A 69,657-nucleotide genomic window follows, 5' to 3' on the forward strand; every position below is an offset into this window, starting at 1 on the left:
GGGAAAGGGGTTCGGATCGATCTGAGTGGTGGTGGCGGGCAGTTCAACGGTTTTTTCATGTTTGTCGATAGGCTTAGCGGTTTCCATGGAATGTGTTAGTTATCGCTGGAGTTGGACGTGTGCAGTCCGAATGACGTTTATTGACCGTGTCTGAGTCACTCCTCATTCCTGGTCAGCTTGACTAGGTCACCATCGTCGGTGGCTGAGAGATCAGTAAAGGACTAGAACAAGACGTGAGCAGATGGTGGTGTGTTAGCGGCACAAAGTGTGGCTGCTGCAACAAGGCACTTAGCCATGGTGGGTTTTACGAGAGCACGATTGGATAAGGGGAGCTCTGGTCGGTGGCCTTGAGTAGAAGATGGGCACACGCAGGTGGAGAGAGGCATCACGGGTGGGCCAAGGGTTACGTGGGCCGATGGGTTTTTCACGGTTTTTTATTTTCACAGTGTTTTGGTTTTTTATTAGATTAGATAGGAAGTGGAAGAGGATGACGCACAATAAAATTGATGCTTTATATTAGTAGAGATAGAGATAGAGAAGAGACACGTACAACACAATTAGCCGCAAACTCTTGGATCTCAAACAAAAAATTAATGAGGACCGGTCAGCAAGTTTGTCGGACAAGATGGACTGGGCACTTGGCCGGAACCCACCCAAGCCAGCCGGGCAGCGTGGCGCCAAAGTAGAAAATAGATAAAAAGAAAGACCAACGGACCCCACCAGTCAGTCTCGGGCAGGCCACGACGACCGACATCCCCGAACCAAACCCACCCGGCCACCCATGTCATTCTCGGAATACGGGTCGCGCTCCACTAACGCTAATCTTTGGTCGCTAATGGCGCACTAATCTACCGTCGCTGTATATAGTGCGCTTCAGCCTTCAAGTGATTCCATTCCCGTGCCGTGCCGTGCCGTCCCTATCGCGGCGGATCGCCACCCACTCGCGGCCGCTCCCCACCCCACTCCGCCCGCCTCGCTCCATCCCGCTCCTCAGATCCGACCCCGATTCCCGCAACCCTAACGCCGGATTCCTCCTCCGCGTCCCCACCCGCCGCCGCCATTGTCAGAGGTACCGTCTCCGCCGTCACGGCCTCCCCTTCCGATCTGCGGGGGTCTGGCTCCCGGGGCCTTCGGTCCCCGGGTGCTTCCGCGTGCGTCGATTTGCCGCGGCATTGTGGGAGTTTTCACGATTTTTGGTTTAATCTGAGTGATGGTTTGTTCATGCCAACAGGTGAACGAGAGGGGATAGATAGAGCTTGGTTGGTTAAGGTTAGTGAGGGAGGCGTATAAGGAGGAGGGCAGGATGTCGAGGAGGTCAGTGAATCCGAGCCGTCGGGTGGCGGACGGGGGCCTGCCGTCCGTCGGCGGCCTGCTCCACCCCAAATCACGCTCGCCGCCCGTGCTCACCATTGTCCTCGTCATCCTGGTAATTCCTCTTTGTTACCCGAGTGCTAGTGCTGCCGTTGGGAATTTGCCTGGTGCTGATGGTGTAGTTGTTGATGTTTGCAGGGTTTCGTTCTTCTGATCGCCTATTTCAACAGCGGCTCAGGTCGGTTAAGGATTCCCAATTAGACTTGCTAACATATTTGATCCTGATTAGTTTAGGATTGCATATTGTCAACCAAACATGATTTCTTACATGTATAAATTCATCTCTTATTTTCTACTGTTACTAATTGTTTTTGAAAAGTAATAATGCATAGGTATTATCGAGCTTTGTTGAAAATTAACTCAACATGCCATACAAAATTCAAATGGTACCTGTGATCATTCAACTCTATGGATATATTTTGTGATTTGAAGAAATTGAATTGTGGTCCGTTCCAAAAGAGCAAAACAAAAGCAAACATTTTGTTCTTGAACTTCTTCGTTTTGACTCTTCCTCCAATGGCCAGGTGTAACTGTTACAAGCAGAGAAGCTGTGAGCAGGTCGGAAGGTATGTTTTTCTTCATATCGTGGTTTTTTCATGTCAAACCACTTGCTGCTGTCATTTTTAGTCTCCTGGTGCAAAGTTCAGCTTTCTCGCTCAAACTTGCTCTTCTGATATGTCATTAGCGTTACAGCTCGAAATTATGTTCATCCTTTCTTATTTCAAGGCTACACTTGATATTGTAATTTGCATGTTAGTTGTTCAATTAGTTTTGCGGCAATCTCATAATTTGCCTTGAAGATACTATGTTACTATTGTTTTATCGTTGTTTAGTGGAGCTTAACCCACAAAGGCTTACTGGCACATTTTGTTCTTGATTATTTCAAAACATTTTCTTGGGCAGATCCTGCGATTAGATTACACTGCCTCCGAATTTGTTGCTGTTGTGCCCTTTTTACTTTCAAATTCTTTGATGTTATTCTTCACTAGGCCATAAATTAGTTAGTTGGGTATTCAGATGCTATGAACTGTTGTCCAACTATGGACAGCAAGAGAAATAGGATGTATTTAAGAAATAGGTCATTATCAGGTTGATATAAGCCAAAATGAATACTATAAATTGGCCAGTTTTCAGTGAACAGTAGTATTCTGATTATTTAATTGTTTTAGTCATCGACTTTTATATTTCTCTTCCCGATGTATTAGTGAGGGGAGTTTTATGACGCTCCTTATCCCAGACTTCTCTTTTGCATCTACATCCAGGTTCCTGCACATCAGAAGTTATACAGGCACTTCCTTATCTTAAAATAGCATATGGCAATTCAATGCGAAAGGTTCTCCATGTAGGCCCTGATAGCTGTACAATAGTTTCTGGCTTGTTGAAAGAAAAAAAGGTTGAAGCTTGGGGACTGGAGCCTTATGATTTGGAGGATACTGATAGTAGCTGCAAAAGCCTTGTGCGCAAGGGCTTTGTTCGTATGTCTGATATTAAGTTCACGCTTCCATACCGCCCAGATTCTTTTAACCTTGTGGTCGTGTCAGATGCTTTAGATTATCTGACCCCAAGGTATCTGAACAAAACACTTCCGGATTTGGCAAGGGTTTCCACAGATGGCCTTGTTATCTTTGCTGGTATGTACTTTTTCTTGCTCGAAACGTTTTAGTTGACATATGCATGCTATAAATGTAGTTTGTCTATGGTAATAAATTCTTTTTGTTTTTTAAAAAGTGAATATACGTTTAATTACTTGCAAATAATAATAAGAGTACTGATTGTTCATTTTCCCTTTGGTGTTTCTTACATTAGAAGCGAAGCCTCTTTTACTTGATTTTTGCTTGTACAATAATCGCCAATCGTGCCATTGTTCTTCTAAGTGTCTTTCTTTAAATATTAAGATCCACATGTATCTTAACTGTAAGTTGTAGACTACTCATGGGATTTTCTTTACTAAATGAACATGCAAAAAAGAAATTCAAAGGATGAACCTTACAGATAAAAGGTATTCCAGCATAAGCTAACATATTTATATCTGGGGCTAGCGCAACATCAGATGATACTAGTCTCTCAGAGATCGCGGTAGTATCATATTCTAATGTGTGATGCTTGGTTTCTGGAGTAGTTAGTTACATGATGGAGCTCTTACGGTGAGTACTGGAGCTGAAACTGTGCTACCTCAAACAGCTTTAGTCTTATTCCTTTTGTGGCACAAGTTGTTTAGGTTAGCAACATCGCTAGTAATGGCACCTAGGCCCCTGAATAGCGTTTGACTCTTGGACTTCTTGTAACATCATTTAGTAAAAAATATATATATTTGATATATATGGCATGTGCGCAATTTGTTACGGTGGATGATAGTTATCTGAGTTATAATTATTTCATTTACTTTGTTTCAGGCAATCCAGGTCAGCAGAAAGTTAAGGTTTCTGAACTACCGAAATCTGGAAGACCGGTATGCACAGATGACTTGTAATTGTTAGCATGCAAATTTTTTTGCATATGACTTAACTACATGTTGTTTGGTTTCATCCCTAGCCTACCCCAACTTGCTTGGGACAAAAGGCTATGTTGCTATTATTGTTGTCGTATGACTAACTACATGATGCCCACTTTACTGAGTCCATGCCTTAAAAAAACTTGGTCAACACATTTCATGTTCACGACCCAAATTTAAGCGTAAAGACATGGTAGGATTAAGTTTACACTATAAGTTACTGATGGTCTGCAGATTCTTGCCAATCCTTTGTTTGCTGCTACAGTTACCTTGCCTATGTAGGATACTTTTCTGTGGATGCATTACATCCCAGAATAATTTGCATTTTATATGTTTACCTAGTTTCTGTTATGAGGTAGGTTGAGACACTTGCCTGTTGCCAACTCTGTTAGTCCATTAGTGTTATTGACTTTTGGTTTGGCTGTGTTGTTAATTTTACACAAGTATTTATTTAGATAGAAGATACTGCAGTCTACTGAAGACCGTAAAATTCTGATGACGACTTGTCATGACTAGCAAAGTAAATATCCTCGCTGACAAAATCCGTTGTGTTTGTTTGTTCCCAGGCAAAGTTGCGGAGTTCTTCATGGTGGACACGATACTTTGTCCAGACTGGCTTGACGGAGAATGAGGGACCATTGAAGAAATTTGAAGAGGCTGCATCCAAGAACAAATACAAACCAGACTGTCAGATCTTCCACCTTAGTTGGTAGGCCTGTACTGATCACGGTGATGCCTATCCACGATACCTTGGATCATTGCCGCACCAGTTTTGTAAGCAATATCTTTGCTTACCCCGTTGACTTGCTCATCTTTCATGCGGAGGAATTGTCACACAGAAGAGCCAGCCTTCAGCTGTAGGTAGCTTATGTAGAGAGGCTTTACCACTTGTTACCAGAAAGTCATTCTGGAAATTAAATTATGTGTTATTAAGGATTGCAAATTGTGAAGCCCTGTCGATCTATATGTAAGAACTTTACACTGTTGTATTCTGTTATTCTTGGCGTCTCAGTTATCTGAACTGATTAAAATGTAAGCTCATCATCCAAGGGAAGCAATTCCGTAGCCCTTTGTCTGCTGCTTCGACCTAGCAGTATGTCATTTTCCGTAAGTTGGATGATGCTTAAAGTTGACCCAATTCTTTCTCTTCAGATACTTGAGAACGACGGTCTACCTGACTTCGGATTAAACCTCTATTTATTGATCCAATGATAGGTTTAGTTGAAGTATCAGTTGCAAGCTTCACCTAACAAACACAGGAAAAGAACCTAAAGGCACAGCAAATATCGCTAGAATTTGTCCCAAGGTCAGGTAAGTTGTCCTGCCCCCTGTCTTCAACCTGCATCTATGTGATACATAGTATTCTTTTTTGTGATCTTCCATTGATCTTTATAAATTATAGGCATGGAGGATTGGTCTCCCTCCCCTTCCCCAAACCAGAATCAGAAATCCAGAAGACATCCTATTCCAGTTCTAGATTTCCACCAGCAGACACCACAAAATCATTGCCCCCACCTACTGACTTGTTCTTTACCAACAATATTTCATGCCGTTGCATAAACTATTATACTACTGCATCATGCTCCTCCCTTGAAGTGTAAACGGCATCTTCCCTCCCCATAAATATCAGTTTCCTCCACATTCATGCAGTCATCCATTCCAGATACATTATCCTCTCCAGTCATCTCATTGACCATTTCCCCTGCCTAGCTTGTATCCCTAGTTTATCCAGTTACTCCACTGGCACTGATTGATTTGATGAATCAAAATTCAGAGCACATCTCTGTCAAAATTCAGAGCCTTTATAAACCCCTTGCATCTCTCCTCTCCTCTCCTCTCCTCTCTTTATCCTCCTCCGTTGCAGCAGACCAAACAGAGAGAACGGTAGTTGTTGCTTCGCTTTTGAGGCTGTGCTTTGTTTGGTGAGCATAGAGGCATCCATGGAGGGCCTGCTGCCTTTCCTGTACAGGGTTATCCTCCACTTCGCCAACGGCGGGCAGACGCCCACCGGCAACCCCTTCCGCAACGACGAGTCGCCGTCGGCGTCCCCCCGCGCGCCCTACTACGTTCGCCTCGCCGGCGGCGCCGACCTGCCGGTCTTCCTCTCGCCGTCGACGCGCGGCTACTACGATCGCGGATGAATCACTGATCGATGGAATCTTCGTCGCTTGATGCAACAAACAGGATGCAAGGCACGCAAAGAAGAAGAGCCTTCTATCGTCTGGTCGATGCTTTTCTTTCCTTTTAGGTATGTTTCCGAGTCTTTGTTCATCCTTTTCTTTGCTTCTCGGAATAAAGGCCTTCGTGAAGTGAAGAAGGCTCTGGCTCTGCCGATGTACATACAGGCTCGCTCTGGTGCTTGCCAAATTTCAGGCTCTCAGACGCAGCAGACAGATACGGGTATATGATTGTCTTCAATTCCACGTGAAAGGGTTTGTGATGTTCTTGCAGAGTTGTGCATGGCTTCCTGCTGCTGCTTGATCCTTTAATTTGAGGCATACTCTTTGTTTCATCTCTCTTTTCTTCCTTTGCAAATTGCCCTGAGATAAGTGAAATTGTATTAGTCTTACACACGTCTTGACCAGAGTTCAGAACATTATTTGAAGCCTGGACGCCATGGCACCTTGTCAATACAATTTCTTTCTTTTCCTGAGCACCAAAACAACATCATTTTCAGATTTTTCTCATGGATCATGCTTAGTTCGAGTCCTCTCCTATGCGAATTTAATATAAAGTCACCTAATTTCTTCTATATTAATTTTTTTATGAATTGCACAAAACACCATGTTTTGGAGACATGTTGTCACATTACACCAGGTTTAAGCATAAGTTGCCCCTTGCACGAGGTTTTAGCTAAAGAAATCTCACTTTGCACAACCTTAAAGATGGAGTGGCCTTAGGCCCACATATCAGCCAACCGGGCAGTTTGATTGTGCCACACGGACCACCACAAGTGCGGCTGACATGGGGCAGGCAAAAAGGGCAACAAGCAAAGATCGCAACAACACAAGCATATTGAGATAAAGAAAAGTTGAGAAAGCATAAAACATCTAATGAGAGGAAAATTGCCTATGTGACTAACATGTGAGCCCAAGACTACTCTATCATAAAAGGTGATGCAAAATGAGAATTTTTTAGTTAAAACCTGGTGCATGATGCAACAAATACTTAAGCTTGGTGCAATGTTATGGTTCCAAAACATGATGTTCTGTGTGAAGGAGAATGGGACTCAACGAGGAGCCTTGTATTGCCAGAGCAATCGTTTTATACATGGATGGAATGCAAAGGAGTGGAGGAGAGCACTATGCGGGGCAACGGTGCACGTCGTAGCTGCATGGCATGCATGTAGTGCGCGGAGTGCGCTGGTGACTCGGTCTAGCCGAACAGAATCCGTTAACACCCCTCCGCAGTCGATGCGTCGGGTGGTCCGACGGAGAGACTGGAGCGGAAAGCAACGAACTGAGCTGTCGGGAGGCCTTTCGTCATCACATCAGCAAGCTGCTGGCTAGTAGGGACGTGGGCAACACGCAGGTCGCCGATAGCAACACGATCCCTGACAAAATGGATGTCTAACTCTATGTGCTTCGTCCGGCGATGATGTACTGGGTTCTTGGACATGTACACGGCAGAGATGTTGTCGCAGTACGCCACCATTGCGGATGGAACACCACAATGCAGCTCGCCCAGAAGTTATCGAATCCAGATGCACTCGGCTGTAGCATTCGCGACGGCCCGATATTCCGCTTCCGCGCTGCTTCGGGATACAGTCGGCTGCCTTTTAGACGACCAGGAGACGAGGGCGTCGCCAAAGAATATGCAGTAGCCGGAAGTCGAGCGTCTGGTATCCGGGCAGCCGGCCCAATCGGTGTCAGAGTAGGCGGGTGATGACCGGTGATGTCGCCGCACGGAGATGAAGGCCGAGCTCGGACGTCCCACGGACGTAGCGAAGAATCCTTTTGACAAGCGCCAGATGACACTCTTTGGGGCTATGCATGTGAAGGCAGGCTTGTTGTACAGCGTGGGCGATGTTGGGTCGAGTGATGGTGAGATATTGAAGCCCACCAGCGATGCTTCGGTATTCACTGGCATCACGCACAGCAGTCCCGGACGCGGAAGACAGCTTGGCCTTGACGTCGATGGGTGTAGCAGTGGGCTTACAATTCGTCATGCAAGCCCGGTCGAGGAGATCCTCGGCGTACTTGGTCTGCGACAAAAGGAAACCGTGAGGAGTCCGGCGAACGTCGATGCCGAGGAAGAAGCGAAGCGTGCCCATGTCTTTGACGGCGAACTCGGCGCGGAGACGCGTGATGATGTCTTGGAGCAGAGCTTCAGACGATGCGCTCAGCACCATATCATCGACATATAGAAGAAGAAATGCCGTCTCACGTCCACGCCGGAGAACGAACAGGGACGTGTCAGATCGGGTAGCGGTAAATCCGATGGCGCGGAGGAACCCGGTGATGCGTGCGAACTAGGCTCGCGGAGCTTGCCGTAAGCCGTAGAGAGACTTGGAGAGGAGGCAGACGGCGTCTGGTTGCTGTGAATCGGTGAAGCCGATTGGTTGTTGGCACAGCACCCGTTCATCCAGATGGCTGTGGAGAAAAGCGTTGGAGACCTCGAGCTGTCGGACCGGCCAGTTGCGTCCTGCAATCAGAGCAAGCACAGTACGGATAGTCTGCAGTTTGACAACAGGAGTGAACGTCTCGCCAAAGTCGACGCCGGGGCACTGAGTGAAGCCGCGAACCACCCAGCGGGCTTTATAGCGATCGAGGCTGCCGTCGGGGTGGAGCTTGTGTTTGAATACCCACTTGCCGGTGACGATATTCGCTCCTGGTGGCCGAGGAACAAGACGCCATGTATGGTTCGCCTGGAGAGGATCGAACTCCTGCTGCATGGCCGCTCTCCAGTGAGGATCACGAAGAGCTGCATGTGCGGAGGCTGGAATCGGAGAAATCGCTGGGACGCTTGAAGAAGCCAGGGCGAACTTGGGGTTGGGTTTGAAGATGCCAGCCTTTGAGCGGGTGATCATCTGGTGGCGCGGGGGATCAATGGATGGCGAGCTCGGTGCAGCCGGTTGAAGACCTGGTGAAGTCGGCGATGCAGAACGCGTGGAAGATGCAGTCGGTGAAGCCACGGTCGGTGGTGATGCAGGAGACGCATTCGGTGAGGCCGTTGAGGGCGAGCACGCAGTCGGCGGTGACTCGGGCGATGGTGGCGAAGCAGGAGACACCAGTGGGGAGGCAGGTCTCCACTGCAAGCTTGACGTCGGGGGCGCCGAGTGGGTCGGTGAAGATGGCGACACGGGCGGTGTAGGCGTAGCAGGAAGTCGTCGTTGTGGCGGGGCCGATCTTGAGTGCTGTGGTAGCGCGGGCGATTGATCGGGTGGAGTTGGCGCCTAGAACACGGCAGGAACCGGGTCTTCATCGGGTGAGACGCACGGACCGGACGCGGCGATACTGCAAGGCTGGCGGAAAGGAAACCTTGACTCATCGAAGATCACGTGACGAGATGTGATGACGCGACGGGACACGAGATCAAAGCACCTGTAGCCCTTGTGGTCAGCAGGGTAACCCAGAAAAGCGCAAGCCATAGAGCGAGGGCATAGTTTGTTCGCCATGGTCGCAGACTGGTTTGGATAACACAAGCAGCCGAACACTCTGAGGTGGTCGTAGGAGGGAGCAGAACCAAGCAGAAGCTCATGGGGAGTGAGAAGGCCTGTAGCTCGGCATGGACGCCGGTTAAGAAGGTAAGTTGCCGTGTTAAGGGCCTCAGCCCAGAACGCTGGAGGGGCATGAGCGTGGAGAAGCATGGTTCGGATGCTGTCATTGAGAGTACGAAGGGTGCGTTCGGCCTTTCCGTTCTGCGCAGAGGTGTATGGACAGGAGAGCCGAAAGGCGATTTCGTGGCGCTGGAAGTGTGATCGGAGAGAAAAATTATCAAATTCCCGTAAGTTGTCAGTTTGGAGCGCAAGAATTGGTAGCCGAAACTGGGTGTGAACGTATGAACAGAAAGAGATCACAATAGGCGCAACCTCAGATTTAGTGTGTAGAGGAAATGTCCATACAAAATGTGAGTAATCATCGATTAACACGAGATAGAAATTGAAACCAGAAACGCTAGGTACAGGAGATGTCCAGACATCTGAATGTAATAGCTGAAATGGAAAGTATGTGACTGATGAAGAGGAAGAAAACGGCAGTCTTACATGCTTCCCAAGTTGGCAAGCGTGACACAAATGAGCAGCAGATTTATGACAGCTGAACTGAAACGAACGAAGTGAAGCGGCGAGTTGATCACAGCCTGGATGTCCTAACCGTTGATGCCAGAGGTCGACGGAGGATGAAGAAGCCTGGAGTGTGTGATGGAGCGCCGGCTGTAGGGGGTACAGATCACCATGGCTGTCACAGCGGAGAATCACCTGGCGGGTGCGTAGGTCCTTAACGGAAAAACCAGCAGGATCAAATTCCACCGACACATTGTTGTCACGAGTGAGAGATCGCACAGAAATGAGATTCTTAATCAGAGAAGGAGTAACAAGAATATTGTTGAGATGTAATGGAGCTGAGCGAGTAGAAATAGCAGAAGAGGCCATGTGAGTGACAGGAAAAAGGGCGTCGTTTCCTACTATAACAGAGGGAGGGGAATGCAGGGGTCGAAGAGAATGAAGGTTACCAGTCGCCGAGCTCATGTGAGAAGAAGCGCCGGTGTCGAGGAACCAGTCGGACGGAGTTGAGCCAGCCGGAGGGACTCCGGCAGTAGACAGCGCGGCGAGGAGGGCGTTGGGCTCCCAGGTTTGTCCGGTGGCTGGTGGAGACGAGCCGGCGTAAAAGGCTTGCTGTGGCGGAGTGGCAGGGCGCGGGCCAAGCACGCCAGTCCCTGGAGCGCGGAATGTCATGGGCCACGCCTGGACCATGCCCGTCCAGGGATTGAACCCGGCCGTCCAGGGCGAAGGAGAAAACGGTGGTCGTGGCGGAGTAGGCCCGGCGCCGCTAGGGCCACCGGTATTGCCTGAGCCACGGCCACGGCCGCGACGAAGGCCGCGGTTGCCGCCAGAGGAGGAGTTGCCGGAGCCGGACTGACTGCCATGTTCAGTGCTGGTGTTGACGACGCTTGTCGGAGTAGGGGGCCTGGCGCCGGCCGTGGCCACCAGAGCCTGATTGGCCGCCATCTTGGTGTATTGGGAGTCGTACAGCTCCTCCAGCAGAAGGTGAGACCGAGCAGACAAGAAGGTGTGTGGCGGTTGCTTGGAAGTGATGGCGGAGATGACGTGACGAAACTTGCCGTTGAGGCCGCGAAGCATGTTTAGCACCTGGGACGACTCGGGCACAGGCTGGCCAATATCACAGAGAGCATCGGCGAGTTGTTTGAGCTTGGCGCAGTAATCGGTGACGCTGAGGTCGCCTTGAGTGAGGCTGCGGTATTCAGCCTCAAGGTAGACAGCGCGGTGAAGATGGTGGTCGCGGAAGAGGTCGAGGATTGCCGTCCAGATCGAGTGCGCCGTCGCGCCGGGCGCACGGACAATTTGGAGAATGTCGCGCGACACCGTATTGTACAGCCAGTTGATGATGCAATGATCGATCATGAGCCATTCTGGATCGGCACGCTGACTGACTGTCGGCGGAGCGGCGAGATGAGAATGTAGCCCGAACTTGCCGACGACTAAATCAAGAAAGCAATGCCATTCTGGATAATTGGGATTGGCGAGGTCTAGGATCGCCGGAATGTGGGATTTGATGTTTACTGTCTGGAGGGAGGAGGCAGTGGGAGGAGGGTGTTGGGACGGCGCTGTGTTGAGACCGGCGGCACCGTCGAACGCGCCAGGGAGGGAGGCAGTAGAGGAAGAAGCATCATGGAGCGATGGCTCGAGGGAGAACAGGGGGTTGACGTCCATGAGAGAGAGCAGCGGAATGGAGTGGGCGCAGGCGTGTGGATCAACGCGCGCTCCCTGATACCATGAAGGAGAATGGGACTCAACAAGGAGCCTTGTATTGCCAGAGCAATCGTTTTATACATGGATGGAATGCAAAGGAGTGGAGGAGAGCACTATGCGGGGCAATGGTGCACGTCGTAGCTGCATGGCATGCATGTAGTGCGCGGAGTGCGCTGGTGACTCGGTCTAGCCGAACAGAATCCGTTAACATTGTGCAATTCACTCTTTCCCCCTCATGGAAGAAGGAACTAAATCGAAGAAAGAATAGAAAACGGGCAATCGATGCCACCTACCAGCACATGGCTCACCTAAATCTTATTTAGGACTCTGCCTCGACTAAAACTTCTAAACGACAAGTTTTCATGAAGATTATGCCGATATTATGCTGTTTACAAAAATTCATATCTAAGTTTCTTGCAAATCCATGGCGTGAGAGAATACCGCTTATTCTTGTCACTGACGTGTGGGCCATACCACACCGCAGCCAACGCGCTGGACATTCTGTCGAGATCTTATTTGATACTACTTTAGCTCCCAGCTTCATCACAAATCTATTATTTATAAGTTAATATAAAATAATTTAAATATCTATTTTAATCTAAAATGTAAATTAGATAACTTATTTAAATAACTGTACATCCAACTTCACTTAATAGATTTCTAAAACTCTGCCAAACAAAAACTATATAAGCTGCCCTGCCCAATCCAAAACCCAAACAAAGCCTCCTCGCCCTCGCCTTATCCCCTCTTCCCCTCACCTCGCTTCACCCACCTCGCCATGGCCTTCGTCTCCGCGACCGCTGCCTCGACCTCCCTCCTCCTCCCCGCTCCATCCGCTGTCAGCGGAGTCGCGGGCGTGTCCGCCTCGATGCACCGCCGGCTGCGCTTGGCTCCTCTCCACGCGGTGAAGGGCTCGAGCTCGGCGCCGGTGGTGATGGAGAGCAAGGTCAAGAACAAGAAGAAGGGGTCCGGCGCCGGGAACCTACCGGGAGCTCTCGACGTCGAGATTAGGGAGGCCCAGGAGTACCTCGACAGCGACGAGCAGGTGACGCACGCGCGTTTCCCAGTTCCCACCTTGGAATTATCCGGCTTGGTCGGATTATGTGCTAATATTTCATTCCCTTGTCGAATTGGAGGGGTTTCGCGCGTAAAGGAAGTATTTTTGGCCGAATTATAAATGATTTTTTCATAGGGGGAGACGATTTTACTGAAGTTTTGTCCAATTTGTTTGTAATATATCAATCCCTAGTCAAATTGGAGGGGTTTACTTGTCATTATTCATTGTAAATGGGCCATCTCTTGCTAATGTACCACTAGGTTGCCGAGACATCTTTAGTTTGGCGAGTCAGCTTTCAACAGAGATAGATGGTTTTTATAGTGTAAAATAACTATTGTTTTGGTAATCTGCCACTTATTGTTAGTTTACAAACGAGTGTGCTCATCTCTCAGTTCGGTTGAATTGGGGACGGATTTTCCTCTTAAAGGACATTTAACTATTTAGGTACTTCATTGTACTTGTTGGTAGTGGATTCAACAAGTTCATTTGCATATCAATTTCTTTGGTGCGGCTTAATATCGTAACTCTGTAGTCAATGTATCTATCTATATTCTGTAAGGGATCATATACTAGCAATTTGCCATATGAGTTGGTATTCAAAGAGCCATTTAGTTCCTTGTATCTACTAATCACTGACCCTTTGCATCAATCAGATCTACGACTTTCTTGCATTTGTTTTTTCTCAGATGTTTCAACTGAATATCTGTTCAAGAGTGTAAATAAACCATCTCTTAGGTATTTTCTTTTCCTGTGTTTGCCATACATATAATAAATAAAGCATGCCGGTGGTACTTCTTTGCATGTAAGTTGTGCAATCACCTTTCATATGTATCACAGTTTAGCTCGGTTTCATGTTGCCTATTTATAATAATATCCCCAAAGAAACAAGGATACTTGGACTGCATTTCCTCTGAGCAGCTGCAATCATTCGGATGATGTCAAATCGCCCAATCATTCTAATGATTTCTGGGGAGTATGACCTTAAATAAGTGGGACCAATGGTTGAGTTTGTTGAGGGTTTGGTTTCAAGTTGTGAACTACTTGAGGCTCCATGTGAGAGCAATGTTCAAACTGACATTGAGGTTGACTGATTATCCTGTGAACAGTGATGCACAATCCTGAAAAGAATGAGCAAATGTTACTTTCAGAAAGATGTAACATTTAGCCGTAAAATTTACATGCTGTTTCAATGTCAGTTTATTTTTGAGGCACTTGATATCAGTCCTTGGTCTTGCAAATATTTAAGCTATTTAGCTGTATTCATTTGTCTTTATTTTGACAGGAACCTGTTCCAGACAACTTCCCTTTTGAAATCCTTGACGAAGAGGGTACGAGCGTGGTTATTTTGAAAAGGGACTACAAGGACGAGAAGATTGAGGTCATTGTCAGCATACCTAATTTAGAAGGGGGCCCTGAGTTTGATGACGAAGATGGTGAGGGCGATGGTGAGAATGCTGGCAAGGACGATGAAGAAGCAGAAGATGATGAGAGTGCCGGAGATAGTAGCGTTTCTCTAAAGGTGGTGGTCTCCAAAGACTCCGGCCCAAAGCTTGAGTTTACCTGCACAGCCTTTCGCGAGGAGATCACCATTGATGATATGTTAATAGTGGAGAAAACAGACGCAGAAGGAGAGGAGAAGTTCCCGTATGAGGGCCCTGAGTTTACGTAAGTAATATCAGTTTCATATTCAGTTTTGGGTCCTATAATACGATGGTAGCCACTAATCCACTCATTTACTGGCTCATTTCTATTGCAGCGAGCTCCCTGTGAATGTGCAGAAAGGCCTGTTCAAGTTCTTGGAGCAAAGGGGTATCACGCTTTCGGCTACCAACTACATGCACAATTACATGGTGACCAAGCAAGCCCAGGAGTACATCCGGTGGATGATGAAGCTGAAGGATTTCGTCCGGCAATGAGAACAGCAAGTGATTGGCCGACATTTTTGGTAGACTAGCCTTAGTATGTGTTACAGGAATACTATGATTAAGCAAAGCTTGTCACTCTCTTCAAAAAAAGAGAGAGAAATGTATCTGTATCAGTCGGCAAAACAAGGGCAGGTAGATTTCCATCTATGTTTCAAGAAATCTAAGAAATAGTGGAAGGTAATTGATGGTTTTCTGTAACAGGAGCTGAATTTGGGTTCCTGTGATTTGCCTGGCGGTTTATTGCATCCCCAGTTCCCCACTACCAGGATTTCAGAACACCATACGAAGTTTACAGCTGATCATATGTATTCCACAGTTCTAAACAAAACAAATAGTATTCTCCAGATTCAGAATGTGCCCTTTCTGCACAAGATAATCTCAACCATAAGAATTCCACAACATATATCAAGATAAGCAGCCCAGAAATAGTTTCTTAAAATCAGAACCGTAGCGAGCATAATTTGAAAAGATTCTGGAAATAATAGCCTTGTTGACTTGTGTAACAGAAAAAGATTCTGGACGTTGAAACGCTTAGTTTCGGCCCTGCTCAGAACATGTTCTTAAAGCAGCATGTGATGCAACTACAAATGTTTCAGCCTCTTTTTTAATTGTTTGCGAATTTTACCGTCCAGGGCAACGCAACCGCTACCCTGTTATTCTGAGGTGACGTGGTTGCTTCTTGACATCAAATTTTGAAAAAGCTGTACCAGTTTGCTTTCTAGTGCTAAATAACCAACCAATCGAAGTTGCATTGGCAGAATGGATAGAACACGATGCAATATTGATGAATAGTTCTCTTCCCTAACTACTCAGAGAAGAAGAGCTTAAAAGGCCTGCAGAAAAGCATTCTCAAGTCTTAAGGTCTGTTTAGCAGAGCTCACAGAGTAGTTTGGCTCAGGGAAATTTTATCAAACAGTAGTTTTCAGCTTTTAGCTCTCTGAGTGTAATCCGTGGGAGTGATTATCTGAAATAAACTAGAAGCTGAGGAGCAGAAAAAAGTATATTCCCCCGATTCACTTCTTGCATAGAATTATTTCCTCCATATATTTTATTTTAGAGAATCACTTTCAGCCACATAATCACTTCATTCAAAAAAATCACTCCCCACAGAGAATTTAGATCAGAAAAAACTCTACCAAACAGATCCTTACAAATATTGGTTAAAATCATAGGTACTACTAATCAAATGCTTGGTGCTCAAAAAGCAGCTTTACTGAAATTGGGCCTAACTGGACAATCAAATCTGATATAGCCATATAGGTAATTCAATCTAGCCAGACCAGATGTTTCTGCTGGTTGAAGCTACTTAAAAGTGCAACCTATTTTTTTTTTAAAAAGCCTAATTTTTATCACTGCTCCAGCCTTCATTGATGCTATAAATAGGCTAACTCCACCCTTAGAGTAAAGCCTTTTTTTTTTTGGGACGGGGGGTCAGCCCCCGCCAGCTCGGCTCCTCCCTGAGCTTTGCCAATCCGCAGCGCAACCTAATTGCCGCCCTAACAATGCAAAGGAATTAATAATTTAATATACCTTCAGAATATATTTTTAGGCCTAGTTTCAGAATATAAACATATTCAATTCTGCACATACCCCCCCCCCCCCCACACACACACAATCTAATCCAGTCTAATTTATTGGTCAATATATGCTCCTTTACCAATCTAGATTATCCACAAAATATAATCAATGCAATTGCAAAAAATGCTGCAAGATGAACTTAGTACGAAATGGAGCAGGTGTTCAGGCTCATCAAGGAGGAGGTCTCCCTTCGCACAATGGCCTGCTGACAGCCGTAGCTAGGATAGTTCGGTCATGTTAGTTATCAGAGGCGTTTCGATTGTTTCCCCTGTAATCAAACCTTCTGTAAACTTTCTTTAGATTTTTCTCCCTTCTTAAATGGAAGAGCAGTGCTCCTGCTCATCGTTCAGAAAAAAAAAAAAACAGCACAAAAGATGTAGGGGGAAAAAAGATGGTTTTTTTTGGCATTTCGAGGAAGAAATTGGAGATGGTACGCACATGGAGCTTGGCCGGGGAGTAGTAGGAGATGTCGTAGTGGGCGGAGACCTTGACGATGCCCTCGACGGACATGATGGCCGCGGCGCACACGTCGTCCGCCGCCGCCGCGATGGCCCCAGCGTGCCAGTTCCCCTGCGCGTCCTGGGCCAAGAGCCGATTCATTCACAAGGCAAGCCAAGCGGCGAGAAACCAGCAGGAGGAACGCGGCGCGCGTCGAGGCGGAACGCACGGTGAGGTGGGCGGGCACGCGGAGCGAGCAGAGCGCGCGGCCGCCCTCGGCGAGCGCCACGCGCACGCCGGAGAGCGGCAGCGCATTGAACGCCCGGCCGGGGATCCCATCCGCCGTGGCGCCGGCGTCCTCGCAGCGGAGGGAAGTCATGTGAAGCAGGGGATCCTGTTCCGGCTTGACGGGGCTACTTGTTGAGTGTTGACGGGGTTTGCAGCCTCCCTCAGTCCGTCCCTCCAGGTTGAAAACCAGAGCAGGCACGTCCGAGTTGCAGCTTCAGGCTCTGCTCTACCTGCAACTGCACACCCAACTCGATGCGAGTTGTGAACTTGTGATCAGCAGCGACCGAGTTCAGGGGGGCCAAGACCTGCGTGCTCACCTGCTACTCCTGCACCAACTTCCCAACTGCAGAGCACCTCTGTCACTCACCAGCCATCAGTCCAGGCATCTCTCTTCTACAACAATCAACACCTGCATCATCATCGGATTAGGGATGGCGACAGACTCCATTTCCACGGTAACCCATGAGAAATTCCTCTCATTAGAAGATAGGTATGGAAAAATCTGATCCTCGTCGATTTATATGAGAACATGGACGGAAAGACGCTCTCCTCCCTGCTCCTTACTATATCCCCAATATTACACATATATATTTTCTTAATATATAAATATATAAATATTACATTACGTAAAGAAAAATAATAAATTATTTTTATAATTTTTATCTAACCTACGATATTTAATCTATCTTGTATTAATTACCCTCATATGTATCAATAAATTACTTATTTATACTATGAACATATTTTTAATATATATAAATAATCAACTATGATTCAATTTTATATGTCTATTAGGGTCCGATTCTCGTAAAATTCCCACGGAAATTAGAATAGAAGAAAACTTCTCCTAATAACTAAATAGGAACGGAGATAAGAAAGCATTCTTGGACGTGGATTAACACTTACCATCCCTACACCGGATAGATATCACAACCAGGTTGATTCGGTCTGGTTGCTCCTCATCCGCGGCAGGATCGTATATACCCCACTGTGTTTCACAACAAGAAATATCGACAACATCTTCCTCTTCAGAAACACCCGATAAGATAAACAATACCAAGAACTGAGAAGTGTATCCTGTCCGATGCTCGACCATGACCAGACAAAAGCAATTTGCTGTTTTACAACACAAACAAACAGAACTGGTTAACCGACCTTAAAACACATTGTCAAACCACAGAAACAACATTAATTGTACAACCCCTATGGTAATTGCAAAACAGGCAAACCACTCCATGGCCACAAGCTTACATGTTTCTCTTGTACAAAACAAAGAAAAATTATTGGGGTTTTCCACAGCTACTGGTGACCACTTCTTCGCCTATTACACCACATCACAAACATAAACTGGAGGCTGCGCCTGACCATGGCAACTGTTGGTTCTCTATTCAGGAAACAGTGCATCCATATCTTACAAAGAGCCTGCGTGCACCAGCTCACTAAAGCAAGGAAATCTTCGTTTTCATCAAAGTGATTCGGTTAAAAGGGAAAGGAAAAAGAAAAGATCTGTTTACCATGCACAAGATTCAGCAAAGCCTTCCTCTACCAATGATGATTGCTTGACGCTGACATGGTGAAATGTACGAATCTAAATGTTTTAGAACTATACACACTCCTATCTGCCTCAAAGGTTTATCATATACTCATAGTCAGTGGCGGATCTAGCCGGACAAAACAGCTAGGGCGAACTTTAAGATAAGATTAAAGAAAAGTATCTTAATTAAGATAATAATTAAGCGAAGCGAACAAGTCCCTAATAATTAAGCGAAGCTAACAAAATCCTTAATACCTTTGTATTCTATACGAGTAGTTGTAGGAGCAGGAGTAGTCGAGTGGGGATTACTGTTTCATTTTCTGCATCACGTCTATCACCAACTCCACTCTCCCTCGTACTTCGGGTATCCAAAGATGTTGGTTTGAAAAATCTCTTTATTATTGATGTCTTGATGATCTAATAATTGATATCCTACAAAGCACACAACACACGGTAAGAAATCTCTTCATTCATGATTCATTCATTGCACAATGCAAATTGCATATTTTGCACTTGCACAAAGCAAAGAGTTCTCAATTGCTCATCACTAGTACATCAAATCCTGAATCTAAATGCATCACACAGTCACACTCACAATTGGAATCAATCAACAATTGATGTCCTGAATCAATCAATCAATCAATAATTGCCTCACACAGTCACACACACACACACTCTAACACAGACAACTCAACTGGACAAGCAAAATCAGTTTGATAGCTAACCAGTTTAGTACCTTACCTCGAATGAATTTGTGGCTCGCGGTGGCAGCCAGTGCCGGAGTGGCGGAGTGCCCTGTGCAGCAATGCCACTTCACAATCCAAGTCAATTTATAGTCTATGACCAAAGCCCGAAAATGTTATGCAAATCATCAGGTGCGACATATAAATGAAAGAAAATAGGTGTTGATGCATATATCTTCAAACCTGTAACAGCTTAAAAGGTACTAAAACACGCAAAGGTGTCCCATTTAGTAGTTTTGGAGAACTGATATCAAAAGGCTTAAGCAGTTGAGCTGGCTAGAAAAAAAGATTGCCAATATACTACTTCAAAATTGCATGTTGTTGGTTTCAGGGAAAAAATGCTCCTTGTCCGCAGGCCACCGCCACCGGGAGCCCGAGAGTTACGGTTGGCAGGGGCTGATTGGAGTTATGGTGAAAATTAGGAGTCTGATTTTGGAGAAACGGGAAAGGGCGAAGAGGAAGCAATCCAACTGGGCCGATTGGAATCCAACTGGATCACTGATCCGTGCAGATGGAAAGGTGCGGGTGTCGGCCTCACAGCCCAACTGCCCAAAGCCCCAAATGGGTCTTCTTCTTCCTCGGTCCCTCACAGCGACATAGCCTCACGCAGTCATGCTGCCGAAAATCGATGAATCCTTTGAAAATCCATGAGGGGGAGGGGGAGTCCGCCGCCGGGGAGCTCGGGCGGCCGCCCGGGCTCGCCCTAGCGGTGGATCCGCCCCTGCTCATAGTTGTAACTAATTGTAGTAAAATCAGTTGGATTTCTGTTAGTCTCACAGATATCCTTTTTGACAAGCTTATCCAAGGGATGAACCATTTTCCCATCGCCTCTGGTCCAAGATTGAGCTACATCATATCTTGGTAATGAATATTCTGGATTTGTAGCAGAACTAACAGAACCCAAATGCAGGGCATTCCATCTTGCTGAAAACATTCCTGAGTTCAAGGCCTCATAATTTTCTTTTCTGTTCGTATCAAATGATGTTACCCATTTAGACACACCCAGTCTATATCCAGACTGTGTCCCACAGTTTTCAGACCAGTTTGCAATGTCTTGCTGCAGCAACGAACCAAACACACCAACTCTAGGATGAGGGCGAAAAGGTCTGTGCAAATTTTGCTGGACCTGATGCCGTGACAAGTCTTGCAGTGTCAATGGAGCCTTATCAATTAGGTGACTTCCGTATGATGTGCTCGGTGATGCTTTGTACTGGTTCTGCGCGTACTGTGAACCAATCTTCTGAGACTGATGAAATTCCATCTGGTTCCTGTTAGGTATTTCATAGTTTGTGAAGCCTGACGCGGTTGATGAATCCATCAGTCTCAGAGGATGCGTTGCATGCATGGTTTCGTTTGGATACAGGCTTGATTGTCCAGCAATTCTTTGATCATACAGCCTATCAGCTCCCATGGTTGACAGTGTACTTGGAAAACTTCTCGGGTGGACCTGGTTGACTGCTTTCTTTGTGAAGTGGTCTACAGACGCAATTACATGCTGGTGAATTGGATAATTATAGGAGCTCCAAACACATGAGTGGAGGCTGAATCAACTTCTCGAATGCTATGTCTTAATTGAGAACCATATGTTGACGTTGGTGAATCCCTTGAAGCTGTCTTAAGAGAATCCCACATTAACTTCTTTGTTCCCTTATTGCTCCAGCTCTGAGCTGGCACTCCAGCAATATGTTGATGATATGAAAATACAGGTGAAGTGCATGCAATGGTGACTTCTTCGTCCCTGCTTAAATGTGTCGGTAGTTCCTGGGTGCACTTTAAAAGATCTGGAATATGCAACTTCGGAGGATACTCATTAACAGCCTCTGTGATAGAGGCTGCGTGAACCTGTAATGCTTTCTGCATCTGTAACTTCAAAAGGTGTCCATTAGGAGCCTCTGCGCTGGATGCTGCGTGACCTTGTAATGACTTCTGCGTATGTAACTCATCCGGAGGATGCACACTGGCAGCCTCTGTGCTTGATGATGCATGACCCTGTAATGACTTCTGCTTCCTTTCTGATACCAGTGACTTCTGGAAATTAGTGTCAAGCACCGTAGATACATCGATTAAACCATCCTTGGCAGCTATTTGAGCACAATCATCTGCAGTTACCTTGGGTCGAGTATGACTGTTTTCCAAAGAATCGGTGTCAGTCATCAGCTGCTTCTCATGTTGATTTCTGGCAAGAAGTTCAACAATATCCAGGGGGATGTCATCTATCACAGTCTCTTTCTCATGCATTTCTAGCTTCCGTTTCTTCTTATTCTTGGGCATTTTCTGATCATGAAGGCCAAACACATCACGCTTACCCAGAGAAACCTGAGATAATGAATGAAATAAATGTGAACATTTTATAATAGACCCCAATCCAGATAAAGGTAAAAGAGGATAGAATATTTGCAGTATAGTTTTTCAGCGTGGATGTCCATTGCTTGCACCTGTTAGAATAAACTTGGGTGCTTAATTTTTTATTCTGTTTTTTCCCCTCTGTTATTCCCCTTGTTTTTCGTTCTGGTTGTTGGGGTCAAGTGCATGGCCAAAGCCTTGTGTGGTCATACACAAGTGGAGCTTTGACGTGCGTTTAGTTCGTGCGGGAGCGCGTCGCGCGGCACGCCTCTGATGTTTGGGATGGCACTCGTCACTGAAGGAGGCGTGGTGCGCATGTCGGCCAAGGAGGCTACGATCGTTTTCATTTGCAGATTTAAATAGATGCAATAGAGTCAGAAAACGCTGTTAGTTTTATGCAGCAAAAAAAAACCTTGTGTCGTTGTGTTCCAATTCTCATCTCGCGTGCGTTCGATTGATCATTGTTTCCTTAAAGTGGTACCAGAGCCACGGCAACAATCCTTGAAGTCATGTCGGCGCTGGCTACTGGTTCACACCAACAATCGCCATCTCCTGTGCCGACCGCGACGCTGTGACAATGGTGGCCGTGAAATCGTCGTCAAGCATGTGATCGAGAGGAGCTTGGCCTCGGTCGTCTACCTCATCCTCACGCACACTAACTACACCGAGTGGTCCTTAGTAATACACGTGAATTTGCAGGCTCAGGGCTTATGGGATGTGATCCACCCCAGCACTGACAACTTCCGCGACGATCGAATTGCACTCGCCGTCATCCTCCATGAGGTGCGCGCCACAGGAGATGTTGACTTCCCTCTCCCAGAAGGAATCTACAATGGAGGCTTGGGAGGCGATCTAGACCGTGCGCGTCGGGGTTGAGCGCGTCAAGGAGGCGAACGCGCAGAAGCTTTGTCAAGACTTCGCTGAGATCGCATTCAAGGCGGGCAAGAGGCGTTCAAGGCTTGCGCGTCTCAAGATCCGTGAGTACGACGGGACCAATGGCGGGTCCATCGGTGGTGGACGAAGCGATGGTGGCTGAAGCAGGCATCACAGCAAGTGGAAAGGGCGCGACAGCAACGATGCGAGCGTGCACGAAGGTCAGAATGAAGCCTCGGGCCGTAACGGGCCGGGGAACACTTGCCAAAATTGCGGGAAGGCAGGCCACTTGGCCAGGGATTGCAGGTCTAGGTCCAACAAGAGCGGCTAGGCCCACATGGCCCAAGATGACGAGTCCTCTCTACTTCTTGCAGAGGTGTCACCGTCGGCTCGGCGATCCCTGTCACCATCTGCTCCAGCGACTCCATCCCACCACGCCCCCTACATCACTCCCCTCCCTCGACCCTCCACCGTCACCACATGAGGAGGTGCACCTCATCGAGGAGAAGGTGCTCACTCAGATTGGTGATGGGTGGAAGAACAACGACCAACAGTGGGTGGTCGACACCGGGGCAACCAACCACAAGTCAGGAGCCGGGACATCTTCTCCAACCTCGACACTGGGATCTTCGGCATTTTCATGATGTGAAGATGAAGTAGAGTATTTCTGAAATAACGTCTCCAGAAGAAGTTCTTCTCCATTATATTTGGATTTGGCATATCTTTCTTTAAGAGTAGCCCAAATGAGACGAGCATTTTCAAGCAGCATGATTGATTTAACTACATCTATACTCAAAGCATCAAATAAAAATATTAATAGCTTGAGCATTGAGATGTATGCATTTCTCTTCCTCTTCGAGTGATAGCAAAATGTTGTTAGGAGGAGAAATACTTACATCTATAACTCGCTCTATATAAGATCATATGGTCCTAAAAATAGTAAGCATGCGAGTACTTCAATCAAAATAATTAGAACTATCTAATAGGAGTAGCCCTATGTGCACTAATCCATTAGTCGATATCTTTACTCTCTAGGCGGTAAAGCCCTAAAGAGAGAGACTTGACTTTGACACCAATTAAAAGGACAATGATATCGTCTAGAAGGGATGAATAGATATTTTTACAAAAAAATTCGTCCCCTTTCAATCCCAAAGTCTAATTTTGACGAACTTGAACTCTACACAAAGCTTATTTAGAGGGCTACACAACCTAACTGAATTCATGATTCCAAACATATTTGATCAATCTAGAGACACTCTGAAATCCAATTCGAATACTTCCACACTTTCCGCATCGAATTCCTAAAGTGAACTCTCACCATGGGTTGATTAGAAACTCTTGAGCACTAAGACACGATAATTAGCTCACATTGTATCCCTCTTAATAGTGCGAGCTATCTATACTCAAATTCAAATGTAAAACTCGTTTGAACAAATTTTAGCTTTTGAATACCTTCAAGTACCGCTTCTTTCTTTCAAACCTTGAGGGTTGTCAACTTTTATATCGTATTCACTTCATCTCTTCTTGATTCTTCATTTGATTGATGTGAATCAGCCGTAGCTTCACTTGGCCTCCCACAGTATTAGCGTAAAGTCTTTACTGGCTCTTCATCACCACTTTGGTCCTTCGACGCTAAGTTATTTGTTTGCCCTTCACCACAGATGGTTCATCGCAGCTGAGTCTTGCTTGCCCTTCACCATCTTGCCATAGAAAAACTACTTTGTATTCGATATTTTTAATAAATTTACTTTATCATATATGGAGTTCAATCTTGTTCTTCACTCTTGGTATATTAGATTTCAATTCAACTTATGTTTTCTTATATATTCTAACCACAACTCACTCTTAAGCATAAAGTACACGGATTAATCCATAAAACTCTATTAATAATGACATACTTTTAATTATTTGATCTCCACAAGTAACTTAGCATTCACACTTATCGTCAATTTTATATGAGCTTTTTCTTTCTTCTTATGAGCAACACTAAGAGTTCATTCATCTTAATGCATATGTCTTCTTCATACATCATCTATAGAACAACTTACTAACAAACTCAATAGCATTGTTAGTCTATAAATCTATCATTAATTACCAAAATCACATATAGAGGCTATATGCACTTTCACTAGCAGGCAAGCAGACGTGAAGAGCAGGGGCGGGAGCAGAGTAAATGGGATTAGGGATCACAACCGCCTAAGGTTCCATGTGTCCAAAAGAAAAGGGATTCAGAAGAGATCAAGGGAAATATAAAGCGAAGGAAAACATGGAACAATTTACCTTGGATGGAGAACCTGCGCCATGTGCAAAGGTTGTCGTTGCCATCACTTGTGCTTGACGCCACCATCGCCTTCTCTGTCTCACGTGACCTGGGAGCAAGAAGATCGATTGACGTCCGGTGCAATCTGCTTCGGTCCAACTCTGAACCCATGCATATTTGATCATTACGTCGGGTGCGAATTGGACCTAAGCAACCTTACTCTGACCTAGAGGGGCAAAAAAGTCTTCTCACATGGCCTAAAATAATAAAAGAAAATGAAATTAGTTACAAAATGTATAATGGCAAAAAAAAGTCAAGGATACAATCTTCTAAGTGTCAAATGTGCGAAGCCAATATTTAGTATGACAAATCTGCGAAGCCCGATCTTTAAAGCGGCAAAAATCCAATTTGCTCGAGAAAATAGGGGTACAGAAACCCAAATGCCCCCCAAAAAAAAATCCTTTCTTCTTTGGCAAGAAGCACAGCGCTAGTAAACCTTCGCACGCCGCCGGCATTCCTAAACCCTAGTAAACCTTCGCACGCCGCCGCCGCCGCCTTCTCCTCGCCATGGCCCTCTTCGCCGCCGCCCGCCGCGCCGCGGCCTCCTCCATTCCCCTCCTCCGCGCCTCCGGCTCTGGCGGCTCCCGCGGTGCGGCGCTTCTCCGCCCGCTTGCCGCCGCCGCGGCGCGCCCGCAGCCTCGCGCGGTACCGTTCTCGTCGGCGGCGCCCGCGACGAAGCCCAGTTCCGACGCCGAGCTCCTCAGCATCATCGACTCCGAGATCAAGTTCGCCGAGGACTGCGACGACCACGACCGGGTGCGTGTGCCGATTTCCCCTATCGGTAGTGTTGCTATTTAGTCATATCAACGCGAATGTGGTCAAGTAATTCGTGGCCTGCTAGGTAGTTTATTTGGTGATTTGTGTTGTGTATTGTGTTGCATCGGTGCGAATTGGGATCTGATATTATTCTAAGCCGTAGGATTTTTTTTTGTGGTAATTTTGTTATCTTTCTCATTTGGTCCCATCTATATTTCCATACTGCAACTGGTAGCGTAGTCCTGTACTTCTGTTTACCGTATACCCAATGCTCGTAATTTTCCTGTATTTAGGCAATATTTGGTTGTGCTATGAGTTTCGTCACCAAATTGGGATACTTTTGCTATTCCGTCTCCTTTGTGTTCATGTTAATTGCAACTCTCCTCTTGAGTTTAATAGATTTGAAGTGTTGCTACTCCTGCAACTGCGACATGAGTGTGTTGATTGATCATTAGTGTGTTGTACTTAATTCTAATGGAATTATTTTTTTTCTTGTGCTTTACTGTCACAGAGCTCTATGTACCTTTTGTTTTGTTGCTTTTGTTATTTCATATTTTAGTTTTGTTGCTGTAGTGTTTTTTTATTTATGGAGTAGCTGGTGCATATTTGGCTGCTGCTTGGCATTGTTGTGTCTCAGTATGATTCCAATCTAATCTGTCAGAAATTATAGAAACTGAAAACAGATGAATTAGGCTAGCTGTTATTGTACCATTTAACACTTACTATTGGATGCTTAAGGTTTAGTCGTTCCTGTTTGTGACTCTTGAGTTGCGATGGCTCTATAGTATTTACGGTAAGATAGAAGAGAGAGGGTCTGTGAATCAATGGTTAGCAGTTTAGCACAGCCATGAAGAATTTTTGCTATTGAAAGATCAAATATGGAGGCTGAAGTACATGCCACCTGTGGTGGTTCTGATGCCCGCTGTTCTTGAGAATAAATCTGTCTTTTCTGATCTTTCATCTTAGTGTAATTTGGCCTGATTTATTGCAAAACTACACAAATACTGAGTGAGGATAGTCGTGAGTGTTGGACAAGAATCAAGCCGTCCATACTCACCGTAGAAAGATATACCTGTTTATTTTAGTGGTTTTGTATTTGGTTGGGTCCTCATTTATTCATCTAAAACAGGTTGAAGCGATTCCAGACAACTTCCCTTTCAAAATCAGTGATGAGAAGGGGATGAATGCCATTACACTGAAAAGAACTTATCAGGGTGAGCAGATTGAGGTTCTCGTTCACATGCCCAGCCTAGTCACTGGAGATGAGCCTGATCATGACCAGGATGGTGAGGACACGGACAAGGAGGGAGATGAGAATAAGGACGATGAAGGTGAGAAGCCCCCACAATCGAGCGTTCCTCTCACGGTCACTGTCTCTAAGGGTGACGGACCCACCCTTGAATTCACCTGCACTGCCTATCCTGATGAGGTCATCATCGACTCCTTGTCCGTGAGCCAGCTGACAGGGGATGAGGAAAAAGATTTGATTGCATATGAGGGTCCTGATTTCAAGTAAGAAAACATAACTTACTTAGCTCGTTATTATTTCTTGGATAGACAAGTGCTTCAGTTAATCACTGATTCGTGTTGACAACCAACACTCGCTCTTTGTCTGCTGCAGTGACCTTGATGAGAACCTGCAGAGGGCATTCCACAAGTACCTGGAACTGCGCGGCATCACACCCATGACCACAAACTTCTTGCACGAGTACATGATCAACAAGGACAGCCGTGAGTACCTCCTCTGGCTGACGAAGCTGAAGGATTTCTTCAAGCAGTAGAGACGTACTGATCAATGTTCGTTGCACACCCCGTTTTGAGAGCTAAGAGCTATTTTTGTTCCAGACATGTATCGATGACGCATATGCTTACCCTAGCGTTTAAGTTCGTTTTCATGACGAGAATGTTTTTGGCGGTATGATAACGAACTATGGTTAAGTTGAAGCTTGGAACCATTGATATTGTGGAAAGGCTTTAAATAGGGATCTAAAGTGATATTGCTCTGCGTCTTTGCTATCATAGACATGCATATGCAAAACCTAATTAATTTGCTTGAAACATGTGTCAAATGGAGTATATGCGTTGGCAACTCGTTTGATGCAACACATTGCATTATTTGGTAATCATCGTACCAAGTTTACAATTTATATCCTACCACAATTCGGCGTCAGGATCCTGTGATCCGTACAATTTTATCGCTGCGACGTGTCCGGCGATCTTCTCGAGGACGTCATGTGGGAGCGGGAGCGGCGGCGTCCGGCTCGCCGCCGCCATACTCCGCGTGAGCACCATGGCGCGCGATCGATGGATCGATTATGATCGGATGGACAACGCTGCGTGCTACTCGATTGCTAGCATTTGGGAGTTGGGTACGTATGCCGGCCCTTACTGTCTATCGCCCCCCCTGCTAGCTGATCCCACTCCGACTCGGACATGATCGGACACGCACGAGCGACGCGATCAAGCCAAGCAGTCCTCCGATTCGGATTACTACTTGGTTGCGCGTGATTTGCTACTGCTGCCTGGATTACTACTTGCCTGTACGCAGTAGCGAACCTAGAATTTTTTTTAGTATCCAAATTTTTAAGATTATAAATTTGATAAAAGAGTATAAAATTTAACAAAAGATAATACAAATTTGGTAATTTAGTATAATCTTATAAATTCAACAATAAATTTAAAATTTGTAAAACTGTAATATAAATAGTCAAAACATAATATTACGGTAAGCACTGATGGCCTTGCCAGTTAAATATAAGTGGCAGGAATGCTGATTCACCCTACATGATGAAATATTAAGAGGATCCGCAGGAAGTGCCAAAGAAATCCTATATATCTAATCATATCAATCTAGAAATATATTGATCTGTTACTGAGATATTGTGATACAATGTAGCTAAAACATCTAACCATCTACCTAAAATTGTGTTTTCATTGCACATACAAGACAAGAGCTGGTTTGATAACGACTTGTGAAAAAGTATACATCATATGATACAATATAAAGTAGTATTTTTTTCAACTACAGATTGTGTTTCACATAAATATTGCATATTGGATAAATCTTTCAACTAAAGATTATGTATTTGAGCACCAAAATCATGAGTTGCACAAGAACTCTAAGATGTAGCCAATATTGTTGCAAAAACTAAACACAATTGACTATTCTATTTCAATTACATATATCAGAATGGAGACAGAGAGCTACCAAACTCTCGGCCGCTGGACGCCAGCCATGCCACCCACCGCGCCGAGCTCCCACAATCACGTCATTCGCCACGTCACAGCCAGTCGGACGCCGAACACGTGCCGCCACCGCCGGCCGCCATGCGCCCGTGCTCCCCGGTCCTCACGTCGCACCGTCACCGAGTCACGAACTCGCGATTAGGGATTGAGTAGGAGCAATCGAGGTATCGAACAGAAGGATCTATTAGACATGGAACCGATTGGGCCATGATCATTCGGTTAAGGACATAAGGTCGATTGGATCATGACTTATGAGACCCAAAATTGGCTGCTTCTTCTTCGATGATCCTACGAGTCGTTCCAGCGCAGGGGCGTCACGCTCGCCAGCCGAGCTCCCATCGCCGACAAAAAACTCAAGTCCTAGACTACTAGGACTATCCTGTGGGTCTGCTCCTGCCTGTACGTCTCGGACTCGGGGTCGATTCTAGCTACTACGTGCAGCGTGCATGGCAAGGGCTGTTAGGTACATGTAATTAATTCAGTTTTAGCGGCGGCTTACTTACGTAGCTCTGACGCTGTGGAGGTCGCCGGCGATCGCGCGGCGAGCCGGCCCACTATCTCCACGATGAGGTCGCCGGGGAGCGAGCCGAGGATCGACGACGGCGCGCTCCTCCCGCGCCTCCCGGCACCGAACCTCGGCCGTCTCCCTCGTCGCCGCATTCGCGTCCTTCGTAGAGGAGATCGCCGTAGAGAGTTTGACACGTATGCCGCGCTCCTTTCAGCTGTGAGTCGCACGCGGTTGGCGCATTTTGCATTCTGTCCTGACAGTCCATCACCTTGGCTCCAATGTCCAATCCGACCTGAGAGCTTCTCTTTTTGTAACCGTAATATTTTTTTCTTTTTGATTATCTGGAGAGAAAACTACAGTGATCTTTAGTAATAATCATATTTTTTGGGGTTGAAATCTTGACCCAGATTGCCACGTGGACAAGTGCATATTGAGCTTTGGAGGTAAGAAGAATGCGACTCCTGCTCGTTCCAGTTATAAATAAATAACTACAGTAACACTTTTGGTCCAACACATGTCATTTGCTACGCCATTATTTTTTATTGATAAAATGTGAATCAAACGCAGTCAAATAATATATCACGCACACATGAAGTGACAACGCGGAAGGGATTATGAGATCCGGAAGCCTGGAACAATTCTACAGGATTCTTGCGGATATTTGAAAGGACTGGATTCTAAACAGGCATAACAATATCTCCTGCGAACTCCTTAAATTTCACTCTATATATTTTTATATAGATAATTCTTTTAAAAGATTCACTCTCTATTTCTCTAGAAGCTCCAATCCTGCTCTAAATTTCACTCACATATATTTTATTAGTATCTTATAAATAAAAAATATTTACAACGGCTATATTTCTAACTACTATATTTTTAACGACTATATTTTCAATAAATATTTTTTTTTCTATATATACAAGTCATTTGCTTGTTGTTTCTCTAAGCCATTCATATTGTTGTTTCTTCTCTACCACATCAAAATGAGTTGTTGATCTCTCTTAGATTAGCCGCCGCCGTCATCATCAGGTAATGACGACGAACTCATTCTACCAGCACTACACCTAGAACACAATCAATATGAGCTAATAAATGTTCCATGACATGGTGGTTCTGTGCCTGAATGCCAAGTAATTTATCGTAATAGAGAAGTTGAACATTATAAGTTATACCAAAACTATTTTTTAGAGGCTCCTACCTACGACCCAACTATGTTTTGGCACAGGTTTGCAATTAGTCCATAAGTTTTTGTTCCCTTTTTTTAATCCTCTTGTCTATGGATCATTCTTCTTAGGTTTAGAATAGCTGGTTCTATTTGTTCGCATAGCTATAAAAGACCATGATCACTATTTTGTATGGAAGAAAGATAGAATTTGACGTCTTGAGTTATCTCCTTTGTAGAAGATTACCACCGCATTTCGAATGCTAACTTATGGAGTAACAGCAGATGCTACAGACGATTACATTCAGATTAGAGAAATACTTCTATAAAGAGTCTTAAAAGATCTGCCAAAACTATTGTTAAAGTCTTTAAAGATGAGTATTTAAGATGTCAAATGAAAATAGTACAATTAGATTACTTGCAATTAGAGAGGCTAAGAGGTTTTCTAGGATTGTATATATTGGAAGTAAAAAAAATTACCCTATAGCATAACAATGTATGTATACCGGCCATGTGCATGAGCCAACAATCATTCTAGAAGCTGTTGCTTTATAAGATCTTTAGATTTAACATATATTTTTAGGTTTACCATAATCTCACAATGATATTAATGTTCTTCATCATTTTCTTTCTTTGCAAAGCTAACCAAAGGGCAAGCTCTAAAGGTAAATTATACCATCAATGATAACAATTATATAATGAGATATTACTTTGTAGATAGCATATATAGTCCATAGATCATATTTGTGAAGACCATGCCATCTCCACATGACAATAAGAAGAAACATTTCAATCAAGCTCAAGAAGTATGTAGGAAGGATGTGGAATAAGACTTTGAAGTTCTATAAGCTCGATTTGCTATTGTTCATGGACCAACTCAATTTTGGGATCATATCATCATGCATAACATAATAATTAAAAATGAGCAAAAGAAGAAAGGACTGGGGGACTTCAATTACAATTAAGTAGAAGAAAAGATGAAACCTTCCCATAAGCATACACCTAAACTATTTGAGTTTATTCAAACTCATCATGGGAGTAGAAACAAGAAAACTCACTCACAGCTAGATCATGATCTTATCAAGCACCTATAGCAACATTATAGAGGGATGTAGTGTGTTAATAATGTATGGTAATACATACAGTTCATACAACAAAATAACAATGATGATCCATGTAATAGTTCATACAACAAAATGATGGTCCACATAAAAGTTCATACAACAAAATTATGATCCACATAGTAGTTCATACAACAAAATATCAATGAAGCAGCTCAATCCAAGCCTACAAAGTCGTCAAACGATGATCTTATTTTGCAAGCTCTAATAGTATTGTCGTCGTGGCTCACTCATAGCAGTAATGTCCATACTCATAATCCTCTCATCTTCCAACCATCTCCTAAATTCTAGCTCCCTTTCCTTTATTTCAATCATTTTCATATCATTTACAATCCTCTCTACTTCTAGTGTATATCTTCGATCATACTGCTCTTTTTTTACTGAGCTCTTTCATGGCCTCTATCTCTTTCTTCTTTGACCACATATTCTCTAATGCTTCCACATAAACACATTACTAGATGACAAGTTAGAATTTTTACCTCGTTGTTGTTCTTTCTCTGTCTTCCTACCAAGTGGCCTTTCCACGGGCTCACTTTCTAGAGTAGGACAATCCGTTCTATCATCATAATGACTTGAGTTGGTTCCTAGACGTACCGACTTCAATTAGAGGTGGTCTTCTGCTTTTTCTGAGATAACCTATCAGACAATTGTTGCTCCTCGTGTGGGCTACCAAACATATTATCATCCCAAATTACGGTATCGTTTTCCTGGCTCAACAAGTTCACATAACCATCCATTGGGGCTCCCTACAATTACTCATGCAAATTCACCTAGTCAACTGCATCAGTCATGGGAGGAAAACGTATTTAAGCATTAACATACAGGAAAACTGAAGTTCAACTGCATCAACTGGGTATGCAAGGTATAGCTTCCAGTATATGATGTTGTGCTGCTGACAAGTGAAAAATTGAAGGAGATTATATGCGCTCTATAGAATTTACAATCTCCTCTCTTCATCTTTAGATGCATTACCGCTGGGTGAAAGTAAACGAGATAAAATTCATGGTCACACGTCTGAATTTCTGACCTGTGCAGGAAGTGTTAACTTATTCGCTCAGTGTCGATGGTGCAGCTAATCCTTCCATAAACCAAAGTGATAATGTTCGGCAAATAATGGTCGAAAAACATAATCGAATAATCCCAACAGCGCAAGCATTTAAATAGCATCAGCATATAACCAGTCTGACGAAGCCAAATTTGCGTCTGATTTGGTCCTGTCTCTGTTATCTTGAGCCTGAACAGCTTGCAACGGAGAGTCTGCAAATATTTAGCAATATCTTAAGAGAGTGTACACCACTTGTGCTGGAATCAAAACAAGAGGCATGAACAAGCACCGTCGGAAGCAAGCAACCATTTCAACCTTGCTGCCTGAATAGATTCGAAGTTCGAGACCTATCCTAATGCCAAAGTTTCACTGTCACTTTTCAGTTGTTATCAAGCATGAACAAGCGGCATGAACAATGATGCATCTATTTGGTTGCCTCCAAAGTCTCACCGTCACTTAACTCTCCATCTGCATAATGAATCTATCTCTCTTAACATCAGAAATGTTCTTTTTTTTCCTATCACCAAGTTTTAGAAAGTATCTGTACCACTCCACTCGTGCAAGAATCAAAACAAAGAGGCATGAAGTTAGAAGACCTACAACTATTTCTTCAAGCTTCAGCACCCAAGCTGGGAGCTCAGCACATAGAAAAACGAGAATCAAACCTCGAGCACCTCAAGATCTGGCGTCGCTGCACGAGGGGGGGGGGGGTGCGGCGCAGAACGCGGCAGCGGTAGGGGACGAGCTCCAAAGGGAAACGACGGGCAGCAGAGGACAAGCTCAAATGGTGCGAGAGAGATTTCACGGGGGAGGGAGCCGGCAGTTGTCGATGGCGAGCACTATTCCTCCTCCCTGATGTGGCGAGCGAGGGGGAGTAAATAGCGAGCCCCGATTTTTGGGATCCTGATAGCAAGCCGGTTGCAGCAGGTTATTTTTAGGAATCGCCATGGCTATAGGCAACCGGTTGGAAAGCCGGTTCATTTTTGACAAATATGCTTAGCTCGGAACCGATTCTTCTGACGTGAGGTAGGAGCTCACATGTCAGTACCAATTGCCCTCTAACATTAAGCCCGTGGGCTTAGCCCCTCCCAAACTCTAAAAAGTGTGGATCCTGCTATTTTTTACGGGTTACTTTACACTGACGACGTAGTACGGACAATGGAGCTGTGAGAGGAGGATGCCTTTGCCACTTGGCACTGCTGCCGAGCTACAGCCTCGTCACGTCTTCTTCTGCAGGAGGAGCTCCATTCATCGCTCTAGTCACTGCTCTGCGAGTCTCCATTTTTCTCTGCCTAGTTGAGTTTCTGAATTATCATCTCGTTTTCTTGCTCATTTTTTTCTGAGAGACTGAGACAGTGAGCTACCTGAAATCTAAAGCCACTCGAAGACATCGGACAATTTCATAATCATTTATACTCAACAAAACTAATCATTCAGACTATTTATTTCAACAAACACCGTGCCCATGATTTCTCGTATCCAATCTGCTACTTCCCTAATTTTTATCATTCCATCAAATGTTTTCCTTTTCTGATTGAGTCATTGAGCATTGTCTTTCCTCTGCAGACTTGCAATTTGCCAAAATTCCAATAAATCAAGAGCTAATGTTTAAATAAGAGCGTTCTACTCAAATTAAAATGGTATAGACAATATATAATACGAGTTCGCAATCTCTGAGAGACTGAGACAGTGAGCTACCTGAAATCTGAACACCACGTTGCCGGCTTGGAGAGGAACTGAGGAAGCCAAATTGGAGACGATCAGAGTATCAGACGATGCCTATTGCCTGGTCTAGTGGTCTGCGGTTCTGCGCTCGTGCGCCGTGAGCCTGCCGGCTGCCGGGAGCCGGCCTGCGCGCCTGAGGGCTGGGTCCGTCTGGGGACTGAGTGTGCTCAGCGTCGGCGCCGCGCCCCGCAGCTCGCCTACCGCCTGCCACCAGCTTCGCCGCTACCCACCGCCGCCCACGGCCCGCGGCCCGACTGCCGCTTGTTGCGCCACTGCGCGCCTGCACCGAAAGCCCCAGACCGCCGCCTGCCCCCGCCGTTATATTCACTTCACGATACACAACCCCTTTACGAAAGAATTATTCTTTTTAATATTTTAACGGTTTCTTTTATAAAGAGATTTCTAAGATTATTATTTTTAAATGAAACTCCCTCTTTTCCTTTTACGAATCTTTTTAAAAAACAGTTGAAGATGAAAAAAAATGAAAACATGAAAGAAAATTAAGAAGGAAAAAATGAAAAGAAAATGGTTGAATGGTCTTAGGGTTTGAGAATTAAGAGAGGGTTTGGGAATCGTCCGTGCGTCCAGCTCAGCCAGCAGATTTGGGAATTGCTGAATTGGGAGACCGAAGACGCCCAAGCCCAGCTGCATTCGTGGGCTTTGCAGGCCAGTGCGAGCCGAGCCCAAAAACAATGCATGCACCTCGGAGGCAATCGGCCCAACTAGACAACTAATCCTTCTTCTCGGAAACAGCCCTGGATTGGACTGCAAATCCATCCATGGGAGCACGGGGGGCGGCACCAGGCACTTCGGGCCAGGGTTCACAAATGCAATCAAGCATCGAAAACCTGACCCCAGTGAATTCTTCAAAACCGTAAATATCGGTATGAATTTGGTAAAATTCGATAGAAACTAGGCGAATTTTGTCAAATTTTCATTTTTTAAAATTTTGAATTAATCAAACTGAATTATGTGACATTGTGAATGCGGTACGGATCGAATTGGTTGAAAAACGCTCACGGTTTTTGATGAATTTGTTAACCCTGCCTCGTGCTAGTGGATCCGCCCGAATGCTAGCTGCATTTGTGTCGGTAACCGTAACCGGGTAGAGTAGCACTATTCGTACTTGTATTCGTATTATCATCACACATTCTTTAGCCAGTGCTCATCCATTAGACCAGTCTTTTGGAGGGAGATAGCCCAAATATCACTTTATTGTTGCTACTACTCTGAATCACTGACGTGGGATAGAGTTACAAATCAAGACACACATATTTAATGTTATATTATAAATTTTTTCTCTTCCATAGAACTTAATGGAGTATTAGTGAGAAAATGAAATGAAATGGTTCTTCTGTTCATATTGTTCTTGGCCAATTTCAGCTGGAAAGAGTAAGCAAACTCCGTTCCATGGAACCAATCACCCTACGCTTGAGATGGAGAGAGAGGATGACACCGGTCTCCAAATATTTAAAAGACTGAGATTTCGATGTACTTGTGCTAATCGTGATCCATTAGCATCGCACAAATCTCTGCCGCTTGTGGCGGTGACACTTCTTTTCTGAAGAATCTATCTTGTGGCAGTGACAATAGCAAGTGATATGCTTTGGGATTCCTGGTTTTCTGAAGAAACTGGGTGCTGCTTCCGCTGTTTCAGGGTTTCATGTCGTGTGCCCTCCTGTTCTGTCCGGAATATATATACTTCGCATTCAAACAACTTGCAATATGATGACATTTTCTTTGAAAGGGCAATATGATGACACTGATATGATATCCTGAAGTCACAACTTGGAGAACATGAGCAAGCCGGATCACAAATGCATTTTTGGGTCGATACTAAAACGCATATTTCGTGCCAACTGATGATGCCAACTGTAGTGTCCAGTGCGGCAGAGCTAGACATTTGATTTGTATTCTTAGATGCGAGTACATATAATTTAATTTAGTTACTGGAAATATACAACGTAAACAAAGTCTGTTCGTGAAGCACTGCAGCAGTTGGCTTATCCATTTTATTCTGTACACAAGAACAAAAGAAAGAAAAAAAAAGAATGTATAGAGTGACCTTTTCCAGCTCATGCTGCTGCTCTGGGGAGCTCAGCATTTGGCGACCAAGCACCTTTGTTGCATGTCGGGTGATTCGGGAGCTCGGGTCACACACAAATGGATCAAAGGTTCCCCATGCGCATGCTACGTCGGTCACCGTCCTAGTATCCTGTGATACACTGAGAAATAGCATATCGAATAGCACATCCAGTATTCCCTTCAGCAACAGGACATGTTAGCTAGCTGTAAGGTTAAGCATATTAAATTTTGTTCTGCTTAGAGGAGAATAAAATTCAACTACTAATTATTAAATAGTCTATTTGTGGACTTATAGACCATCTAATAGCGAGTCGGTAATATTGTTGGAAATGCCTTAGTCCATTCTAACTATTTTTCTTTTATTTTATTTCTTTTATAATTTTTTTATTTTCTTTATTTTTTTTATATCTCTAACAGTTCTCTTTCGAAGAGATCTGTAAATAAAAATGAGAGAATCTTGTCCTGAGGGAATGATCTTAGTGATTCTTTCGTGAAAAAAATCATGAAGAAAAACTGTTAGAACGTAGAATGAAAATTTTTTCACGAAAAGATTCTGATCTCAAAAGGAATCTGTTGGGCATGATTCTATATAAATTCCGGTTAACATGTCAACGGTGTGAAACCATGAAGCAGCTAACTAAAACAGGATGTCCTTTCCTTTGCATACCATCTTTTCCTTGCAAATTCTCTCTTAAAACATAATAAAATTCACGTGCTCGTTTCGGAGATATAGGATTGCAATGCCTAGTCAAATTCTGGCCTTCTGGGTAGGTTATAGATGAATTCGATTCTAGTCAGATTTGTGCCGGGTTCGAATTGCAAAAAAAGAAAGAAAAACTGAAAAGAAAGAGAGAGAGAGAAAAGGGGAAAAGAAACGTGAGGAGGTGGAGGAGACTACGCGCCCACCCTCGCCGCTTCGAATTCCTCGTCGCCTCTGCCCTCCCCTCCCCTCCTCGAGGTCGCAACCCGCGAGGCGCGTCCACACCGTGAGCCCTAGCCCTAGCCCTAGCCGCCCAGTGAGAGCCGATGCAGACGGAGGCGCGCGTGGGCGTCGTCGTCGACGGCGGCCGCGCCGCCGTGGGCCGGCGCCAGGAGCAGCGCCACATCGGCACGGCGGCGCACCTCGCCGCCGGCGGGCTCGCGGGCGCCGTCAGCAAGACATGTACCGCCCCCCTCGCGCGGCTCACCATCCTCTTCCAGGTAACATTTTTTTGGGCTTGTCTAGAAATAAAATTTGACCTTTTTGTGTCGCGCCTTGTGGTACGGATTGGAATCGACGACGAGCGGTAGGGAGGGGATGGGGGCTCAACGGAGATGAAAGTAGGCCTTTTATTTTTCTTAGGTTTATGCGTTTTTTTCGAGGGGGGATGATTAGGGTAAGAACTTGTCCTCTTTTGAGGTTTGGATAGAAGCGTACGTGCTACTAAAAAGGAGATAATTAATAATTTTTTTTTGTTTTTCTTGTTTTAAAAGAAAATTGCTTGCACATTAGGCTTCAGGTGATACTGTATTGCTTTAATAAGTATTTGCGAAGGGATTTGACCAGAAAAGGTTAACCCTTTTGCACGCCCTTGAAGTTCTGTTTTGGTGGCAGAAAGCAATGCCATCAGTCGTTTGGAATTGTGTCTGTCCTGTAGTAATAATCTGATGTCAGCCTGAAGGAAGCTTTTCTTATTTTTTTGGGTGTCATGGTACTTCATGGTGGATTTTTATAGTGTTTCTTGGAAGGAATCAGATGCTAATAATAAGACACCGGAGATCATTTTGCTGTTTGCAGGGATCAGAAGCTAAGAAGTGCAAGGCAGTTTTGTATATTGTCATTTTTGCAAATGCAATTGTGTAATTATAATTTGTATTTGTAGATACTAGATATAGATTCTCTAAAAAAGAGAGATCAGAGAGGCACAAAACGTTATGTAAAATGTTTTTTTTTTCTCGGAATTTGGATGCTCACAGGGATGTAATAAGACATATGCCTTTATTTATGCGTGTATAAGGCTATCGGCAATTCAGAACAATGTTTTTTTTTTCCATTGTAGGATTTCTAGTATGCAGGGTCTGAAAGTCAACCGGAATTGTCATTAATGTGTGTAAGCTAAAAGTAAAAGTTGGTTTCCCCTTGTGTTAGTAGCCAGTGAGTTTTCTTGCTTCATCTTTCAAGTTACGGATGTGATGTACCATAACGTATCATGCAAGGAAGCAAGTTACAGAACTTTAATTGTCAGCGCATCTGAATACTTCATTTGCTATTAAAATTTTGCTAAAAAGGCTTAGATGTGAATTTATGTTCTATCCTTTGATTAATACACAAATTATTTCCATCTATAATATATAGAAACTCACCTCACTTTGTATAGATAACTGGACACAGCATCTAATATGGCCAATCGCACATCAAGCGCATCAGATTATACCTTTTGCAAGTTAGCATTTGCTATCCTTTGCTACCAGAATTGCCATACTGATGCTTAATTGAGTGGCTTAAATTCTTTATTCCTGCTTGACAATGTTGCTGCTACTAAATAATGCTCTATGCATGTCTGGTCTTAAATTTATTCATAAGAAGCACTCAACAGTCAACACCTTTTCTGGCATTAAGATTTATTATACAAGCTTATGACATACTGATTTGACAGGTGGCGGGTATGCATTTAGATGTTGCAACTCTAAGAAAGTATAGCATATGGCATGAGGCTTCACGAATTGTTCGAGAAGAAGGGTTTGGAGCATTTTGGAAAGGCAATCTGGTGACAATTGTACATCGCTTGCCTTATTCTGCCATCAGTTTCTATTCTTATGAGCGCTACAAAAATGTAAGCACCAAGTTTCTGTGCTTTAACACTTCAATGGAAGATTGTGTAGTGAGCTTCTGCATCCAATATTATTTTAGCAAGCTGATTTGAAACAAGTATTGCAGCTTCTCCAAATGGTTCCTGGCTTGGATGGAGACTCAAATTATGTTGGTGTTGTACGTTTGCTTGGTGGTGGTTTAGCGGGAATAACAGCTGCATCTGTAACTTACCCATTGGATGTTGTCCGTACTCGTTTGGCAACACAGGTAATGTTATTATTCTTTTCCTGAATAAAAACATAAACAACTGATCAATTTAATATCCTCTTAGGATCTCTTCCAATCAGCTTTTGCATGGTTTTGCTTTATGGACCAAGGCTTTCTAATTATGTGCATTTTGTTTTCTTAAACTATTAAACAACGTGATATTTGATGCTCATTATGTTACTCCTTTTGCATAAATTTCTGCAGAAAACCACTAGGTATTACAAGGGCGTCTTTCATGCGATATCTACAATTTGTAGAGATGAGGGTGTCAAAGGATTATACAAAGGCCTTGGGGCCACATTATTGGTAGGCCATGAACCCTTTACTTATATATGTTATTTTTTTAAGTTGGGTTGCCAGTAATTTTTAGGAGTTACAGGGAGTTGGACCTAGTATAGCAATCAGCTTTTCTGTATATGAATCACTGAGGTCTCATTGGCAAATGGAAAGGTGCTCATCATTATTTTTCTTTGTTAAATTTTATCACACCCTCCCGATTCCCGAATTTGATGTCAAAATTTCCAACTTATGCTGTGGACATCTGTGCATCAGGCCCCATGATTCCACTGCGGTTGTTAGCTTGTTTTCTGGGAGTTTATCTGGTATTGCATCATCGACAGGTAAGTGATCTTTGACCTGTAATGACCTTCATTGTTGACTTTTCTTGACTGAATAAACAAAATCATGCCATGCAGTACAATAATTATTACTAGCCCAATAAGAATGATCTCTTTTGAAGGAGCTAAGAGTAAACATGTTGTGCTTTTAGCTAGCAGATAAGAAGACATAAATTTATCCACTTGCATTCCTAAATCGATTGTCGACATCGTAAAAGAAATGATTTTCGACATTTTGGATGTTAAATGTTACATTCAATATTGCAGCCACATTTCCTCTTGATCTTGTAAAGCGGCGGATGCAACTACAAGGGGCAGCTGGGACAGCATCTGTCTACAAATCAAGCATAACCGGAACTGTCCACCAAATCTTTCAGAAGGAAGGCCTTCGTGGCTTCTACAGAGGCATTGCTCCTGAGTATCTCAAGGTTGTTCCTAGTGTCGGAATTGCCTTCATGACCTACGAGACATTGAAGAGCTTGCTCTCCACCATTGACACGGATGATGAGAGCTGAGGTTTTCCATTTTACAACGAAGTTACAGCGAGATTTTGGCCATAGGTTACTGTCAGAAACTAAGTGCATCAAAATGATTACATGACCGGCAGTATGGCAGTTTTGTAGTTGGTAGGATATAGCTTACCTGAGATGTGTACACATAAACCGTCAGCGTTATGTTGTACCGTATATTAAGAGGAAACGAGCACTCCATCCTTGTGTTCCTCTGAGCATTATGCTCCAGTTTTGTGTTCTGAAATGTAGCGCCCTTTGAAAGAGGAAGTGTGAAGATCAATGATTCTACAGATTCCAATTTTCTTTTGCAGCAAAATTGGCTACAGTTGTTCCAAAGTGATGTATGTCTTTGTACCGGGAGATTTTGGTTTCTTAAGAACTTATAAACAAGATTTCCTTTTGTGAGGTGAAAGCAGAAACATTTGCAGTAAAGGATGATAGAAGCATCTAACAAAAAGTTGATGGTTCTCATGCAAGAAATTTTAGTACATAGGTCCAGGTTGTTGATAGTTACATTGAAAGGAAGTATTGTGCTCTTGCTTGAACCTGAGTATGAAGTAACAGATTGACAGTTGAAGGATGGTTAGGAGGTTTTTGCCAATACCGTATCTTTGAACTCAACCCTACATTCTCGATACCTCCTAAGGCCATCTCCAGCAGAGGAGGTATTTTTGCAGATTCGGGCGCTACAGTGATTTGCGGTGCACTGTTCATGTACTGTAGCAACTCCAGCAGAATCGGTATCCGGTGCTACAGTAGCGACAGTGCTAAAAGAGGCTGCCAGTGGGCCCGGAGTACATAAAACAATGCCTGTTACTGTAGCGCACTGTAGCTGTACTGTAGCTGTACTGTTCATAGAGGCTGACATCGGGTCCGGAGAGAGAAAAAAAAGAGTAGAAGATAGAAAATAGGGTAGCTGCTGGAGATGAAAAAATAAGGGATGCTGTAATAGTGATATGGGATGCTGTAATAGTGTTTTAGAGGATGAAAATTTGAGGTAGCTGCTGGAGATGGCCTAAGGCCAGCTCCAGCGGAGCCCTCAAAAGCCATCAGCTTCCATGTGCTGCACTGTAACACCTGAATTTGAGGTTTCTGTATTACTGTGCGTCACTCCAGCGGAGCCTTTTTCTACCGCTACAGGGATATAGGCACAACTTTTTTGCGGAACGGGAGCAGCAAATTTGCGGGAGCTCGACAGCTCTCGTATCACTGTTCACAGAGTATGCATGTGGACCTATAGAGAGGAGGAGAGTAATGGAAGTTAGGAAATAGAGTAGCTGTTGGAGATGAAAAAAATAGGAGATGCAAAAAATAGGAGATGCTGTAATAGTATTAGGGGATGCTGTAATAGTATTATAGGAGATGAATTCTAGAGTATCTGTTGGAGATAGCCTAAACATACTATATTATAGGCAAGTACGAGAGAGACGATCAAGAGACCATTATTCATATTTCACATCTAGCAATTGAATGTAATCAAGAAACGAAACTAGACTAGGGCAAACGAAACTACAAACATTAGGATTTTGGAACAGACATAGGATGTCTTATATACCGCAATAGAGGTGCATACATAATGAGTAGAGGATGGCTATAAACTGATGCACTTCAAGCTGTTCTGACGTGATCTACTCAGCATTCACATGTGACACTTCAACTTGCACCTCTCAAAGAGAACCGAAGTCTTTGTACTGCTATGCCACATAAAACATACTTCTGCGATATAAATGTGTGGTTGGTGTATAGTAATGGGAAAAAACAAGCAAATGGCTAGAATCATCTAGCTTTCTTGGTTGGTGAGAACTGAAAACGAAGAGAGATTATGAGACAGACAGTGCTAAAGAGCTTGCTCTCCATCCAACACTCAAACGGATGATGAAAGGTTATGTCTTCCATCTCACAAATCAGGTGGACTTTATGCGTTTTTTCAGCCATAGGTTATTGCGAAGTGCTTACATTCCAGGAAGTAACATTCTCTTGCTGGGAGCAGGACAAGAGAGCTTAGTACATGTGATGTACTTGCAAGTAGACAGGTCTGAACTCTCAACTCTGAAGGTCACTGATCTCGCGCGTCTGTTCTGTTTCTATGAGCTTTCTTCATATTGTATGACTACCGTTCTTCCCTTTCTTTGCACAACTAGTTGCAAATGAATTAAGCTGGTGTTTGCGCAAAAGTGATGCACCCATATTGTATGACTACCGTTCTCTCCATCCCGAAGGATTGTCTTAATTGTTTGACAGCCACGTAAGAACCAACGGATGCATTACTCACGATCTTGTGTTTGAGCCGGCCGCTGGGAGACCATAGCTTCATTGTTGATGCTGTTCAACCTGCCGTACTATGGACCAGTGCTGCGTCCTGCTCGTTGACTAATGTTGACACAGACGACTAGAGGAGGTGGGATGCCGTCTCTTCTTCATATGATGAGGACAATGGAATCACAATGCAATCTATCGTACTTAAGATTATCTTTCACGGTTTCTCTTCGTGAGTCTTATTCTCTTTGCGAAGGGATTCTTATTTATTTTCAGCGCTCTAACGACTTCTTTTCATAGTTCACTTCACGAATATATTTTCTCTCACATTCTCTTCACCCTAAGATTCTCTATCATTTCTCTTCACGAATCCCTTCGAATGGAAGCTATTAGAGACGAAAGAAAATAAAGAGTGTAAAAATGAAGAGAAGAATAAGAAGAAAATGAAATGAAAAAAATATGATTGAAGATGGTCTAACCATTGCTCCGCATGCCCATACACAACAGATTGGTGCTCTGGCTCTGGATTCCCTTAAGGACATGCTAAAATGTAACTTCCCAATACCTACCTAGACTAAGGGTATGGTTGTTTATGCTTTTGCTTTTAGTTTCTGTGAAAAATTGTGCTTTTGGTTTTTGTAAAAAGCTATGCTTTTGACTTTTCTGAAAAATTTTATTTTTGATTTTTCTGAAAAGCTATTTTTTATTTTAGTTGTTGGCTTTTATAACAAATTTTTAGCTCATCAGTACACTACTTCTAAAAAAAGCTACTCTCAACTAGCTTCTCAGCTTTTAGTTCACTTTCTCAAAAACAGGCTTCTGACTCCTCCAAAACCACTTTTCAACAATATTATTTATTTAGATTTTTAGCTTCTCTACTCGCAGAAGCAAAAAGCTAAAAGAAAAACACAAATAAACATAGGGACCAATATATTACATACATGCTCTACGGGATTGTGCATATGCCCCTTGTGTATACAAAACTAAATAGGAAAAGCAGGGCTAGTGTGAAACTGCAAAGACGGGGGAGAAGAGCCGTGCCTACTTTATATAGGCTGAAATAGAGTGATTGCACAAAACCTAAACTACCCCTTTGCATGATGCAAGGACAACTCTCTAGAAAACAAGGATATGTCGATATGGGGAATTTAATTATATGCATATTAATCTAAGTAGAAATAAAAGAATGTAGAGTCTATGAGACATCATAGCTCGGTCCAAGCAATGCAAATATGTGAATATTGTAGTAGCTTTAGGGTTGATTTAGTTGGGATGGGTTTCAAGTAGCCTTCAAAATTTGTACTGTTGGGTTAGAAGTATTGGACAAGTATCAGATACATATCAAATATCAGTACTGCAGATTGGTAAACTATCAAAGTAATAACTTAGTATAAAACTGAAGAGGTTGGAATCAGGTGATCCAACGAACAAGGAGAGTTATCATAGGTTTGTTGGTAGGTGAAGGGATCGATAACGTTCTAAGAAAGGAGAGAATTATAAAACTTAAAACTAATTAGTTCCTAAAACTTTACAACATAAATCTATATTAAAATTATCTAAATATATTCTAGGTTCATCTAATATGTCTATTATACTGTTCAAAAGGTTTGTAACCTAAGTTAATTCTAGCAAACTACTATATGAAGGTAAATATACAAGGATAGATTACAAGAAGTAAATGTGAAAACATAAAAATGGTAGAGAGAGCAAACTCGGTATAAAAGATTTTTATCCCGTGGTATTGATAGCATAAACACCACTCCTAGTCCATGTTGGACTAGCCACCTAGGCTATAACTCCCGGACTATACCCGGTCATGACTCTTGATCCACCTAAGCCTCAAGTAAGTTGAGCTGCCAAGCCACCAAGGTAACACCTCACCACAAGCTTCTCTTCCGGTCACTTGCCGCCGTCTTCACTTCGAAGCTTGAGCCACCAAGACAAGGGTCTCTGTGTCCCCGCACAAGCTTATTGCAGCCGCTCCACACCAAGTCAGATGATCAACAAACATGAGCCACCAAGGCTTACTGTACCGGTGTACCACTTGGTATAATGTAGGATCACTCCTTGATCCATTCTCTAGCCAGCAACAACTCTATATAGGCTTATTAACACTAATTACTTCTTAATCTTGTGCTTAATTGTCTTGGATAATCACTTTTAGCACTTTTGTGGCTTGGATATCTTCTCAAGTGTTTATGAGCTTCTCCGAACTTTAGCACACTCAAATGACTGAGTGAGGGGTATTTATAGCTTCAAACCCACACACTAGTCATTGCTCCAATGGTCACAAAATACAGTGAGTACCAGATGATCCGATGTTAACACCAGTAAAGGCACAGAACCATCTGGTGTGTACCGCAGTAGAAAACTAGCCGTTGGAACCCCACTCAAAATAATTGTGAACATTGGATATTTTGGTGTAACTTTCAACTCCATCACCGGACTATCCGATGTGTAGACTTGAGCCGATCGAGCCAATTCTTCTACACTGTTCATTGTCCGGTGTGTAGATCTTCATATTCTTCTGGAGAAATACTATGGTGAAGCCTTCGGTGTACACTCCTCTTCAATGCTGGACCATCCGATGTGTACAACTCCTCTGCTATACCTCCTGAAAAATACTCTGATGTGTATATCACCTCAACATGGGACCATCTGGTGTGTTCTTTAACCTTTTCTTCTGTGTCAAAATACTCCGGTGTGTACACTTCTCTTTAACACCGGACCATCCGGTGTGTTAAAGCGCAGAACCACTTCAAACACAAAATGCTTCAGTGTGTGCACTATACTGAACACCGGACCATCCAGTGAGGTTATTTTTCCTAGGACTTCTCCAATTCAATTAATATTTGTCCCGGATGCAGTGGCTTCTTCATATAAAGCATCCATGAGACCTACTAAAATATGTTAGTACCATTGACTATGTTATCATTAATCACTAAAATCGCATACATACCATAAGAGAGTCATGTTCGCTGCAATCTTCCTCTTTTTGGTGATTGATGACAACACAACCAAAGCAAGAGGTAAATACTAAAATATACCAATTGAAAACCAAATGTAAATGGCACAAGGCCTTACCTACTTGCTTGGAAGCATGGTAAGAACAAACAATGATAGCAATTGTAAGGGAAAGATCTCATCTTTATAATACCTTGTTTTTACATTCATTTTATCCCCCTTTTGTTGTGGCCGTCATGGAGACAATTCTCCTACTATCGCTACTATCTTCCTTGATCTACCTATGCAAGAGTTCCTTCATTTTGTCCCTCTTTTGTCAACCTTGGCGTCCCTTGACATTTTGCTTCCTTGCTTGTTCTTCCCCCAGACATGCCATCTTGCTTTGGTCGCTAAAATTCTCTCATTTACCAACAATCTCAAAAAGACTACAAATACATGTTGACTTTAAGGAAAAATGTTAGATCAAATGGGAGAGAGCTTCATAAATCATAATCTAATAAGATGATACCACTTGTAGGAATAGATATATAGCATAATTCATGAAACTCAAATAATATAGTCTAAACTCCCCCTATGTGTGTGCATATGATTAGATCCACTTGTGATGAACCACTTGTAGGTATGAGACAATAATTGCACACTATATATCAAGACAGGAAGTTTAAGTCATATTATGCATGGAGATAGCTTAAATGTACAAATGATTTAACAATAATACCAATTGAAGCCTTTAAGCATTGTATATCTCCAGGGACTTGTAGATTATTCCATTAGACTCTTAACCTTTGAATGGTAGATTTGGTTATATGACGATTAAGGTTTTCATCAATGCACCTAATCTTGTATACTTGACTTTTTTACTTGAACCATCACTTTATCTTGTGAGTCAAGTCTCCAAATCCCCCGAGTTAACCTATTGACTTTAAGTCTTCTATGGAACAAAATGATTGAGGCCCCTTTGAAAGGACAACGTTGTCTCCTAGAAGGGGTGAATAGGCATTTTTGCAAAATTTCGTCCCCTACTTATGTTTAGCCTAAACTTGCAGCAGTATTGTAACATTTTCTCTTGTAACTCTTCGTTAGTTGATACTAGAATCAAATTGGAGTTTTTGACAAAATTTGAAGTTGATATATGCATCGGAAATATAGTAAATGGTTGTTGTGTTGGCCAATTGGCACTGTACCTTCATTATTACCCTCTGAGTTTTGAATGGAATAATTGTTATTCCGATCTTAACTTGACTATGACCATAAAATCTTCTTTGGAAGTAGAGAATTGTGGATAAATGTTGTTTAGCTTTCTAACAACTTGGTCCAACCATGGTCCATTGGTGAATGGATTTTGAGGATATGTGAATCTATAACATTGATTGGCCCCACTTTTTTTTTTGGTATTTTGTCATATGAATAAGAGACACATAGAGAAGCTCCATAGAGATGGTCTTCAAGAATCATTTGATTTTGAATCATTTGACATGTGTGAATCTTGTTTACTTGGCAAGATGACTAAGCTGCTTTTCACCGATCTAGGAGAAAGGGCGAGTGAGTTATTAACTCTTATACATACAGATGTATGCAGGCTGAGGAGCTCTATAGCTAAGAGTGGTTCCCGGTACAAATTTGAATCCTTAGAAAAGTTCAAGGAGTTTCAGAATAAGGTACAAAATCATACAGTTAAAATAATTACATTCCAGCGATTGAATCATGGAGATAAATACTTGAGCCATGATTTGATGGTCATTTAAAGAAATGTGGAATTATTTCACAATTGACTCCGCACGATATGCCTCCATAAAATGGGTGTCTAAACGAACGAATCGTACTTTGTTGGACATTGTTCGGTGTATGATGAGCCAATTTGATCTTCCATTGTCTTTCTGGGATACGCTTTAGAAATTGTTGCTTTCACATTAAATAGGCTTCTATCTAAGCCTATGGAGGAGACGCCATATGAGATATAGGCTGGGAAGTGACAAGTGTTGTCTTTCCTTAAGATCTTTGTGAAGCCTATGTAAAACGTTTGACATCTGATAAACTCACTCCCAAATCAGATAAATGCTTCTTTGTGGGGTATCCTAGGGAAACCAAAGGATATTATTTCTATAACTGGGAAGAAGGCAAATTGTTTGTTGCCCGAAATGGTGTTTTTTCTGAAGAAAGAGTTTCTCTCAAAGAAAATTAATGAGAGCACAGTGCAACTCAAAGATATTCAGGAACCATTAGAAAATATTTCATCTCCTACTAAACCACAACTGGATGTTGCAGACATGTTGTGGAGACACCAGCTCCACATTAGTCGGAAAGGGTCAGTTATGCACCTGAGAGGTTTATATTCCTAACCACGGATCAACGCAATATATTATTGTTGGACAATAATAAGCCCAAGTACTATATGGAATCAATGGTGAGACTAGACTCTGAGAGATGGCTTGAGATCTGAATTAGAATCCATGCGAGAAAACCAAGTTTGGAACTTGGTCAATCCACCCAATGGTGTAAAAAACTATTGAGTGTAAATGAGTTTGAAGGAAAATGGGTAGTCACTGATGGAAATATTCACGTCTGTATAGCACGATTGATGGTGAGAAGTTTCATGGTAATTCAAAGTGTTGATCATGATTAAACATATTGCTCGTCGCAATGCTAAAAGTCTACGGAGACCATCCTAGTGATTGTTGCATATTGTGATATGGCAAATGAGCATCAAAATGGATTACCTTTATGGAAACCTAAGATAAGGCTTGTATGTGTTATAGCCTAATGGTTTTGATGATCCTAAAATATGCTAGGAAGCTATGCAAGCTTTCATAGCCCATCTGTTGATTGAGGCAAGTATATCAGAGTATAAATTTTCACTTTGATGAGGTGGTCAAAGGAGTTTGAATCCATCAAGATTGAGTAAGAACCATATGTTTCCAACAAGGCTAGTTGGAGCACATTTGTGTTTATGATCTCATAAATATATATGACATATTATTGATCAGGATGACAATTCAATGCATTAAGTTTCTCAAATGGTTTCGAGATGAAGTTGTGGGAAAGACAATATAAATAGGGCATACAGACCAATAGAGATAGATAAAAGGAGGCCAAAGTATTAGCACTTGCGAGGATCAGTGTGTGATGACACCTAATGAGCTTGATATCATGAATAAAATGCCTAGAAAAAGGCTAATGAGATTAAGCCGAAGAACGAACATTGACAAGATATTGAAATAGTTCAATATGTATGATTCCAAGTAAGGTTTCTTGCCAATGCTATGTAGCGTCAATCTTTATGAGACTCAGCGTGTTGTGGCACCTGATGAGCAGGGAAATTTTGATATCAATCACAAGTCCTATTGATAGTCATCAGGAAAAATTATCTTTTAGTACTGGATAAAAACGAGGATGTGACCATGGTTTTTAGAGGAAAGAAAATGTTGTTGTAAATGGTTACATCGATGCTAGATTTCAAACCAACAAAGGAATCATGGTGTGGAATTTGGTTTTATATAAATGATGGAACAATGAGCTAGAAATGTTCCATGCAAGAATCGTTGCATACTCTACAACTATTGCGAAGTACACCACTGCTTTTGAAGTTGCATTGGAAATTGCTTGGATCAGAAAATTAGTTTCTGAGTTATATGTGGTTTGCAATGTGTTCAGTCCAATGGATCTCTATTGTCAATAGTTGATCTATTGCCCGAGCACTGGGTGAATTGGTCCCACCATAATTTCGAGCATGTACTTTGGCATGGATACATCATTTGAATTGAACGGAGAAGTGATGTAAATATATGCAATTGGTATTGGATACCTATCGGATTGGATCCATTAGCTTGTCTTATCATACAGTCTGAAAGAATGTGCACTATCGAGCAATAGGTATTGGATATCTATGTGACTAGCTCTAGTGCAAGTAGGAAAATTTTGGTGATATGTTGTAAAGATGATCATGGGAATGATTGTATCACTTCTATGTTTGTGTTGTCTCGAGTAATTTGTTACTATGTTCCTTGAATGATCATTATAGATATTGATCAGCAAGTATGTGACTTTCTTATGAGACTCATTTTAATGTCATTCTAAAATGGTTCCTGGATTCATATCATCATGTGGAACAATGATGATTCACAAACGAGAACATGTATTGATTGATGATCATGTTTCATGGACCATAGATACGAAGATATCAAATCAATAATGTGAGCACATGTTAGTGAACATGGTGTTAGACAGACCCACCTCGAGACACTGCTGGGATAGTTATATGATGTGCCATCAGTTGTGGTCTCGAATGGTCTACTTGCATAATCCTTTGACCTGAGATCGTCATTGATTCCAGAATGTGTAGTAACACACTTAGGGGCTTCCAAACGCTACTCAGTAACTAGGTAGTTATAAAGGTTACTTTTTGGTATGTTACGAAATATGCCGTGGGATGTGAGCGATCAAGATGGAATATGCCCCTCCTTGATAATAGGAGAGATATCTCTGTGCCCCTCAAGGTAGTTGGATTGAGAAAGTGCATGACCATGATAATATAATTAAAGAGTTAATGATGATGAATCCACTACTTGATCGAGTGAATGGTCGAGCTATCACAAGGGTGGCACAAATCTCATCTTGAGCTTTACTGGTATCGTGTGGTAAAGGGATTGGTGCATGTGTATATAAAGGTTCAGCCGATATGATCTTTATGTGTGCTCGAGAGTCAATATGTCTGCTAGGTACTGCTATTGATCTGCAATAGAAAAAGGGTTTCCAGGTAGCAGCCGTTTACACATGAACCTAATGGATCGCACACTTAAAGAGACAGAATTTAAAATTTGCATGAATTGACTCTAGTACAAGTGGGAGATTATTGGTGATATGACCTAGAGGCTATCGCGTATGCAGATTGGATCTACGAATGGCATTTAATATGATTGAATGTCCATTAGGATTTAGAGTCATGATGACCTTTAATGTGATTAAAGGCCTATCAGCGGTACTCTGTATAAGAGGAGGCATGAGCTGTGGGTGCATGTGTTTATATCACCACCAAAACCCTGGCCGTCACGTCTTCTCGAACTCCCTCTGAAGCCCTAGTCATGTGTGTGGTGCTAGCACACCATCGTACGGCATTCCATCCATGTACGTGTGGATACTGTGGAGGTACTGCTGCGATTATTACAGTGCTGATCAGCGACAAGGACACTAGGATGAGTTTGACTACTTCCTCATCACGATTGAGGACATGGTCGAGGCTTCCTGTTCGTGGTCGATGAAATGGTCGACGTGATCGACTACTTCTACATGGTCACGAAGCTGGTCGAGGATGTGGTGCCCGTGGATGGAACTAGTCGAGAATCATGACCACCTGCTCAGAGCTGGTCGAGGAGTGTTACCACCTGCTCGGAGCTAGTCAAGGAGCGTGACCACCTGCTCGGAACTGGTCGAGGAGCGTGACCACCTGTGCGGGGCTGGTCGTGGATCTGATCGAGAAACTCCTTGAGGATTTTGACGTGCATAACATTAGATTGGTCTACTCCAACTCTTCTTTAGCTGCACTGTGCTTTTAGTGGTCACGATCTATGATCCCCTACTTGCATGGTTCCTTGGTTGAATGCGATAGAAAAATTTTGTTTTTAGGCTAGCGTAGCCAACCTGTTCCCCAACACCTAGAGCTCCAATTGAGTACGAATTACAATTTTCTCATTGTATGGCACATAGAGATAATCTATGGCTTTTCATTTGTGGCTAGATTTTTTTGCTCGATTGCTCTAGATTTGAAAGTATGTGATTATGCCATAGTGACCTAGATCTCTAATTTTCTAGTAGTGATTTAAGAAAAAAAAATTCAAATCGCCTCTAAATAGATTAAAACCTAGCTCCAATTTTCTATTAGTGAATTAGTAAAAAAAAAGATTAAAATCACATCTAAATATATCAACATATTGAATATGAATATTGTGCTATAGGGATGGCACATCCAACTGCTAGTCGCAAGCGGACGTGGCAGTATTTAGAAGGGGGGTCCTCTGACCCGGACCAAGTACCGGAAGATGATGTGCCATCTAACATGGATCAATCAAGATGTGAGGTAATTCAATAAATTAGATGTGCACTTTGAAATGTTGCATGATTACCATTTCAATGGGTTTTTATTGTTTGCTAAAATGTAATGGTAATACAAAATTTGCAAATGGACCGGACATGGATACTTTTTTGAAAGATGTCGTGGCGTACAGGAAGCCAAAAAATAAGCGTGATGATCACTACATATGATGTCCGTGTGTTGATTGCAAGAATGAGAAGCAGTTCTCATGCATAGAGCAGATCCGTGCACACTTGTTTCGCAGAGGTTTCAAGCCTAGCTATATCCGCTGGACCGAGCACGGTGAACATGAGGAGGTTGTGCACGAAGAGCAGCCCACAGTCAAGGAAGACGGAGGCAACAATATGACGGCTGACGAAAACATCGATATGTCGGTGTTCAAAGATACTTTTGTCGACAACGATGATGACGACCTAGATAAAATGTTGCACAATTCAGAGGGAGATTTCACCAGTGATAGGTAACACAAAAAGTTCTAGCGCATGATAGAGGACTATAAAGCACCGATGTTCTCGGGCTATAAGAAAGAGCACAACAAGCTACATGTTGTACTAACATTGTTGCAAATGAAGTCTAGCAGTGGCTAGTCTGATAAGGACTTCAACGAGTTGTTACAATTCTTGAGGTACTTGCTTCCAGAGCGCAATGAGTTGTCTAAAAACACATACCAGGCCAAGTAGATTGTTTGCCCGTTGGGGTTGGAAGTAGAGAAAATACATGCATGTCGAAACGACTTCATGTTGTATCACAACGGGGATGTGGACATGAAAGCGTGTCACATTTGCGGTGCATCACAGTACAAGCGCAAAATTGATGATATCGATGGCGATGACATAGGGGAGAAGAGTAAGGATAAAAGACCCCGCTAAGATGGTTTGATATTTACCTATAATCTTCTGTCTAAAGCGATTGTTTTCCAACAAAGCGAATACCGATTTGATGCGATGGCACGCCGAAGGGTGCAAGAAAAGATGAAATGCTTAGACACCCTACTGATGGAATGCAATGGAGGAACTTTGATACAAAATAAAGGGAATTTAAAGCTGAAGTGAGGAATATAAGGTTCGGGTTGAGTACAGATGGGATGAATCCTTTCAGCAACATGAGATGAATACAAATGTGAGCATTTCATCCTACGCGTAATGCTATTCGTAACGATCCAAGATTGGTCTACTCTTGCTAACCTATCGGGATAGACTTTAAAAGGCTACAATAGATGTGTATGGTGGTTGGATGAAACAAGGGGGATGTGGCTGAGAACTGTAAGAAAATGGTCACCCATACTGTAGGAATAAAAGAGATTTTGATGGGACAATGGAGACTTATCGAGCTCCAAAGGTTCACACCGGGGAACGTGTATATAAGATGTAAAGAATCTTAGAGTTGTCCTTGGAAAGAGGAAAGATAGTAAAAAAATTCACAGTTGGAAAACTCGCACCCATGTTTAAAAAGATATCAATTTTTTGGAACCTACCTTATTGGAATCACTTGATGGTCCAACACGCAATCGACATCATGCATGTGGAGAAGAACGTGTTTGACAGCTTAATTGGTACTTTACTAGACATACCTGGTAAAACAAAAGATACACTCAATTCACAGTTGGACCTGAAAAATATGAAGCTAGTAAAAATTCTGCATCCTAAAATCCTAGGTAAGGGGGAAAACAAACTTCTCACGGCTTGCTACACCCTGAGCAAGGAAGAGAAGATCAACATGTGCAGTCGCTTGCATGGAATCAAAGTTCCGACCGGTTACTCCTCCAACGTAAAGAGATTAGTGAACATGAAAACTTTGAAGTTAGTTGGCATGAAGTCCCATGATTGTCACATCATGATGATACAGTTTCTTGCTGTTGCAATTAGAGGTATTCTGTAAGATAAGGTCTGAGACCCAATATAAAGATGTGTTCATTTTTCAACGTAATGTCACAGAAGGTCGTCAATCCGAGCAAACTAACAAAGCTGTAGGAGAGGTGATCCATACTATATGCCAGCTTGAGGGTATTTTCCCTCCATCATTTTTTTGACATAATGCCTCATCTCATTATTCACATCGTGCATGAGATAAAGTACATTGGCTCTGTGTTTTTATATCAAATGTATCCTTTTGAAAAGTTTATGTCAATTCTAAAAAATATGTTCATAATCGAGGTTGGCCAGAAGGTTGCATGGCCCAAGGCTGGGGAATGGAGGAGGTCATTGATTTTGTCATCGACTACATGGATCTAAAAGCTATTGTTATGCATGTATGTTGCCATGAGGTAAGGCTAAAGGGGAAGGGACGCTAGGTCATAGTAGAGTCCGTTCTAACGATTATATTTCATTCACCCAAGCACATTTTGTTGCTTTGCAGCAATCAATTATAGTGTCCCGTATGTCAATGTACACGTGCAAATGCTACAGTCCACAAATCTAACAAAGTTAGAGGATAGGATTGCAAGAGAGTACATAGATAATTTTAGCAGTTGGTTACGTAGACACATGATGGATAAAGATACAGATGATGCACTATTGAAAATGCTAGTTACTGGGCCGTTAACTACGATTCATACATACAAAGCATACGACATTAACGATTGTACATTTATATGAGAGCATAAGACAACAAGAGCACTAACCAAAATAGCGGTGTACGTATTGATGCCTACGACTGCGATGGCAGCAGGGAGACCTACTATGGATTCATAGTAGAGGTTTGGGAGCTTCAGTATGGAGAACAGTTGAATATCCCCCTCTTTTGGTGCCAATGAGTCAGACTACCAGGTGGAGTGAAAACTGACAAGTACGGTATGACTACCATCAACTTCAAACTCGTCGGATATATAGAAGAACCATTCGTGCTTGCCAAAAATGTTACTCAAGTCTTCTATGTAAAGGACATAGACCCACCAAGGAGCGTCATGTGGTTCTTCAAGAAGAAGAATGATTGTTGGTGTTGAGGATGTCATCGACGAAGAAGAAGACTACAATCAATTCAACGACCTGCCTCCTTTCAGAGAGAATGCCGACATGCCTCTCATTGAAGACACTGAGAAATCTATCTACATATGCCATGATCATAGCGAAGCTATAATTGTTAAATGAAAGCAACTTTGATGTAATAATTGATTCAAGATTCACTATAATTTGTATCAAGGACATGTATTAAGTAAGATTATGCTTTAATTTGTATTAATTAAAAAGTTTACACCTATAATTTATGCTTTAATTAGTAAAATAAAGCTATTGTATGATAGTTATAGATCTAATTCATATCTACTAAGAATGTACATTAATTTCTAGTAAGTAAAAAGATTTTGTTATGCTTTAATTGCGTATAACGAAAATATACTACACAAATTATAAACCTAATATAAAACAAATTACCTAATATACAGTAAAATGTTTCGTCAAAAAAAGGAAAGTGATATCAGTGCCAGCTATAGGAAAAAATCAGCACTAATACTCCTAGCATCAGTGTTGACTTAGTTGTAAAATCAGCACTGATACCGGTATCAGTATCGGTTGTAGACCATTGTTGGCACTGATACTCTACACATTAGATGGTCCAATGTGCAGACCGGACGCTCTCAGGTGACGACACACACCGGATGCTCCGGTGTCTAAAATTTTCTACATAGCGGATGCTTTGCGGTTTACAATGGTTGTTGACGACACACACCGCATGGTTTGGCGTTTGGAGTCTATGCATATCGGATCATCCGGTGTTCACTGCATCCTCGATGTTGTATCAGTGCTGGCTTGATTTTACAACCGGCACTAATAGTCAATGCATCAGTGTTGGCTGGGTTATACAACCGACATTGATGCTAGTATCAGTGCCGATTGTAGACCACAGCCGGCACTAATACTCTATCCCTATATATATTAGGACTTAGTCACAGCCTCTCCATCCCTTGCGCGCATGCCAATTCCAGTGCCTCCCCGACGCTGCCGTCCTCGGAGCCCCGGTACCTCCCCAACACCACAGTCCCCAGAGCCTTCCACGTCTCTATCCCTGTCACCATCCATCGTCCTCGTCCCCATCAGCATCCCCGAAGCCCCACCGTCCTCGTCCCCATCGTCATCCTTGTGCTACTAGCTACCTATGTGCTCGAGTGTTCAGTCTGGTACGCTATCTAGATCGATCCATCCATGTTAAGAAATGACAAGAACATGCTGGCCAGAGATAATAGAGGTCCATGTATATAATTAAATTAAATGTTGATTCCTAATATGAAAAGAATATATGGGCAAAACAACTAGGAAATGTCTGCATCAAGACCTCAAACCTATGGGAATAATGCTTCTCTAGTGCTAATGCTAGCATATAGCTTAAGACCTAGTCGTGCATAGGTCAAGCTAGGCAAGGAACAAATTAAGGGACTTGTTCGTTGTTAAGCATATCCATATCTTGTTTTTGGCATGTATTGAAGAATCAAGCTTAAAGTTCCTCAAAACAGTCTTCATTATTCAATCCGAATTTGCGGTATTTAATTCCTTGATATTTCAATCCGAATGACTCAATTCCTCATGTATAGTAATTGAAAATGTTGTAGGGAGAGCACCATATTTTTCAGATCAAATTTTCTAACAATTATGTTACTGGAGTGAGCAGTGTTCATCGTTTTCAGCCACAAACAAAACGTTGTTTCATATTGACATCCTTTGAAATCAGATGGTTGTTCAACGCTTGTACTGAATGTGATACATTGCGATATTAGTAGTTCTTCCCATGATCTTAGATGCTACTTGCAAAGCTGAAGTTGTTGGTAATGCTAATTTTTATTGGCTCGGACCTTGTTCATAGATCTAGTGCACGAGGATGGTACAACGGCTGTGTAGTATGCGATGGTTGCTTAAATTTCTTTTGGCAACTTTAACTCTTGAAGTTCTAGACAGTGAATCGAGTTCTTACAACAATTTGGTGAGTGGTGACCACTGACGGTTGCGTGGTAGCTTTTGCCTCTGTAGATGAGACTCAGCTACTCTGGAATGTGTTTGGAACATCTGATTATGCTTATGTATCATTGCTACGTAGACGAGATCTTGAGTGTAGTTTTTTTTTCAATCAGACAACTATTCTTGTGAGTGTTCACATATTGTTGACCTTTAGTGTGTATTTGGTTTTTCTAGCATTGTGTCGCTTGATTCTCCCTCGTACTTTAGTAACTTTAGTGGCAGTTTCACAAAATTCTATGAAATGATGTAAATTGAGACGAGTTATTCGTGTGAGCAAATGTTAATTATACAGCTTCATTGTTCTATGCACTTTACTCTTTGTTTCCTTAAATTATACTAGCATAATCAATGTGATTTACTGAATGATTAGTTGGTTCTCTGGTGTTTTCTTATTTGGTCATCCTGTTGGTTGCAAGAGATGTTTTGTTTTACCGTAGCAACGCACGGACCATTCAGGTAGTGTTTGATTAAGGTGTAGCAAACATTGAACTAGATATGTTTGACCTGGGCCAACTTGCTAGTATTGCAATTTGCTAGTCTATTTGATGCATTTAAGCATAATCTGCTAGTTGCTATTTCTTGATGTATCCGCTAGGTGTCATATATGATAATGTCGATGTTGTAAGAAATTTGTATAGATGAAATTTTTATGTAGGAAATGGCACGTACAAAATCAAGTCACCGCCCACGGGCGTGCCCATTGATATAAGGCCCCTCCTCTAACCAGGATCCAGTCTCGGATGATGCTTAGGAGCAAAGCCCGAGTGCATAGCTCAATTTGAATCAACTTGACGCTAATGCTCTAAAGGGTCTGACCACTTATGATGCGCTCTCATCTCCGACCACTGATTTTGCACCGGTGGGTTAGTCGTTTGAAGAACCGAGGTGTGGCTGAGGTTCTAGCAAGATAGTTAAGGGACGTTTTGTCATCGTGGAAGTTAATTCAGCCGGAGAGCTCATAAAACCTTTAGATGTACTCGGACCGTTCAAGACAGTATGTGGGTGTCTTGTAAGGAACCATGTCACAATCACTTATAGAACTTGGAGAGGCAAACAAGATGATAAGTGGGTAGTTCCCGCTAGCATCAAGGATTTTATGTGGGGCAAGTTATCGGAAAAGTTCGAGTACCCTAAAGGATGCAATATGGACATAGCGAAGCATCAGGCCATAGTCATAATGGGCAAAAAAATTAAGAATTTTAAGGGTAAATTGTATAGAGATTATAACTTGAAGGGTCGAACACCGGACTGGGATGATTATCCGATGGTGAAAGATTTTTGGAATGATTTCCTGAAGTACAGGGATTCGAAGGAAGCAAAAAATATAAGTGAAGCAAACAAAGCCAACTCCAAGAAGAAATTATACCCCCATAGAACTAGCTCGTGTCACACTTGTGACGACTGAGTGGATTCCACGAGCGAAGAACTACTTGTATGGGAGAGAGGTGACTCTTGCGACTAATGGAAACTTATGCTTCAAAAGCGAACAAGAACTGGAAGTCACGCAGAAGATTAAAGATGTCCACGTCCAGTGTTCCTAGGGCACTTTACAGGCAGATAGGGAGAACGAGGAGCTAACCTTGGCACTGGGAAATAAGGAGCACATTGGTCGCACACGAGGTAAGGGTTTGAGGCCTTGGAAGGTCGGATTCAAACAAAACGCCAACACTTACAAGAAACGAAGAAAAGAAAATATTGATGACATGATTGCCATTCTAAAAGAAGAATTGCAAGAGGAGAGATAGATGACAAATGCAAAAATAGTAGCAGCTATGCAGCAAGCCAGGCAAGAGCAGTTAGTCGACGCAGATAATGCTTTGTTCACGAGCCCTGGTGGTCCCCGGAGCAACTGCGCGTCCATAGAGCTTCCAAGATAATCCTTAATCCATCACCCCATGAACGACATCACAGAAAGCACATCATACAAGCTTGTCGTACCCACCTTGGGTGTTCCCACCATAGTAGCTAGGGGTTTGGCTGATCAATAGGTGGAAGAGACTCTCTTCAATGGTCGTCCGATACCACAGGGATACGTCAGGCTTCACGTGGACAGTGTAATACATGTGTACTGCAAAAGTAAGCTAGATTACCCTGGAGATGCAGGGGAAACGAGGTTATCAAAAAATGTAGGTCATTACGTCCTATGGTGTAAGCGTGACATATTGTTTAGTGAAGACATAGACAAATCTGAGTCTAGTTCGGAGTCATCAAACCCACCTAGAAGATCTTCGCCTCCTCTGTTGTCGCCTCCACAGCCACCCAAAAGATTTCCACTTCCATCATCGCCTCCACAGCCACTAAGAAGATCTCTAACCCCTTCACCACCATCGCCTATCCCACTTTAGAAGACGATATCACTGGCACAATCTCAGAAGTCGATGTCATCTTACGAATCAACTTTGTCACAGCAATGAGCAGCAGCTAAGAAGTGGCAGGCAGCATCTAAGAAGCCAGCATCTCCTCTCCCTTATGATAAAATTGATGTGGAAATCACAAGGAAAGTGAACATCGACGTCACTGCACACTTCAAACGTACTGAGCCAGAGAAGAGTGCTATCGATCCAACAACGGTCGCCAAGTTTCTTCAAACATTGGCTAGTCTTGTGGACCCACCGCTAAAATCTACACGTATCATGGGTAAAAAACAGTTGAGGAAGGTGTCATGCGAGAAGGTAAAAAAACAAAGAGCGCTAGAACAACAGGAAGAATTAGAAAGAAACTTTCTAATTGAGGCCAGAATGACAAAAGAAGCACTTCATGATGAGTCCAAGGTTGAAAAAGCAAAAACTAGATGACAATTTTAAGCTTGGCGAACCACTGGTCAAGTCTCTGTTAGAGCTAACAACCCAAATACAGAGATTTCATTTGTGGTACTTGACACAGTTGAAGGCCGGTAGACAAATGTTCGCGTTCTAATACAAACATTATGATTTTCTCCACGGGGACGACAAAGTCTGGTTTCATTTCAATGAAATGTATCAAATGTACCAACAAGGCACCCTGGGTGTTCAACTCATAAGTTTATAGACTCTGTAAGTGTCTTACATATATAATTCACAATATATATTCTTGTACCATTATACTGAATGTTTTAACTTTTTATGTATGTAGAATGGAGATACATTGCATGCGATCGAAAGGGCATCACTGAAGTAGGATTCCTCGGCCCAATGAATAGAAACCAAACGATGGTCGCCACCTAGCCACAAGCAACCGAGGATTACGCACTTGATTTTATTTGAACATACCAATTAATACTTTACAACTTTGGGTATGTGTTTCCTCCATATTTGTTCTACTCTTTTTTAGCATCACGATGTTAGGACTCAAGACTAATTACCTATGGTGACATATATGCAGTTTTCACTGGGCTCTCTTTGTCATTCAGACTGACTATATAGCAGTATCATTGTCCTCGACATGAAAAGAAATCCTGTAGCTGAATACCAATCGGTCATAGATTTGCTACAAAGGTAAACTAATCATTTCATTAATGCTTTAGTAAACTTCAAATTGATTGAATCTAAGTCAACTTACTACAAAAGAAATCCTGTAGCTGAATACCAATCCGTCATAGACTTGCTACAAAGGTAAACTAATCATTTCATTAATGCTTTAGTAAACTTCAAATTGTTCAAATAAATTGATTTCTTCAATTCTGGTAATTGCAGGACCTCGAGTAGGAAACATGTATCCTCACGCCGTAGAGAATCAACGTAGTTTAGGAACAACTATGCAGGTTCATCAATGACCAAGTTATTCCAAAGTCTTGGTGGTACCATGTTTTCAAATGGCGTTGTTCAGAAGTTATCCTTTCACCTAGCCCGTGGAGTTCGTTACCTAATTCTTCTCAAGGCAAAAAAGCATAGTTCAGGGTCTTCGGTCAACAAGAAAAATTGAATGGCATCGCTTCTTACCCTTTTATTGCATACTTGTGTTAATTATGAACTTTTATTGCAAACTTATCTTAGTTATGAACTCTAGTCAATGACATGTGAAATAACATGGTTACATATGTATGAATGAGATAAGATGTGAATAAATTGTGTATATATGTGAGATTATATGACCTGATAATATTATATGTGCATGAGAAACTTAAATACATGTTTATCTTCATGTATGTGTTGTATGTGGCATTACAGGTGTTGTTGCCGGCAACGGATAGATTTGGTAAGGGGGAGGAGCCATCGGTGCCAGCACTAATACGGAGACTATCGGTGCTATTTTTTACTATAAACCGACACTGATAGTCTAAGTATCAGTACCGGTTTCTTGTTATGGACCGACACTGATACTCATTATCAGTGCTGGTTTAAACACCACCATTGATAACGTTTTTGAGCCGGCACTAATGATTATTTTTATACTAGTGTTACCTTGGAGTTGTAGTGTGAGATAACCCTGAAACCAGAGAAAGTTACTTAAGACAAGTATAATTTCTTTCAGCCCTTTTAATTAGAAGAGCATTGCACAACGAATTGATGAAATACTACAATTACAACAAGATGCTCCAACCGTGACTCTCTCTGATTCAGCAGACTCAATAATAAGGAAATGGTCTACTAGAAACTAATTTACTGTCAAATCGTTGTACCAGGAATTGTCCATAGAGCAACTTTATTTCGGTGGCATGAATTTAAGAGGTTATGGAAGTGCAAAATTTCTATGGAATTTAACAGGCACTGCTTTGTTCACAATTAACAAATTGACGCGACTAGATCGAACAGTACAAATTACTACTTATTTACGATTCAGTGCACCTTTCGGATAGTGTCTTCGGAGATTCCAGACTAACAGATGAAAAATCAAGGTCACTCAAGAATCAATATATTGTCAATTATTTCTTGAGGAATACAGAGTTGTTTGGACTTTCCAGTTGTCCAATATGTTGATGATGCTTTGCTCATAATAGAGGCTTGTTCAAGACAAATATTTGTGCTCAAGGCTCTTCTCAATATTTTTGCGGACTCAACTGGCCTTAAAATGAATTATAGCAAGTCAATTGTGGTTCCCGTCAATGTACCTCCTGATAAAATGGTACATCTCTCACGCACTTTTCATTGTCAGGTTGGATCTATGTCATTCACCTACTTGGGTTGCCTCTTGGTCTCACAAAGCCCAGAATTGAGGAGTTCTTACAAAGGATTGAAAGAAGATTGATCAGTATATCTATCTATCTGGGTCAGATGGGGAAATTGAAAATGGTCAATTCAGTACTCTCCTCACTACCCACTTTTTATATGTGCACCTTAAACTAAGAAACCACCTCTTGCTACTTGGAAAATGGTGTGCGGGTCGAAGTTAGAAGGTGGCCTTGATGTGATTAAATTAACCACCCAAAATGATGCCTTGTTGCTCAAAACCTTGCATAATTTTTTTTTAACAGAACAGAGATTCCTTGGGTCACCCTCCTTTGGCAAAATTATTATAGCCAGGGCCAGCTTCTAGGAATAACAAAGAAGGGATCCTTCTGGTGGAGAGACATCACTAAGCTAATGGACATGTACAAAAGCATCTCAATAGCTTGCATTGGTGATGGAAAGTCGATCTTGCTTTTGCATGACATGTGTTCAGGGATCCTTCCTGTCCATCACTGGTCAGAATTGTTCTCGTTTTCAATGAGACCTCAGATCATATGGCATGATGTATATAGACTCCCCAATTTGCCTCGGATTTTCCAGCTGCCATTGTCGGAACTAGCTTTTCAGCAATATCAAGAATCAGAATGTATGCTTCGAGAATACAATTTAACTGTTGCTCCTGATGTATGGACATATATTTGGGGCTCGTCTTACTTTTCATCTTCCAAAGCTTACAAATCCTTCATGGGACACGCTACTCTGGTCCTCCTCTTGTCAAATGAAACAAAAGGTTTGCTTTTGGCTTCTTCTCGAAGATAGACTGAACACAAGGGATCTCCTAAGGAGGAAAAACATTGTACTAAAATCCTATTCTTGTGATCTATGCATTCTACAGAGAGAAGAAACTTTAGGTCACTTATTTCTTCGATGTAATTTTGCTCATGCCTGCTGGGTTTCGATTGGTCTTCTAGTGCCAAGAACGCTAACGCCTATGCAAATTTTCGGAAGTTTCAAAAGGTAGCTTGCAATTCCTTTCTATATGGAGGTGATCATCCTGATGGCTTGGAGCATATGGACGGTAAGAAATGATTGGATCTTTAATGATATTGATCCCACGGTCTTAGCTTGCATAAGTTTGTCCACGAATTTGCCCTGGTGGTTCTTCGTGCAAAGAAGATTTATTTCCCTTATATAACTGAATGGTTAGACTACTTGTGATCTTTCCCTTTTGTTTTTTATTTCTTCTCCTTTTTCTCTGTTTCTTGTTTCCTTTCTCTTTGTTTGTTTTCTTGTGTGTTCTTCCATCTTTTTAATATATTTTAAGAAGTACGGCAAGCCCCTCCTGTTTTTTCAAAAAAAAATACAGAGCTGTATATCTGTACATGCAGGATGTGGTTGTTCCGTGAAGAATTAGCCGCATTTACACTTTGGCGTTACGCGCACAAGTCAACTTGTTTCTAAAAACATTCTCTCTTTTTTTTTTCATTTGGAAAAGGTCTTCATCTTAAGTGAGTACACAACCCATGTGAGCACCGGAGAAAGTACTGACATCACTATCTCATGCACTATGAAGTGAAGTCTCAATAATTTGAATGGGCCGGGATGCTAGATCTATACAGTAAGAGCTCTCTATAACTTCCTCGACTGCATTACTCCTGGGGCCGCAAGGTGATTAGAATGTAGCTAGCATAGAACACAGGCACAATAATCCTACACATCAAGCGAGCGATATGTTTTCGCAACTAGCATGAGTTATAGGCTTGGAAGACACCGGGAAACTTAATGTTAGTCGAATCGTTCTTACTTCAAGTAGCTCAGTCTGCATAGATATATATGGCACGTCCTGATCGTTGGTTTTCAACTTAATAAACCCTTGCGTTTACACATCCATGATCCATCATACATCATGCAGGTCGAGAGATCAGAGATGTATGCCTCTCTCTGTCAAAGCAGCGGATGACGCAGTGCCTGTTTCAAGTAGTGATCGAACTGCTACCGATAGACTGGACAGTGTCTGCATAAGGCAACAGATTGCTGCCACTCCACACGACTGTCTGTTGAGCTCTTGTGCAGGGGCTGGGGAGATGCTGTCCCGCTTTAAATAACCAAAAACTGCGTTACCTGCACCTTTTGAAACTGGTTAATCTCGATCTAGCAACAAACACTACAATGTAAATTTCCACTGGCATTATTCGTCGACTCTTGAATGCAAACAAATCTCAAACTTCATATGATCAAACGGAGCTCAGGCTAATTCCGTGACATTATCTTGGGACGGGGATTTCATAATGACAACATTGCATGAAGATACGGTAGGTACATAAATCATACAGCAATTCCTGCATGCGCTTTTTAGTTCTGCATGTCTAGTTACTACAGTGTCATGCGCTTTTCATTCTAAAACCTACTGAAACGAACAAACGGAACAGCTCAAATGACTCACACTGCGGCGTGCCAGAAAATACGAAGAATACAGACGTCCTCGTGCTTGCATTGCATTGCCAGTTGCCCACTTGGGCACGCACAACGTGTAGCAAGTCGCAAGCGTGCCACTGATCATTAACCAGCACCTGATGATTGGCGCATCATCTCATCGACGCAAATGATTGGGCCGCCGCTGTCCCCAGCTGAGAGGAGAAGAGCGTCTTTGATTGCTTAAAGCTCAGCAGCTTGACTGATTGCGCAAAAGAAAGAAGAAATCTCTGACCCAAATCTGGACGGCGATCGATTCATCTCGCTGTGGCGTGCACTATGTGCTTGCGTGCTGCCTGGCTCCAATGGCATGTGACCAGGAAACAAACGGCGAGAGAACGTAGTATTTCTTCCGATTCGGTCCCCGTGCAGCTCATCAGCTCATGTCATGCATGTGAGGACGGTGCATGCCGTTCCGGCAATCATCTCTGAAACCGGGCCCCCAGCCTTTTAGGTGAGGCAAATCTTTGTTTTCCAAAGCGTGCCAACAAGATCCTCCCAACAATTTCTTGGAGGTATATGCATGCAGTGGTAATTCCATCAGTTTATCTAATCAAGGATCAGTTTCAATCTCCACTGTATAATTAAATAGAAGAGAGGGCCTTCAGTTCAGAATGAACAGCATTCTTCAGACTTTGTGGACCAGTGCATTCACATTCGACAATATATTTCACCTGGATCGCTCCAAATATTGTCGCGTCGAAGAACGTTCGGTGCGTGACAGCGATATTTTCCGTCTTTCTTCCACGCAATGGTGTGTTCGAAGTCACACAGCATGAAGGAAGAAGAAGACGCAACATGGGCATGTATGCCTCGCATGTGATGTGAGTGCATGGCCCATGGCATGGATCTTTACATGTGAGTGCATGGCTTACATGCTGTAGAGGCAGGCGGCGGCACAATTGAAAATTGATTTGGTTGGGGAGGGGGGGAGAGGACTAGAGGAGACGAAGGGTCTTGGCTGGATTGCACACATGTGAGCAATGCCCTTGAAGGAGCTGTCCAAGAAGGTGATGATGATCGAGCTAGCTAAGATAAGATTGCATCTGGTGGCAAATCACACACAAAAAGAATGTTTGGGCTTTGTCAGGAGGAATCATATGAACGCACATGGCAAATCACATATTCTATTTTCTTTCGGCATCGGCAAAGAGCCCAAGCCCTATGCAAACAAATCAGCAGTGCTAGAGATGCCAAGGAAACCGCACACAACATCATGCAAAAACGCTTTTAGTTACTATCCAGATTAATCAGTTTCCAGCAACATGCACCACAGTGTTAGCTGAATGGTTAGGCTGAAAATGCAGGTTATGTATATACCTTCAGTGCATGCATGATGAATGCCATTTACCTGACAGATACGTCAGTAAAAGAAGTATAAAGTATAAACATAGGAAGGACTTGATTGCTAGGCTTTCTGCCTAGTGAGAACAAGGCTACATACATCTTTATTTTTTATAAAAGAAGCAAGTCCACTACAATGTCAACATCGCTACCTAAGGTGTCAGATCGATCGATGTACCGTCAATGTATCTGTTGGTCCATATTGGGTGATCCTCACATAATCCTCTTACTGAACAATTCCCTGTTACACCAAGCTGTAATTAGGTTTCAGGCTTTCAGCTCGAATACCAGATCAGATATTAGGAAAATTCTCTGTACTAGAGAATTATGGTGTATATGTAGCAATAACAATCTAAGGATGTATAATTGCCAAGAAAAACAATGCCAGTTCCTTAGATCATATGTCTGAATTTTAGCCTGCAACTTCTATTTCAGCTAGATTATGTGCAGTCTGGATGCATGTTACAGCACTGTAGCAAAACCAGCAAAGCAGCAGCAGGACAGAGGGACATTGTTCACGCATGCTACAACACTGTATCAACCTCTGTAACATGACAAAGGAAGAATGTACTGCACATTCATATATATGGCTTTATTGGTACTGAGATCTGCAGGACATTTGTCATGCTACTTGCAATGTAGGATTTTTTTAATATTTAATCAAGCCTAGCTACAATGCAAAAGACTGCTAAACACTTGTCATTAAGATAGAGGCAAAGATGCTTAAGCCTCTCAACTGCTGAGAGAATAGCAGCTAGAAAGCAGTTAGGGGGAATCACAGTAATGGATGCGTTTAAATGATTGAATGGCTGCAATTAGTTGTTCCCAGGGCCACATGCATCTCTAATCTACCTTAAAACTGGAGTCCCTAATCACCAAAAGATCTTGCAGGTGCTGATACAGTCATCCAATTTTCCTAGCTTACATAATCAATCATGTGAGTGTTGCTTGTAAAGCCAATTTTGCAAGCTAGTAGATTAAAATTACGGAAAGGCGAGGGCATCTGCAGAGAATTAAAGCCCCAGTTTACGCTTCGTCTAATGATGCAACCATAATTGATTAAAGCGTAAAGAATGCATTATCATATGCTAATTAACAATGTTATCTAGCAAATGCGCTCTCCAGATAACACGTAAATTTTATATGCACTGCTGACTACTAGCAGGTTTCTGAATGTCCACAAAACTGAACACCGTCAGTAATTTACTACGGCACAGTATTAGAAATTTTTATAGAAAATCACTATGCGATTTATAATTTGGCCACAAGATTTGAGATCAAGATTTAAGGTTTCAGAGGAAGAGAATCATTAACTATAGTATGTTTACGATGCGTTGAAAAATCGTTGGGAGAATGGGTAAAATTGCATCAAGATCCATTTTGGGAGAAGAGAAAAGCAACCATGATGGGCAAAGGAAGGTTGCGTACCTATATATAAGGACCTCACTGGCACTTTCTTGCACATCACCTCCCATGCTTCTTTTAAGAGAGAGAGAGAGAGAGAGAGAGAGAGAGAGAGAGAGAGAGAGCAACAACGATGCCTGGGGGAAGCATCCAAAGGGATCGCATTGATCCTTCATTCCTTCCATGGTGGTCGTCGTCTACAAGCACGGCTTGACGGATCATGCGATCCTTTTGGAAGCTTCCTCCAGCCATTACTCCATCTTGGTATTCATTCGTAGGAGCTTGGTTGGCTTCGTCCCAGATGAATACATGATGATCAACAGTTACGTCCTTCCCATCTCCTATCACTGTTTCCATGCATGCTTGCCATCAGAACAAGGTTGTTCTTGCAGGTTAATTGCTCTTGCATGCAGTTAATTGCTCTTGCAGGTTGTGCTTAGACGAATTCTTGTTTGTTTAGCTTGTTTCATATATATCAAGCGTGATAAGAGATTTCTGATGTAATTACATGTTGACGATTGACGAATACAGACAAGCTGTGGAGGCTGCAGCGCTGCACCAGCTGGTGTGCATTCGTCTTCTGTAAGTGATTGACAGTTTTGCAAATAAAACCATCTATTGTTGGATACTCACATGCATGGTAAATTACTCCTTGGGGTTAAAATAGAGATGATGTTTCGGATGACTGCAGTTACACCTTCTAACCATTGGCTATCGATATATATACGAATATTTACACAGTACTGGTTGTGTGAAAATGAAATATACCTGCAGACTAATCTTCAAGTACTTTCATACTACAGTAATCTAAGTGCGTTTCACAGTGTATATTTCAAATGAAACTACCGATCAAAATTGCATTTTTAAGGGCGCGCGGCGTCCAAAACGTCACTTGCTTGCGACTAAAAGTGAGTATAATTGTCTAATTGACCGTTCCCCTTGTGTTCTGGTAGATTCAAGAACATACTATATATCCCTCAATTAATGATATTTCATATTTATTTATACTGTCGAGCATACTTACTTCAGATGCACTGGAATAAACTAGTAACTGGAAGGACTCTCCCTACCTGATCATCATATGAATGCAGGCCCTAGCAGTACTATTTAAGATTAATTTGTAAGGTAAGCAGCTAGGCCTCGAGATATATCTTGCGCTCATCACATGACCTATACTATAAGAATAACAAACAGCACACACATACATATACAGTTAGTCAGTTAGCTAACAAAAATACCGGATCGATGCTGCCTGCCTGTACAGTCTTTGTGCCAGATGCCCTTTGACTCGTCCGAGATCCAATATCCTCGCAGGGCATGTGCATGCACATCAAAAGTGAAGTAAGAATGGCGCCGCCGCCGAGGAAGATCCTGACCTCCGGCCTGCTGCCTGCAAGATCGCCGACATCGGGTCATCGGCACCGTCGTTGATGCAAGCCACCGATCGGTCTGTACGACAATCCTACAAGGAATTTGAGTACTGCCAACCTAGTGTCTCCTTTAAGTTCTTTTTACATGCAAAAGTACTTTAGATTAAAATACTAGCACTACATGCATGCTTCGGTACGTATGCTATAGGAGCTTGTATGGGTAACAACAAACAAACTGATCCAAAGCCCGGTAATATATAATGATTATCAAAATTGTGTCATAAGATACTGAATGCACGGTAGGACTATAGCTTTGCTACAACCAAATGAAAATTCTCTTTATCAACTCAGCTTTACATCTGATTGGAATATGTTATTGAAAATTAGAGGGACTTTTGTGTGCATTTTTCTGCAGTTGGATGTTTCATGATGATGATGATCTCTTGGCAGCTGAATCACCGTTTATTTGAGTAAATTAGGCTGTGCTTCGATCCTCGGGCTAGTCTCGCATAACCTGGCCAAGCAAGGAGTTGGAGCTTTGCCAGGGATGCCCAAAGTTTTTACATAATTGGGAACCAGACATGCCCAAAGTAAAAACCTTTACAGTACACCATGATACTAGATGATGGAGAGTATCATTATTGTGATCCAACCGTTCATTTTAGTATGTATTATTGTAATTATCTTGATACCCTTAGAGGTAATTACGTCATTGACTGACCAAATTTCGGACTTTCGCCATCCATCATCAACCGACCGACGGAGGGTGGATACCCTAATAAATGAAATGAACAGAATAAGTGAAAGCTTATCCGAAGAATAAACTAACATTTTGATCTTCCCTAATTAAACATATAATTTACAAGTTTATCATAGTTTTTTTCCAATCCTACCCTTATGATACCCATGATACTCTTTAATGATACCCATGATACTGATGGGCGATAGAGTATCATTGGGCCAATCTAAGCCACCGATGAAAAAAATGGACGGTATACACTCATTTAGA

General features: G+C 42.7%; 7 protein-coding genes, 1 long non-coding RNA gene and 1 pseudogene across 10 annotated transcripts; 4 read left to right on the forward strand and 5 right to left on the reverse strand.

The window, feature by feature from the left end:
• The first annotated feature begins 866 nt into the window (after positions 1–866).
• LOC133893238 (probable pectin methylesterase CGR2) lies at positions 867–4,995 on the forward strand. Its single transcript, XM_062334251.1, has 7 exons — positions 867–1,069; positions 1,232–1,426; positions 1,510–1,549; positions 1,896–1,937; positions 2,634–3,002; positions 3,765–3,820; positions 4,429–4,995. Exons 2-7 carry the CDS (start codon positions 1,304–1,306, stop codon positions 4,573–4,575), a joined length of 777 nt encoding a protein of 258 aa, XP_062190235.1. The 5' UTR covers positions 867–1,069; positions 1,232–1,303; the 3' UTR covers positions 4,576–4,995.
• Positions 4,996–7,730: 2,735 nt separating this feature from the next.
• Positions 7,731–8,213, reverse strand: LOC133930638 (uncharacterized mitochondrial protein AtMg00810-like). The gene has a single exon (XM_062377328.1). The coding sequence runs from the start codon at positions 8,211–8,213 to the stop codon at positions 7,731–7,733; it is 483 nt and encodes a 160-aa protein (XP_062233312.1).
• Positions 8,214–8,907: 694 nt separating this feature from the next.
• On the reverse strand, positions 8,908–11,753 carry LOC133930646 (uncharacterized). The gene is made up of 2 exons (XM_062377340.1): positions 10,535–11,753; positions 8,908–9,257 (listed from the first exon to the last, which is right to left on the reverse strand). The coding sequence occupies exons 1-2, from the start codon at positions 11,751–11,753 to the stop codon at positions 8,908–8,910; spliced, it is 1,569 nt and encodes a 522-aa protein (XP_062233324.1).
• A 722-nt stretch (positions 11,754–12,475) lies between these two features.
• LOC133893142 (uncharacterized protein At2g39795, mitochondrial-like) lies at positions 12,476–15,008 on the forward strand. Its single transcript, XM_062334145.1, has 3 exons — positions 12,476–12,837; positions 14,132–14,514; positions 14,606–15,008. The coding sequence occupies exons 1-3, from the start codon at positions 12,571–12,573 to the stop codon at positions 14,763–14,765; spliced, it is 810 nt and encodes a 269-aa protein (XP_062190129.1). The 5' UTR covers positions 12,476–12,570; the 3' UTR covers positions 14,766–15,008.
• Positions 15,009–15,871: 863 nt separating this feature from the next.
• Positions 15,872–17,546, reverse strand: LOC133887269 (uncharacterized). 2 transcript variants are annotated; one of them, XM_062327219.1, is made up of 3 exons: positions 17,020–17,546; positions 16,791–16,931; positions 15,872–16,270 (listed from the first exon to the last, which is right to left on the reverse strand). In XM_062327219.1, exons 1-3 carry the CDS (start codon positions 17,167–17,169, stop codon positions 16,259–16,261), a joined length of 303 nt encoding a protein of 100 aa, XP_062183203.1. In that variant the 5' UTR covers positions 17,170–17,546; the 3' UTR covers positions 15,872–16,258. The 2 variants fall into 2 exon arrangements, with proteins under 2 accessions (XP_062183203.1, XP_062183196.1); XM_062327212.1 differs by having other exon boundaries at positions 15,872–16,687.
• Positions 17,547–20,058: 2,512 nt separating this feature from the next.
• Positions 20,059–22,015, reverse strand: LOC133930655 (uncharacterized; annotated as a pseudogene).
• Positions 22,016–25,281: 3,266 nt separating this feature from the next.
• Positions 25,282–27,652, forward strand: LOC133893327 (uncharacterized protein At2g39795, mitochondrial-like). The gene is made up of 3 exons (XM_062334359.1): positions 25,282–25,647; positions 26,777–27,159; positions 27,269–27,652. Exons 1-3 carry the CDS (start codon positions 25,399–25,401, stop codon positions 27,426–27,428), a joined length of 792 nt encoding a protein of 263 aa, XP_062190343.1. The 5' UTR covers positions 25,282–25,398; the 3' UTR covers positions 27,429–27,652.
• A 4,098-nt stretch (positions 27,653–31,750) lies between these two features.
• On the reverse strand, positions 31,751–33,378 carry LOC133893419 (uncharacterized). 2 transcript variants are annotated; one of them, XR_009904517.1, is made up of 3 exons: positions 33,019–33,369; positions 32,863–32,941; positions 31,751–32,430 (listed from the first exon to the last, which is right to left on the reverse strand). It is a non-coding gene; the product is annotated as an uncharacterized LOC133893419 (long non-coding RNA). The 2 variants fall into 2 exon arrangements; XR_009904508.1 differs by having other exon boundaries at positions 32,863–33,378.
• Positions 33,379–37,322: 3,944 nt separating this feature from the next.
• On the forward strand, positions 37,323–41,138 carry LOC133893505 (uncharacterized). Its single transcript, XM_062334568.1, has 7 exons — positions 37,323–37,739; positions 39,176–39,352; positions 39,457–39,597; positions 39,802–39,903; positions 39,977–40,047; positions 40,150–40,217; positions 40,482–41,138. Exons 1-7 carry the CDS (start codon positions 37,566–37,568, stop codon positions 40,727–40,729), a joined length of 981 nt encoding a protein of 326 aa, XP_062190552.1. The 5' UTR covers positions 37,323–37,565; the 3' UTR covers positions 40,730–41,138.
• The last annotated feature ends 28,519 nt before the right edge of the window (positions 41,139–69,657 follow it).

Source organism: Phragmites australis, chromosome 1 (genome assembly GCF_958298935.1).
Source record: "Phragmites australis chromosome 1, lpPhrAust1.1, whole genome shotgun sequence".
In the NCBI taxonomy this organism is placed as follows: domain Eukaryota; kingdom Viridiplantae; phylum Streptophyta; class Magnoliopsida; order Poales; family Poaceae; genus Phragmites; species Phragmites australis.

What these genes read in the sequence shown, in the direction of transcription:
- LOC133893238 (XM_062334251.1), top strand. Translation starts at nt 1,304, where the DNA reads ATGTCGAGGAGGTCAGTGAATCCGAGCCGTCGGGTGGCGGACGGGGGC. An exon ending in CCATTGTCCTCGTCATCCTG is followed by an intron (nt 1,427 to 1,509) that starts GTAATTCCTCTT and finishes TGATGTTTGCAG; the next exon opens with GGTTTCGTTCTTCTGATCGC. An exon ending in AGCTGTGAGCAGGTCGGAAG is followed by an intron (nt 1,938 to 2,633) that starts GTATGTTTTTCT and finishes ATCTACATCCAG; the next exon opens with GTTCCTGCACATCAGAAGTT.
- LOC133930638 (XM_062377328.1), bottom strand. Translation starts at nt 8,213, where the DNA reads ATGGTGCTGAGCGCATCGTCTGAAGCTCTGCTCCAAGACATCATCACG.
- LOC133930646 (XM_062377340.1), bottom strand. Translation starts at nt 11,753, where the DNA reads ATGGACGTCAACCCCCTGTTCTCCCTCGAGCCATCGCTCCATGATGCT. An exon ending in TCACATGAGCTCGGCGACTG is followed by an intron (nt 9,258 to 10,534) that starts GTAACCTTCATT and finishes GCCGTGTTCTAG; the next exon opens with GCGCCAACTCCACCCGATCA.
- LOC133893142 (XM_062334145.1), top strand. Translation starts at nt 12,571, where the DNA reads ATGGCCTTCGTCTCCGCGACCGCTGCCTCGACCTCCCTCCTCCTCCCC. An exon ending in ACCTCGACAGCGACGAGCAG is followed by an intron (nt 12,838 to 14,131) that starts GTGACGCACGCG and finishes TTATTTTGACAG; the next exon opens with GAACCTGTTCCAGACAACTT. An exon ending in TATGAGGGCCCTGAGTTTAC is followed by an intron (nt 14,515 to 14,605) that starts GTAAGTAATATC and finishes TTTCTATTGCAG; the next exon opens with CGAGCTCCCTGTGAATGTGC.
- LOC133887269 (XM_062327212.1), bottom strand. Translation starts at nt 17,169, where the DNA reads ATGACTTCCCTCCGCTGCGAGGACGCCGGCGCCACGGCGGATGGGATC. An exon ending in GCGTGCCCGCCCACCTCACC is followed by an intron (nt 16,932 to 17,019) that starts GTGCGTTCCGCC and finishes CTCTTGGCCCAG; the next exon opens with GACGCGCAGGGGAACTGGCA. An exon ending in ACTCCCCGGCCAAGCTCCAT is followed by an intron (nt 16,688 to 16,790) that starts GTGCGTACCATC and finishes AACGATGAGCAG; the next exon opens with GAGCACTGCTCTTCCATTTA.
- LOC133893327 (XM_062334359.1), top strand. Translation starts at nt 25,399, where the DNA reads ATGGCCCTCTTCGCCGCCGCCCGCCGCGCCGCGGCCTCCTCCATTCCC. An exon ending in ACTGCGACGACCACGACCGG is followed by an intron (nt 25,648 to 26,776) that starts GTGCGTGTGCCG and finishes CATCTAAAACAG; the next exon opens with GTTGAAGCGATTCCAGACAA. An exon ending in TATGAGGGTCCTGATTTCAA is followed by an intron (nt 27,160 to 27,268) that starts GTAAGAAAACAT and finishes TGTCTGCTGCAG; the next exon opens with TGACCTTGATGAGAACCTGC.
- LOC133893505 (XM_062334568.1), top strand. Translation starts at nt 37,566, where the DNA reads ATGCAGACGGAGGCGCGCGTGGGCGTCGTCGTCGACGGCGGCCGCGCC. An exon ending in TCTCATTGGCAAATGGAAAG is followed by an intron (nt 40,048 to 40,149) that starts GTGCTCATCATT and finishes TCTGTGCATCAG; the next exon opens with GCCCCATGATTCCACTGCGG. An exon ending in TGGTATTGCATCATCGACAG is followed by an intron (nt 40,218 to 40,481) that starts GTAAGTGATCTT and finishes TCAATATTGCAG; the next exon opens with CCACATTTCCTCTTGATCTT.